Below are 62661 nucleotides of genomic sequence, written 5' to 3'. Positions count from 1 at the left end.
TATGAAATCATAGATTTCTTTATCCATTTAATCTCAGTATGGCAACCAATACTGATAATAATAGGTAAAGAAATCTGAGAAATCTGCAATTTCATATTTTTTCCAGCTTGGACACAATATAGACCAGGGGCAGACACATTAGCATGAATATTTAAATCGTGGAGAAGAAATTTTTATTCTGCGAAATTACTACGAAGAAATTAGACAGGAACGAAAACATCAAAAACGCTAGTTTTATCGATAATATAAAAGATTTCACTTTTAACAACTTAAAATAAATTAATGGAAGGCTCAACAAATATAAAACAAATTGATTAAAAATAAGAGAAAAGAGCCGATAATTTTTTTAAAAAAGATATATAAATGTAATTAACTCAATATCGCAATACATTAAACAAACAGAGTAAAATTCGCAAGTAAGAATTCGCACATACGTTTCGACACCGATCGGGTCATTTTCAATGTTAAATTTAAAATTAAGTGTGTATAATAGAATTAACGAATCAACGATAATAAAATTACATGTGTATAATTATAATAAAATTATTGAGTCACAAATATAAAATTAAATGTGTATAATTGAATAATTAACGAGTCGTAAATATAAAATTAAATGTGTATAATTGAATATGGATCTTCCTTTGTGATTAGTTTCGCATGAGTGACTCGTTAATTTTATTATAATTATACACATGTAATTTTATTATTGTTGATTCGTTAATTCTATTATACACACTTAATTTTAAATTTAACATTAAAAATGACCCGATCGGTGTCGAAACGTATGTGCGAATTCTTACTTGCGAATTTTACTCTGTTTGTTTAATGTATTGCGATTTTGAGTTAATTACATTTATATATCTTTTTTAAAAAAATTATTGGCTCTTTTCTCTTATTTTTAATCAATTTGTAATATCAGCTTATTTTATTACAGAATATCAATTATTACTTATTAGATACATCGAACTGAAAAAGTTGTTAAATAAATTATGTCAAATAGTAAATTAATTTTTCGTATTTCTGATATGCTGGAAAAAATGATAATAACAACGTACAGTTTTCCTACAAATAAATAAAATCAATATATAATCGCGCAATGTTCCGCCTCTGAGCGCGCAATTTTTAGACGCTATATAATTAGCCAATTTTAATCGTTTATAATTTGAAAACTATTATAGTTTGTATATTTCTGTATAGAAAGTTTTTGTCTTAAAATATTCTGTAGAATACGCCAGCGGAAAAACTTCCGAGCATTTTAGGACACCCCGTATATTATATGACTTTGTCATTGATGGATTTCCCGACTCAACAGTACTATCTCTTTCGAAGAAACATTAAAAATTTCTATCGCTTCAGTCGCAGCAGATTGCAAGAGTTATTTTTGCAAAACATTATTTTTATTTTATAAAATAATATATGTTCTCATTAGCCTTGTTAAATACATTTACAAAATTAATATTTGAAACAAGACCGCTTACATAAATAAATCAACTAAATACGAAAGTATCAATTATTATGCTAAAGTTAAATACATATTATATTTAGAGAAATCAATCTCAGAACTTTATACGCCGATTATGATTAAACTTGCAACAAGCTGAGATATTAATAATCTTCCTGACATTAAATTAAATTTTGTAAAGAACTTATTATAAAAAATATTTTTATCTGTGAGAATGCTAGTTTCTGAAGACGTTGACACGGGTTTACGTGAAATCCAAATTCGACCTTTAACCGATATTTTTCGCAATAAGTTCTTTATAGACTTTAATTTTATTTCAAGAAATTATTAGCATCTCGGATTAATTAAGTTACAAGTCCGAAAATAATTGGCATGCGATTATAGTTCTGAGATAATTATATTTAAAATATATATTAAGATATATTATTAACATATTAGAGAGTTAATATTTAATTAAAAATATTTAGTTAGTTAGAGTTACGGCCAAAGCAGCATTAAACTATATATATAATTAAAAATTGTTAATAATATTATTGACAATTATTCATTATTATTCATATTATTATTTTCAACATTTATTGCTTTATTAAGAAACTTTACTGCGCGGGGTTTAATTAGTCAAAATGCGAAGCCGCGTGAGATGCCTAAAACCGGTCTTGTTTATTGTTATATAATTCAGAAACGTTTATCTTATATGCAACGTTGTTATATAATTAAGATTCTTCTCTTTTTGTCCTCTTTTTGTAAAAATTATACACTGTAGATATTCGTTCATGAAAAGATATGTCTCTACCACGTTTATTGATAATAAAATTACATTGGAATCTTATAGTAGCGAATCTGCGAAACACAGTTCACAAATCCTGTCCACGTGAGCTAAAAGCGCACGAGTAGCATAAGTAGGAAGGAATAGCAATTAAAGTGTCTATTTTTTATGTCATTTGAAGTTCTATTGAAACGTATCAATCATGCGATCTATAGTATAAAACTGAAGTTTAAGTTACGAGTATTAAAGAGTAGTTTATAAACTTCTTCGATATTAGTTATCTTTCGACCAAATTTTTCATGTAGAATCAAACAAAAAATATTATATACATACATACACATATATACGGGGGCTATTACGCGTGAAGCGGATCAATCATCTCTCAGAAATTTTTTAAATTTGCACATAGTGCTCTGGGAGATAGATTTTGTGCCAAAAGATTTTTTTTATTGCAAAATTGATCGAGATGTAAACAATTAAAAAATTAAGTTACTTTATTCTGCAAAGATTCATATCTCTGTTACTAATATAATGCTAGCTGACTTCGTTTTTTCTTAATTCACGCTAAAAATGTTCTAGTTTACAGGAAATATATTAATATTCAGAGAAGATTTCGTTTTCCATTGCCTATTTAATAAACTTTCTAACAAATTTTTTAACAATTAATCGAGAAGAAAGTCGGAAAATCTGAAAAAATATATTTTACATACGCTGGATTCACACTGCATCCGAATTTCGTCGTACGACGACTCTGCGACCAATCAGGAAACAAAATTTTGCTCCGCATCGATGATACGATTTTTCTGATTGGTTGCAGAGTCGTCGTACGACGGAAATCGGATGCAGTGTGAACCAGCAACACTCTCAGTTTTCCTAGAACATTTTTAGCGTGAATTAAAAAAAACGAAGTCAGCTATTATTATTAGTAACAAAGATATGAATCTTTGCAGAATAAAGTAGTTTAATTTTTAATTGTTTACATCTCAATCAATTTTGCAATAAAAAAATCCTCTCTTTAGTATAAAATTCTCTCTCCAAGCACTATGTGCAAAATTAAAAAAATTTTTGAGAGATAATTAATCCACTTTACACGCGGAATAGCGCCCATATATAATCATTATTATTTATTTAAAAAATTAATGTAAACGTAAATAAATTAATGTCGTTAAAACAATACGGTCCTGAATATCAAAGTTTACCAGCAAAGTGGGGGACAACCTTATTATAGCGTTCAAAGCCCCGAACCGCACATTAATGCGAGTGTATGAACGTAACTGTACAACAATTTTTATACAATTTTTTAAATAAGGTGAGAGAACAAAAAGCAATAATATTAATGATTTTATAAGCTTACGTAATAAAGTAGAAAATTACCGATAAATTATCTTAATATATTAATAGATACATATCAAGTATATTTTTTCTTTTTTTATATCGGCAATTTGAACTAACATGGCATGTTTTACACATTTTCCAATTAATCAATGTATGTTTATTATATTGTATAAATATTACTAGGAATATTAAACGTTTTTTAGTACATAAAAAAGTATCGTTGGATTCACAGTGAAGTGCTCTGATCATATGAACATATGTAATACAACAGAAGTAATACCATTTTAGAATCAATCGGTTTTCCTCATAAACGATAAATTTCCAAGAATGTTATGAATAAGAAATTGCGAATAATGAGATACAAATCGCGTATTGTCCGGTTCAAATTATAAGAGTATATAGATTAAATTTTTTTTATGAAAGATGTTTCATGAAGTCGTAATTAATATTGATATTTTACAAAAGATTTTTTGTTTTGTCATCATATTTCAGATTTACGATGGTACTTGTGGAGTTAGTCGGGGTCTTCATTTTTGCCTTGAGCATCTTGTATGTTTATTATAAATTTGTGATATTTAATTTCTGGCGTAAGAGAGGTGTTTTTTATGTTAAACCCGTTGTACCCACTGGAAATTTGACAGATGTTGTAACTGGAAGGATGTCAGTAGGTCAGTATCTCTTTATGTGTAATATAAATATAATGCATTAATATATAATTATTTACATATATAATTATTTACAGTAATTATTTACATTACTATATAATTATTACAGAAAACATTAATATATAATTATTTACAGAATTAGGAAAGTTTCTTCTATTTACAAGTTACTCATTAGTTTTTTACTTAATTTTCAGCAAACAAGAATTAAAATGAGTTTAAATGGATTTAAATTTTTAGAAGTACGCATTTATAAACTTTGAAATAAATCCTTTTCAGTTCTAATGCATTTTTATATTTATTTAGAGGTATTGCATGAAGCACATTTCTATATCATTCAATCTAAAAAGATTTCAGTTCTTTAAGTGTATCGGGAATACTGTTTTATTCAAAATTCTGAATAAGAAATGCAATTTTTTAATCTAATTAAATCTAGAAAGGGTTTTTTTATTCAATTAAATTTTTAAAAAAGTGAAAATCCACGAATGCTACTAAAGTACGCATTTAGATAAATTGAAATAGAAATTGATTAAAATTTCAATCCATTTAAATCCATTCTCGTTTAGTAAGTTTTTATATTTTTATTAAGTTTTTAGAAATTGATTACAATAATTTCGAATATTTTGTATTTTACATTATATTTTATTATTTGCTTCAATTTTATCGTTTATATTACTTCTTGTACTTAATTTCTATAACATATACATATCAGATGATCCACTAAAGTACTGTTAAAATATCGGTTCTTATAGAAATTCGTGTAATCATTAAAAGAAGGATAGAAATTTTCGAGAGTTTTTTGCTATCGCTCAGAGATTTTTTATTTTTACGTTATGTATTTTTCTTTGTAGAAACCGAAAATAATCATCATAATAACGCCAGAATTAAGGAGAAATTGATACATCAAAATGAAATAAATAAAAACCCTTATTCTCATTGTCAATTATGATTCAATAATTTATTTTTGAAATTAATTCCAAATTGGATCAAATGTAAAATAATATTGCACCACAAAACGTTAATTAGATTAGATTATATTTTTCATTATAATTTCGGTATCGTTTCCTTAATCCAATTAAGCGTTATGCATCGCGTCATATCAAAAGATGATAAATATTATAATGAAAAATATAATTGATATTCTTAATTAACTCCCGGCCGAGATCATAATTTTTGCAATAATAATTAATTATTTACAGATTTTAATGTGTTATTGAACATTTAAGATATGTAAAGAGCATCGAATTATTAATTAATTTAACTCGTGATATTACTGTGATAATTTAATAGAGTTTGGGTGTTTCAAAATCGAAAAATTGTTTCGGCGCGCAGTTTAAAGAACTTCTTATTTTACTACATACATATAGTATCTATATAAATTCACGAAATTATACAAGCACCTAAGATCCAGCTAGATTGTTAAAAGTATTATTTTCTATTGGTTATTGTGTTCTCACATGTATCTACCTATAAAATATTTATATTGCAATGTTTATACCTTAATATTTTTAACATTTAATAATGAAAAATATAATCTAATTAACGTTTTGTGGCGAAATATTATTTACATTTGATTCAATTTGGAATTAGTTTCATAAATAAATGATTAAAACATAACTGTAATAACTGTAATAAAGTAATGTTACAGCGATGCGAACAAGGATTTTTATTCGTCGCGTCTTTGATTGATCGTACTTCTCATCCCATAGAAATAATTCACGACCGATCTTTATCTCTATCTACATTAATTATGTCCCCTGCCACGCGCGTTGCGCCGTTTTGATCGCTTTCTTAGTACTTCCACCCGATATGGACGTAACAATAATAATAAATATATTATAGATATAATATATACGTATATATAAAAAAGTTTTGGATCACTGTGAGCCGTTTCTTTAGTTAACACTTGGTATAATAATTCCACTTCGGATAAGTTTTCATATAATGCCGACAAATCTTCTTATAAAACATAAATCGAAAGAAATATTTTTTCCCAACACACCAAGTCCTTGTTTAAATTGTCAATCTGAATGTTAACATAACAATTTTTCGTTCAACAGTGAGAATCCTGTTAAGTTCGTAACACGTACATTGTAGTTAAGAAATAAAAATCACGTGGTATGAAAAAAATTTCTACAATGAAAATTAATTTTGTTTTGTTTTATTTTAATTAAAAAAAAAAGTAGTTATGTTTTTTTGCAGTAATCAATCTGACTTCATTATCATGTCACAGTGATAACTTTATATTTCAGAAGATAATTTTTGTTGGCATTATATAAATATTAATCCAGAGTAGCAGGGGCGTTAACTTATCAATATGTGGAGTTGGACAATTAACGTGACGAGAAGAGAACTCCAATTAACGTATTTGATAAAAACCAATTAGTCTATTAAGATTAACCAATCGCATTTGTCATTTCGTTTAACGACGGATGCTATTGGCCAATTCGAGAATAGACTAATCGGTCGATTAAATTAATTGGAGTTGATTGAAGACTGTTAGAGCAATCATTGAACTTCAAATATTAATATTTATAATGAAATTATCTATAAGTGCATTAATATTCAAAATCACAATATTGGAAAGCACATGTAGTATTTATTGAATTCAACAAAATTTGCCACCTTATTGAAAAAGAATACGTCACAAAATTATATGATGAAATTATGCAATTAAAACAAGTAAATTACGTAACAAATTATTCGTTAACCAAATCAGTACGTAATTTTTTAGCATCACGTAATTTAAAAAATTACGTAATATTAGAAGTAACATTATCCATCACGGTAATTATATAATTGTCAAATTTTAAAGAATTTAATGATGGAAATAGGAAAAAAGAGCATATCATCGTGTGATTTTTTAAATCACGTCAATTATAAAAAATTATGCAATGATTTAGTACAACCTGTTACGTGATTCACTTGTTTTAATTGACTTCATTATATAACTGTGTGTGACGTGATCTTTTTCAGTAAGATGCATCTTAGAATGCAAATAAAATTGTAACAACTATAAGTCCAATAGCAGAGCCGGCTTAAGGTATTTGTGGCCCAGGGGCTGATGTTAAAACGGGGCCCCCTTCATTCATAAGAATTGTTTTATAATAGTATAGATAATAAATACCTATTTTCAATAGAAATTATTTATTGAATAATAGATATTGAATAACAATAAATTAAATGCAAAATACATATATACTTTGCAATTTCTATTTAAGAAACGTGGTTGTTCATATAATGACTTTTGTAGTTTGAGTCGTTTTAATTCTGCTTAAAACATACAAGTTCTGGATGTTGAAGAATAAACACATGAAGATAATTCACATTTTATTAAAGTTGTAGTACTTACAAAATTTTTTTTCTTGATATAAGATAAATGTACCGGTTATTGGACAGTTAAAGAATTGCAAGACGAAATCATTAATTTAAATTTTAGAAACATTAACATTTTAGTTTATTACACATGCTTAGTAAGAATGGATGTTTTCTGAAACTAAATCGTATCAAATATGTTATTTGCGTTTATTATAAATTGTATTTAGTCATAAATATAATATGATTCAAAAGTCCTAATTATTGGACAAAAAATGTGACGTGTTCTGTGTCCACAAAAATATGACCCAATTATTGGACAAATGATAAGCAATTTTTTTATTATAGAAGAGAATCGCATTTTAATTATCAATCAAGATTGTACAAAAAAGTTTATCGAAATTGTAATTAGTGAAGTTTTATATAAAGTTTTATATGTAATATATACAAAATATGTTTTTTAATCATTCAGTAGATAGGTACGCTAAGGAATATCCAATAATTGATACACGCATATGTGTGAATGTCCTAATAAATGGACGATTGTCCATAAACGAAATTTTTTTTACGAAAGTTATTTTTAATATGAATAAATTATATAATACTTAATTTCTAAATAATATAAAAAATTGCTTAAAAATTTATTTAGAGTAACACATATCATCAAAAGCTTAATATTTAAAATTGTCACAATTTGTCCAACAATTGGGTCCACAAAGTGGTACATTTATTGTGAAGTTTTATATAAAGTTTTATATGTAATATATACAAAATATGTTTTTTAATCATTCAGTAGATAGGTACGCTAAGGAATATCCAATAATTGATACACGCATATGTGTGAATGTCCTAATAAATGGACGATTGTCCATAAACGAAATTTTTTTTACGAAAGTATTATTTTTAATATAAATAAATTATATAATACTTAATTTCTAAATAATATAAAAAATTGCTTAAAAATTTATTTAGAGTAACACATATCAACAAAAGCTTAATATTTAAAATTGTCACAATTTGTCCAACAATTGGGTCCACAAAGTGGTACATTTATCTTAATGCACGCAGATTCATTGATTAAATCATTAAAATCAATATTTTTCATCAGTTCGCTTTTTATTGCTAATAATGCTAGTGACGATAATCTAGATAGTAGTATTAGTCATTGTGGATCGACATTTATTTTTTATTATTGTTAATTTGGAAAACGATTGCTCAGCCTCGCAATTTGCTGATCGGTATTGTTAAAAATTTATCTCGTTTTAAGTACACAAATTTTTGAGGATTTCATGCAACGCGAACAGGCCTTTTGACAAACAATAAGGATAAAATGATTCACTGTGTTACACAATGTTGCCTGTGTATGTAGCTGGAAAGCCACTCTCTGTAATTTCTACATCTGAACAAGCTAATTTATATTCCTCATTGTACTTTCTTTTATTGAATATTGTCTGTACACGATGTTTCATTGCACGAGGAATGCAAAATTAATTAATTATTTATTTGTCTTTGATTATTTACTTTCATCAATAAATACAATTTTAAGCTAAGGGGCCCCCTGAAAAGACGGGGCTCGGAGCTATAGCCCCCTTAGCCCCCCCGCCCCCCTTAACCCAGGGCTGTCCAATAGAATTAGACTGAAAAATTCTCATTTTGGAATGAATTATAAACTAGCATTTTCTCTACACGAAAATCTTTGGAAGATCATAAAAAAAGAAATGCATATGTTTGAGACTTTAGACTTGTGTAGGAAATATGGAAAAAAAACCAAATAGTTTGCAAAAAATGTTTTTCATTTATAAAACGAAAGATATGATTATATGGAAACAAGTTCAGTATGAAAAATGTAGATATTCAAAATATTTACAAAATAAAACGTGGAATATTAAGATCGGTCTATTAAGTTAAGTAGAAACAAAATAAAAACTATCGAAAAAGGTTTTTTTTCATTTGCTTTCCGTTCATTAAGATTTAAACGCAAAGCTTTGAAATTTTTGTAAAATGTAGCCCTCATGATGACGAAAAAATCTAGCCCTAAACAAGCATGAAATATTTATTAGTTTCTGCCTGTTTGCGCAAAACTTAATTTCTTCATCTTTTACTAGTCTAATATTTTGCGTGTTTTCGTGCCTAGAAGTCTCTGAAGCGGCGGCAATTCGAAAGCACACTAAGAAGTCACTAAAAATGTAATGAATGCACAAAAATCTCGTCGATAAATGGCTTTCAGAAATAATTCACTTTACAAGTATTGGCAAATATATGTAGCTGTCCAAGAAAATTTTTTTGAAATAAGAAATGTTGTGAAATAGAAAAAACAAAATTAATTATATTAGTGTTAAAAATAAAAAAAAAATTCAGGAACATTTAAATTCATAAATTTATCCATAAAAAATTTTCATTAATTATACTTTATATTTTATAAAATTGCAACTGTTACAAGTTACAATTTTTATATTGTATTTATAATTGTTTAAATAATCGTTACACATTTTGTTTTTATTTTAATAAATGTATAATATTTTATGTTATTTATTTTTATTTAAAATACACACACGAAATTAATTAAAAAATAGTTTGATTTTCAACAGGCGAACTTTTCCAGAATGCTTACATGAAATATAAGGATCATCGGGCTTTTGGAATGTATACCTTATTTAGACCAATTTTGATAATTGCCGATCCCGATCTTATTCGAACGGTATTGACAAAGGAATTTGGAAGTTTTCATGATCGTGGAATGTATTTCAATGAAAAAGTTGACCCGTTGTCTGGCAATTTGTTTCTTATGCCTGGAAAAAGATGGCGAAACTTACGTGTCAAAATGACACCAACTTTTACTTCAGGGAAAATAAAACAGATGTTTCCAATTATGAAAGAATATAGCGAAAAATTTGCAAATTATCTGAAGGAAAAAGCAGAAATAAGAGATTCTATCGAGATGAAGGACATGTTTGCAAGGTAAATTTTTAAGAATTTATTATTTAAATAAAGTTTTTCTAACAACAAGAAATAGAAACTTTTTTATTTAAATATAAAGTTATTAGCCTAATAGAAAATAGAATTCGAAATACGATAAGTATATAAGATAAACAACATAATATTTTTTTAAGAAAAAGTATTTTGTCCTTTTGGATACAGAATGTAATGTTCTATTTAATCCACTTAAAAGTAATGCAAAAACGATTAGATTAAAAAAGACTAATTAGATCTTGCTCGTTTTTTACAATGCAAAGTGTAAAGAAAAAACGGTCTAAATCGAGAGGTAATAAGATTTTCTTATAAAATGAATTTCTAGTTTACGAAGTTAATACAACATAAAAATAAAAAATATAAAAAATATAAAAAAATATAAAATAATATAAAAATATCGAACGTTTCGGAACTCACGAGTCCTTCTTCAGCGATTCTTTTAGATGTTACAAAATCATAGGGATAAGCATAATCTTACGGTCTAAGCAACGTGGTGTGATACAATTTGTTTGAAGAAATTTATTCTCCTGTTTTTGTGTGAACGTAGAAATTGTATTTAAAGTGAGAAATTTATTGTCGTCAATATAATGTACTCAAGAGGTAAGGCAAGATTGAGTCATTTAAATGTAAATTGTCAATTATTGTTTATTATTGTCAATTTTTGTATTACTGCAATTAATTATTTATTTGACGATTGAAATTCTTACTTACGATAAAATGTATAATGAAAACAGGAGCGTATATTGTACCACACCATGTCGCTTATACAGTAAAATTATGCTTTCATCTCTACCCAACAAACGTAAATGGATTGAAATGGATTAAAATGGATTTAGATTTTCAGAAATATGGATTCATGAATGTTAAAATAAATCCTTTTAAATCCTGAATACATTTTTATTTATTTATAGGAATTGTACGGAGCATATCTGTATGCTTTTCAATCTATAAAAATGATATCAGCTTTTTCAGTACATCGTCAATACTGTTCATTTCAAAATTTTGAATAGAAAACGCAGTTTTTCAATCCAATTGCATCCAATTGAATCCAACTGAATGAAAAAAAAAAGCTGTTTAAAATTTTAATATATTATACTTTATATTTTTTATGTATTATTATATTAATTTAATAAACTAAAAATTTATTTTATAAAAAATCTTATTATCACTCGATTTAGATCGTTTTTTCTTTGTATTTAAAAAAGACTGTATACACATCATAAAAAAAAGTTTATAGAAAATTTAAAAACTTATTCAATTTTTTGTACAAAAATGTACAAAGCTTTCTTAAACTTATCTAAACAATGATTATAATATATATTCTTTTCATTAAAATTAGTTCAATTTTTTTCGAGAATATCTATTTATTTTACTTTGGTCCAATTTCAGAATTCATGGTTAATTCTTAACTGAGGTTCAACTTTATTTCTCATTTTTTTCTAATTCTAGAATTAGAAAGAGATAAAATGTAAATTAAATCTCGGTTAAAAGTTAACCGTGAATTGTAAAACTAGGCCTTACCTCCTTTATAATACAATTTCAATGTTAATATTTGAAAAAGTTTAATATCTCAAAAGTGAGACTAGTGACACCAATTTGAGTGATATGGATTGTAACAGAAACTTTTCAGTAAATTATTGAATTTATAACCATTAGTAATATACTGCATTTTCTGTATTTTTATAGATGAATTACTATTCTTATGTGAACATATTCAATATTTAAGCTCTTAATATTTAATTTTAACGGATTCCACATTTTTTTCTTATGAACTTGACAAAGTTCTCACCTCTAATTGACGAATTTGTTATATTTTAATAATTAGCATACATTGTTCAATTTTTTACTTATTTTCTCTGTATTACATGTTATTAACACATTTGATATATCTCATTTTATAATTATTAATTTAATTGTTGTCTTACTTTCACTTATTGTTATGTAAGATATTTATTTCTGGTTAAAAGTTTTAGATCTATAAGAATTGATGAAGACCAATTAAAAGTCGAAAATGTTATTTTTTGATGTCAGTAAATTAAATTACTTAACAAAAAGTGTTTTTATATTACATTTAAGATTGCTCCTTTTAGCGGCTTTCTATTTAAATTTAAGAAAAATTTCTAAATTTTCTTCTCTTTTTCCTTTCTCTCTCTCTAAATTTTACAACTCTCCCTATTTGAATCTTTTTACTCTCTTATAGCTATTATTTCTGAATCTTTATTTGAATATTGTTCGTTTTTTGACAAAAACATAGTTATGTTTTTGCATCAAAATGTTAAAATATCAATGCTTCTTTATTCCTAAAAATTTGTTCTCTCGTATGTCTTTAAGTTCTCACCTCTTAGTATTAAGTTGGTATTTTGTAATTTCGATAAAATTTAATAAAATTAATTGAAAACTATTTGTCAATTCTATCAATAGATATTCAACAGATGTGATCATGTCAACAGCTTTTGGTATCGAATCTAATTGCATTGAGAATCCCAATAACAAATTCCGAACCTACGAAAAAAAAATTTTAGAGATGAATCCAATTTGGGTTGCATTATCTATGTTTGCGCCGAAAATTATGGATTTCTTTTCCGTTCCTTTCACGGACCGACAAGTCATCAGTTTCTATATGAAAATGTTTCGAGAGACTGTAGAATATAGGAAAGCTTATAATATTATTAGATATGATTTCGTGAATCTGCTCATACAACTAATGAACAGGGATTATGTTGATCCTGATGATAATGAAGAGATTACCAACGTATCATGTAATATATACATAATTTATATTTTACTTTTCTTATTATTAATTTACGTTTGTTCTTATATTAATAGCTTCTCCACAATGTGTTAAAAAATATATTATTTCTCTTTGCAATCTTGTAAATCAATTAAATAAAACTGTTTTCTTAAAATATATTTTTGTTTAAAATTATATACATTGTATATCATAACTATAAATATGTTATTTTTTTAACTTGTAGCAACTATGAATAAACTTACCATGACAGAAGCAACTGCACAAAGTTATGTCTTTTTTGTGGCTGGCTTCGAAACCTCTGCAACGACAGCAACATATGCTCTGTATGAATTAGCTCAACATCAAGATATTCAAGACAAAGTTCGCAAGGAAATCGATGAAATATTGAAAAAGCATGGTGAACTGACCTACGACGCTATTAACGAAATGATGTATCTTCATAAAGTAATAAATGGCAAGTTCATATATATTAATCACACATTATGTTAAAAGTATAATAGTACACGGGAAAAAAAAGATGTTTTAACAGCATTATTTTAATTAAAAATAATTTTGTTAATTTGATAATAGTATTAATAAAATAAATAAAATTTTACTATAGAAAACAACAGCACAAATACGTATTTAAATATTATTCTGTTAAGTTCGGGAAGGGAGCAAAAGAGAGAGAAATGTACACTCTTGACATGCTTCAACAGTTTCATTAATAATTGAGTTACTGAATTAATAAAACTATTTTCAATTAACATCAATACAAGAAAAAAATTTTAATATACGAAAATATTTCATTATTTGATGCTACATATATGAATGTATTATACGTTCATATACATTACTTATATTTTGAAAAAGATGTATCATTATACTTTTCGTTTATATACTGCAGAGACTATGAGAAAATATCCAGCTGTTCCTCTTTTGCACCGCATTTGCACCAAAGAAATAGATTTACCAACAACAAACATTCGTGTACCAGAAGGAACTTTAATAACTATACCGGTACTTGGTTTACATCGAGATCCATCGATATACCCGAATCCAGATAAATTTGACCCTGAACGATTCAATGCAGATAAAATAGAACAAAGACATTCTTACACTTATTTGCCATTTGGAGAAGGCCCACGAAATTGTATTGGTGTGTATTAATCCATTAATACTACATTTGATTTATATTGAATCAATACAAATTTATAAGTTTTGAATAATATTAATTTTCAGGTTCGCGATTTGGCTATATACAAACAAAGGTTGGTCTGGTGAGTCTTCTGTCGAGATATATATTTAAACTTCATTCTCAGACTCCAGTCCCACTTGTTTTCGACGAAAGAACTTTTGTTCTCACAGCAAAAGATGGTGTAGATCTTATTATTGAGCCGCGAAAATAATTACGATCTTATTTTAGATAAATATCAAGAATGAGAGAGAGAGAGAGAGAGAGAGAGAGAGAGAGAGAGAGATGTATATTATAATAATAGTATAATTATAATTAGCATAATTAATAGTATAATTATTTAGATGTTTGCGGGGACATCGGATGAATTAAACAATAAATGTTTAAATAAATTGTCATTATAACTAATACACTTGTCTGGATTATTTTTATAGTAACTTTATTTTTATAGCAAAACTTAAACATTTTTATTGTTGTGCCGATTTTCTACGACAACGTATTTGGGATCCTTAGGAGGAAAAAAGATCTTATTTTCTCTAAAAACAATATAAGATATATGTTACTTGTATGTATTAAAAATAAATATCTTACAGTTCTTACAATTTTTTCAATATTTCATCTAATATAGCTTGTAAAACTGCGTAAAAATCATCTTTACTTTATAAAGCATTTATGAAGAATTCGCAGTTTTCTGGAACCATGTTAAATCACATAGAACATTTCTTTAGAAAAACAAATTGAGTTTTTAAACAGGAATTCCTTGTTAAACTGTATAAATTACAAGAAATTCGTAATTTCAAATAGAATTCAATAAATGATTAAGGGTAGAATTTCAAATAGAAACACATTTGGTATCTATTTAATGCAGAACTGCTCGTAAAACCGTAGAGGAATTATCTTTATAGCACTAATTTACAGTTTTCTGACAAACTACGTTAAACCGAATATAATACATCTTTGCACGAGAATGAATGTGGCCTTTGTGAAACAGAATGACCGCGTAAATTACAATTCCGCGAAATTTGCAATTCCAAATAAAGTTCAATAGACGATTGATGATAGAATTTCGAGTAGAAATACATTTGCAATGCGCTCGATACGGAAATGCTGTTAAAACCGCGTGGGAATTACATTAAAGCATTCAAAAGGAATTCGCATTTTTCTAGTAAACCACGTTAAAACGCAAAGAACACATTTCTCTATGAGAATGAATGCGGCTTTTGAAACAGAAATTCTTCGTTAAACCGTGTAAAAAAAAAATTACAAGAATTTCGTAATTATAAATAAAACCTAATGGACGTGGGATTCCAAGCGGAATCACGTAGAACATCGTATTTGCAATCTGCGCTTGATATGGAAATGCTCATACAACCGCGTAGGAAGTCACGTGTAAAACACTCGAAAAACATCATAGTGATAAATATAATTTATAAAACCGTGTAAAGAATAATTTGAATGAGGATAAATGCGAAATTACTGTTTCAAAAACCAACACTTTCCGGATTTTTTTTCTATGTAGTTTTACCTGGCATTTTAAGCAGACACTTAGTTCCTCTCAACGACGAACACCACGACATCCAATTCCTTGTAGACGCTAGACACCCATTTCCTCAACAGCGAACACTTAGGGTGCATTACATTTCATGCATGACACGCATAATGTATCATTTATCCTTGTTGCTCACCAAACATTAAACAAGGACAGTTAATGCATTATGCGCATCATGCGTGAAACGAAACGCAACTCGTATCTCTTGATCTTTTATTGATCATATTGATCGTGTTCAGCAGACTCAACAGTTTTACAACTATTTTATGATTCTTCGCTGAGATAGGATTATTCCTTTAGATCTAAAAGTATAATCCAATCAGCGAGACCAATCATAATAAAACGGTTGCAAAACTGTTAAATCTGCTGACGCAGCCATTATAAGTTTTACATGTAAAAATTGTTGTTGATAAATAAATTTGCACATAACGTCGAAAAAAAAAACTTTCTTTACATCCATGCACAAATAGACCATATTGGTGCCGCTAATGTACCGGAATGACCGTTCTCAGGTTTCTCTCTGCTTATACTTTCAAATTTTATTTCATATATTCATTCATTTAAAACAGATTGCTATAAATTCTACATAAATTTTTGCGACTAAAATTTCACGATTTATTAAAAAAATCTCGTAAACATAAAAACAATGTTAGGTATTACAATTAAACAAATCTTTTTTAAAGAACTTTTGCGTTCGTGCGAGTCTAATTATTAAAAAAAAAAAACATTTAAATCATTATACTTCTGAAATGTATTAAACATTTCTATGAATTACTGAGTATATTGTAATATATTTATTCTTAAAGCTGTTATTAACCTATTCGCATCAATTTCGCTGTTTGTATAGTTAATTAATTTATACATTTATACTTTTCCGCTTTCTTCCTTCTTATCCTCTCACATCGAGCGCTCTCGCGCAGCGCACACACGCCCCTCCTCCTTCATAATTTATAAAATTTTTTGAATGGTATTCATAATCCGTTCTTATTTTAACACGGTTTTAAGCAACGTCTTGTGAGAGGCTCGCCTCACTGATTGACTTATGACATCTTAATATTACACTTAACACAGTCTCAAATATAAGAATCGACTATGAATACCGGTCATGTCATTCGTTTACAAATAATTATCAATATATAACATCACTTTTGTGCATACTCGCAAGGTATCAAAGTGGTCGGATCTGTTTCATCGATAAATCGTAGCTATTTAAGTCTTATCTCATCTCTTCTAAAATATATAAACAAATCTTCATTTAATTCTTTAAAAGTTTCAATAATTGGCATAGAAACTCAATCTACGAATTCGTCTTTATACTATTACGTAGTACGCAAACGCATACATAACGTTTATATAATTGCTGGATAAAAAATATTCGACAATCTATAGCGTTAAAGGACCTAATACTTTCCATATTTCCATTATTTCTAAAATAGCCGACTACACATCAACACTTATACGCAAGCAAAAATTTAAACAAGTGTAATATATATATATATATATATGTATATATATATATATATAAATATCAATTTTTACAGTGCTAAATACATGTTTAAGAAATTATCTATATATAATAATATGTATATTGTAATCACATTAGGTAAAAAAGTTTATCCATACATTCAGTGCTTATAGATTAAGTTTAACTTTTACTGTGTCAATCATAAGATAAACGATTATTATTAAAGTCCATCGTCAGATATTATACAAACAACATTTAATTTAGTAGAATGTGACAAGAAAAATTTAATCGAAACAATTTGTTAATTGTATTGTGTGAATTTTTCAAATATTACAGGCAGAGATAATCTTTTCTATCTTGGTACATTATTTTTATTAATTAACTAGATTTAGTTTTCTTTTTCCTAGGATAAAAGAATGAGGACAAAAATTATACTAAGGTTGATAGGACATCGAATATAAACGCCTTATTAACTAATGGCGAATTCGATACACTGATGCACTGACTCTGCTCTGGTGCTGCCCTGACAGGGTGCGAGTGCAGAACCTATTTTGGTGCTATGCCAAACTGCACTATCAGAAACGTCAGTGTAACATTTCTTGAATTCGTTTAGTTCATTCGGTTGATCGGAATATAAATTCAGCACTACACTGGATCAGTTTTCATTTGCCGAATAAGATAATCTGAATGCACTGATACAGTGCGCACAAGCCGAATGTATAACACTGAAAAAGTTCGCACTCAGTACATACTAGTGCAGTCTACCGAATTCGCTATAACATTATCCATAGTGAAAGAACTGAGGTGTACACTAAAGTGTACTAGTACACTGTTATATATACTCGCCATAGATATATTATATAAATGCCCTGGTATATGAAATTATTCTAGTAATTGAATTGCAATTTGTCGAACTATAACATTAACATTGCAAGTTTATAAAAGCAGTTCTCGTATCGGTGTTTTTCTCGAAATTTTTGAATGATTACAAATCAGCTATAACTTATTTTTACGTATTCCCTACAATCAAGACTTTTCGAGACATTGGGCACGTTCAAGTTGAAAAAGCGGCTAGCTTGCTCGTCAAGCAAATAAACATAATTGGTTATTACTTATAGATCCAATCATATTCGATTGCTTGGCAAGCGTACTTAGCCACTTTGCCGTTTTAAACTCGCCCATTCATAAAGCTTCGTCGAAAAAATCTGGCAGTGATCAGAGTTTTCTTCAATAGGCCAGTGCAAAAGTTACAAATTTGATACAAATACTTGATCATAGATTAATAAATGACACGTCAATAAAAGCAATAAAAATATAAAGCGATAATATCTATAATATAAATATTTCATAAACTTACGTACACGTAAGAATTTTACAAGTAAACCTACCCAAGTGTGACACTCTGATTTTGATGAGTTTTTTTAGTATTAGTTGTTCTCCAGACAAAAATAAACGACACATATTTTTGTCTGGAGAACAACATACTAAAAACTCATCAAAATTGGAGTGTTATACTTGGGTAAGTTTATTTGTTAGTTATATTATGCTAACAAGTTGTAAATAAATCTGAAGTCTATAGGACGAACATTCTAAGATTATTGACTTAGGCTGTACTGGTGTGACTGTTAGCACCGCTTATAGTGCTAAAGAGAGCAGCGCTATTACGTTTGAAGTTTCCTACTTGCTCGTCTAGCCATATTGGCTCTCCAAATAAAGATGACAAACTTTGACACAGTTTCTGATAATTCTCACGTAATACTTCTTGATATTCATGTTGGTCCGGTGTGATCAGTTTGCTATTAATTTGTAATGCTGTGTAACATATCTTGACAAATTCCCTAAAATCGTAAGAAAACTCCTTGTAAGTGATTACAATATCATGCATATAAGAAATTATAAAAGATTAATTATAAAATTAATTAATTATAAAAAGTGATAAAATATACCTAAAGACATCTTTCAATTCTTCTACTTTATCATCGGGATATTGCGGAGATAAAGCAGGATCCAGAAACGCGGAAGCATAAGCTAAAGGACCGGCGTTCACTGTTACACAAATGCTACCTTGGAGACGTAATTGTAGTTTTTTTACGTCCGTCGGTCCGATCAAAGCCACATCTTCCAATTCTTGAACACGTTGCCTCATCTCGTCCAAAGCGACCTCGATAGGACTAAGCTCCACAATCCGTTTCTCGACAATCCCGATGCGCTTTTTCACATACGGAAAAGCATATTGTGCTGCGAAAATAACAAGTATAAAAATCTTTACGCTTTCTTTTTCCACTAAAACAGAGTCTCAGATAACATAGGTCTACAAAATTTAACTTTTTGTGCTATTTAGAAAAGAAAAATTGTTTCTCATAGTTTTTGATGCGCTGAATCAGAGTCCGTGAGTAATTGTTAACATTTTTATTTTACAATATTTAAGTAGTATTAAGTCGAGCTATTTTCGACATGTCTGGCACATCAACCATAAATTTTCAAAAATAGTCAAAAACACATTTTTTTAGGTGTATCAATCTCATCTTTTTTCTTAAAAACCTAACGTGTTAAAACATTTTTACTTATGAATTCGGATTCAATGCATTGAAATTCATGGGAAACTATTATTCTTTTCTAAACAACAAAACCATGCAAATCTGTGTAATCAAATAAATTATTTAACATTTAACTGTACTTGTGAGAATAGTTCTGCGTTTCCATTGATCCTCCGGATTGCCTCTTGCTTTGCCCTCTTTAGTAAACGGTGTCTCGAACATGAAGCAGGATACGTTATGATTCTGCTCGAACTCTGTCTGTAGTGCTTCTAATTCGATCTTCTCAAAGTATGGTATGACATGCGTTACCTGAATATACGCTACCTTAGGATCCAACTCACTTACTTCAACCGGTACAGAATCCATTATTATTTTAACGTTCTCAGATCCAAATTTTTCGCTATACAAATGCAACAAACGTTCCGATATCTCAGATAATGATGTTACTTTGGGTTCTTTATAGATGTATTCTTGACAATTTTCCTCTTCGAAATATGCCTAAATAATAATACATATGTTAATTTTGTTATTTTGTATATTTATTAATCATAAATATAGACACTACCGTGTCACCTGATTTAGTACCTATATACAGGATGAGTTTAATAAAAAGTTTATCACGATTTTTTTTTCCGAAAACGGTTAGGGATAAGAGCAAGACGCTTATTGTTAAAATTATAGGATAAATATAGGAGAACATACTTTGATGACCTTGAGTAATCTTAAATCTTTTTTACTATCATAGATTTTTTTTTAATGGAAAGAGGTATTTTTTAGCCATTCTATTGATAGTACTCAATTAGCTAAATATCTTTGAATTAGAGTATTTCTTCGAAAAAAAATAAAAAAATCAGATTATAAGTTTGAAATAAATTTTTTATTATTGCAATGTTCAAAATATGTTCATCATGATAATCTATTATAAACATGCCTTCGCGAAAAGCTTGCTTAAACCTTTTCTAACTTTTGAATCGTTATTTCGCGAAAAATATTTCTTTTTCTTTCCATCATGTTTTCTAACAAGACGTTGACAGTAAGCTCTTTTACTCTTCATTCTCAAAGTCCTATTATTTCAAAAAACATGATAGAAAGAATAAAAAATATTTTTTACGAAACAATGATTCAAGAGTTAGAAAAACAACCATAGTTGAGATTAAAGTTTTAACCACCCTACATGTATATACACATATATTTAATATATTTTTTTTAAATTATAAAAGTATATTCTCTGCTAATAATGTATATATCTTACCACACCAAAGAATGCTACTCTGTAGAACCTGCCGAGCAATCTCTTTCCAGTTCGCGTTACCTCTACAATTTTATTACAGGCTTGTGCCAAATGAGAGTAGCAATTAGCTAAAGCTTCGTAATTTCTTTTCTTTTCATATATAGGAACTATTAAACGATACAAATGCCCAAGCAATTCAAAACGCTCGGCTTTCTCTAACGTGTCGGCACAAACTTCCAATTGTTCGAGAAGTAAAGTTTCGTTATAGTGGATATCTTGAATGCCTGAAATAAGATCAATATCTCTAACATCTGTTTTCAATTACATATAACACGATAACAAACACAGATAATAAATATAATGCAGTAAAACAAATCTCACCAGCATCGAGTTTGAGATTGCGCTCGTCCTTTGATATGTTCACAGAGATTTGATCAAAAGCCTCTGCGCCCCACAGATGAACTTTCCTCAATTTCAGATATTCTGCCATTAATGCTGCAATATGTAGTTGACAACAAGCAGCCTTAAGAATGAAAAAGGTATGTTAAATTATGAAAGAGCTTTGTGCAATATATTTTTATATACATATGATTGCATATTTTCTTCGAAATAGAGTTTGTAAAAATAGGTACCTCGGAGAAATTTCCATCCCTGGCATGATTCCTGGCCATAGTTTCTAACCAGGTATGCCTCAATTCGGGTGTGCTGGCATACGAGTTGGCCAAACTATGTTGCAAATCGACTAGCATCTCAGGATCGTTATTATGTTCTCGCATTTGCGCGGTTGCCATCAAAACTGTTCGTATTCTTTTGTTGAGATCTTTTACTTCAACTGGGAAACCTGTGCCTTTCATAACTTTATCAGAGGAAGCGTAGCTGTTAATTAAGGACAGTGATTCTTGAAATCGTGAATTGTTCAAACTGATTACGTTCCCCAACATTTGAGAGACTGAAATTATCACCTAGAACAAATATGATAAGATATGTTCAACGTTTGTATAATTCGGCTAAAAATAATGATAATAATGATTATATATCGTGTTAAATAAGTTTAATTTTGAATTGTGCTCTAAACAAAAGTACTGTACCTGTAAATGTACTCTGGTTAATCCCTTTCGACTAGTAAACTCAAAATTACTTCGCATGAGTAAATACAGCAAAGCGCAAGACTCCTGTCGTATGGAACTCAGCTTGCTGTTACAGCAACGCAATAGCTCATAACACAAGCGTCCACAAAGCATAGCGTTGCCTACAAGGAAAAAGCTTTGTGCATATTTTACGTGTGATTGTTATATTTCATCATCGACAACCAAATTGTGCTTTTATTCTCGTTCTTTACAAATAAACTCAATTTCTATGACCTTTGAATAGTCGCCGAGGCCATGTTGGAATCGTGACGTCAGAAGCGAAAAATGACATGTTAATTTATATTATGTGCATTTTTAAATAAAAACAATTTGAATAAATCTAAATGACGAGATCGCTTTAAAACACTTGTAAAAATGGACGAAAACTGTTCTTTTCCTTAACAGTCAGTAAATGGTCATAAAAGGTACATAAAGTGAACTTCTATACAAGCAGAAAACACACATGACAGCCGTTTGATAGCGGCTGAAACGAGTATAAAATTCTAAGATAATTTTAGTTTTCGTCCATTTTTCGGACTTTCATAAATACGAGACAAGTCATATTTTCACAATTAAGCACATAATAACGAAATGGCATGTAACATAAAATTTTGTTACTTTTCACGCCTATTAGTTCAATCCTTTATCGTGGCGAAGCGCTGTAACACATATGCAAGCACGAGCCCATGTCCGTGTGTTCGCTTTCAGCCCGAAAATGAGCACACGGACATGGACTCGTACTTGTGTGTGTGAGACTACCGGTTACACTAAGCTGCCGACTAATTCGGTGTTGCCACCATCAACGCGGAATTTTTGGTTGAATACTTAGGAGCCTTAAAGTTCGAGAATTAGAAATTACCTTTAAAAAGCGCGATAGAATAGTTATTTAAGAAAGCTCGGAGTCCAGCGAAAACATGACGTAATAAAGTTTCGGACTGACCAACTTGAAGGAATGATAAATAAATATTAAAGAATTTTTGCATAACTGCATTGTTGCCTTCATTTGCCAAGAGAACATCCTACAAAAACAAACTGTATTAATGTTCTGTCATTACAGCATTTAACTTTTCATATTTTGATTGATTATTATTAGATCAAAAATAAGTGTGCATTTAATTTATGTATTTTAATTTTTGGAATTTACACGCAAGAAACAATATTAAAAAAGGCAATTTTTTGCCAACTAATGGAAATATAAACAGTATATCTTATAGATTTCGATCTAAATATGACAATATTAATTTTTATTTAAAATGTGAGGAACATTGTCATTTTTCAGATTAAAATCCTATTTTTTTTTAGTGAAAATAAAAACTTTAACCTGAACAATGACAATGTTGCCCATATTTTCAATGAAAACTAATATCATCATGTTCAGCAGGTCAAAATCTATAAGATTCACTATGCTTTTATGTTTCCATTAGTGAGCAAAAAACGATCTTATTTGAACGTTATTCTTTGTATCAATTTCTTAACATCCTTCAAATAGATTTTTATTTACTAAAATTTGTTGCTGTTTAAACTTGATTAATTTCTTAATTTTTAGCAATCGCAGTATAAGAAATTACTTAATATGAGAATAATTGCCAATTAACATGTTCATGAAAATAATTGACCATACATACAATTTACATATAAAATCAAGGGGATAAAAAATTTATGATAAAATTATAATTACTTTAAAATGGATGCAGAAGAGACCCAAGCAATCCAACGCGATTAGGCCTACTTCTGTTGCCATGTTTGCCTCCAATAAAGCTTGATACACTTTGTCACTATCATTTTCAATTAGATTTTCTCTAGTAATTGTATTATGAGGTTGCAATGTGCTAGTAGCGGGACTTTCAGTGGTAAAGTCTGGTGGTGCCATTCTGGCAGGTAAAGTCATTGCTTTAACAGTGCGGGGTTTTCCAGCATTATTTGCAATTTTCGCGGCTATTTGTCTCTTACCTATATATTTAAAATGATGCAAACTCATCCTAAAAATAGATGAAAATAAGATTTACATAAAATTTAGAAATGAGTGTACTAACTGCATCAATACAATGTTGAATAAATCAATATTGTCGTATTTTTCTTAAAATAAACAAATTCTTTGACTATTATTATACTATTAGTTTTCTACTTACTCAATCACTGTAAAGAAGCTCAATATTTCTGTATCATTGCATTGTTGCCACCAGGCAATCACTTGATGATCACCCAAATACTTGACAATGAATAGGAAACAAAGTAGTATATCCTTCACTTCAGAAGGCTGCAATTTATCGCATCTAGGCGACGACTGTGTCACGCTCAAAGTACGTGAATGTCTCTTTCTCTCGCTCATTCCATTTTCTGGCAATTCTTTAATAATAGTGGTCTCTTGAGAAACGTTAGATTGGGACACACCAGACACCGTCGATGTATCAGACTCAACACTGGTGCAAGAATATCCATTTACCAATCCTTGACCCGCAATAGCGGCAAAATAAGTGGAATCACGCAGATGCATAGACGATCTTATAGGCGATTGAGTATCTAGGTGAAGAGTTAATCTGCAATAACATCAAAACTTTATTTTAATTTACAATTAATTATAAATTATTATAACTTTTATTAATATATTAACAAATACCTATGAATGGACTTGGGTGTACTTGCAGACGTAGAAGTAGCAATGGTATCTTTCGTTGATAGAAACGAGCTACTAGTCGATACCCTATTAGTACCGTTTTGCTTGATTTCTATCTTGATTTCGTTCTCCTCTACTAACTGCAATCGATGTAAATTCTCCAATACAATACCAAGCCACGGTATATAAATTGATGCTATTCTACTTAATTGACCCTGAATTAAAATTCAAAACATGAAGTATATATAGATTAATATAAATTGTGAAAAGAAAAACAAGATCTTCTCTAACTTTTTTCAACAATGCAATTCCTTAAAGACTACCAACGCTTGTAATCATGAACAAAATCTTTAAAAGTCGTACCTTATTCTGATATCTATCGTCCAACTCATGTTTTGCCATTAGATCTCGTAAAGTATTAATAGCGACCTTGCGGATCTGCACAATCTCATTAAGAGAGGTCTTGACTTCTTGCATCAAAACACCAGCCAGAAAGTGGTGTTTGCAAAATTCCTCCGTAAGGCAATATTCATTCATTAGATCTGTCGCGAAATAAGTATTTTAGTTTTATCTATTTTTAATACATATAAACTATCTCTCTAATTGTGTAATATAATTGAAATAATACTGTAATATTACAATATAAATACGTATAAAACATAGACAAATAGAAAACATTCAGTGCAGAATCTAAAAATACAAATAATGTGAATATTTGTCGATCTAATTCAATTTTTGAATCAATGATATTTTTAAACTAACTAAAATCATAACTAATTTTAATTAATCACAAATTATAATTGGCATTAGCTAAATATTGTTACAAAATAGAAAATATGTAATGAATATTTGCTATATATGAGACATATGTATAATCAACATTTCGTGTATGAATACTGTTATGAACATACCATCACATTCTGGTTCACTCTCAGTTTCATTGTCAGAATCTTTCGAGCACGCGAATAATTAAGTTACAATAAATTAGTTAATTTTCATCGTAATTCTTATATGTATTCCTTATATGTATCTTATATGTAATTCTTATATGTATTGCTATAAAAACTTACCTCTAGAAGCAAAACGCGACTGCATCATTGGCAAATTGAAGGATACATAGTGCTCATGAGAGCAGATAATTTGTAAAAAGGTGAATTTGAAATCGTGCAATGTGCGTTGATCGCCAGACGAAAAGTTGTCCAGATAAGAATTGATAAGACGAAACACAAAACCACGGTCCATGAAAGTGAGACATCGCTGTGTCAAGATAATCAAAATAGTAATAAAATATGTATATATATATATATATATATATACATTATATATATAGTCATATGATATTGCATATACCTTTAAAAATTGTGCGAGACTTTTGTTTAATTCGTGTGTCTCCACTGGCATTTCTTTGTACTTGGTCATTAAGTATGGCATAATTACGTCCAATAACATTTTGATCTTCTCGTGATAATCTTTCGAGAATCGTTCATTTCTATGCATCTGAAAAAAAATTAATTACTTGCTTAAATAATTTTAATAAAATAAATTAATAATTTATTCTGATAAAAATATTTCAAAAGATGAATATGTAATTACAGATAATCATATTAATAAATCGTCGTTAGTTTTAAAATCTTAAAGTCTTCTCAAAGAACTTAAAGAACTCACTTTTATCCTACCAGTACTCAGTAGATATTGCGCCATACTTTTTATCATTATTTCAAAAAAGAAGCTTGAGTGATGCATGAATTTGTTTACTACCAAAAAGTCGGTATTACTCGGTTGCAGTAAAGTTGGTAAGTGCTTCGCCAATTGTTCATGAACCGTGACGTTACCATTTCGTAGAGGAAGCACAAATACGAACTGAAATCAAAGAACTAGGATAGAATCAGATCAATCAAAAAGTAAATTAAATTTTCAAAATTTTAAAGATATCAAGAGGTAATAGAATTGGAAATTGGATATTTATCACAAACATAGGTTCTAGGTTCTACCTTAATGTATGCTTGCAGAATTTCCTTACGTCCAGCTTCGTGCACCATGTTAATAAAATGTATTAAGACCCTAATCACATACAATCCAATCTCTTGACTAGTATTACATGTTAGTAACACAAAGAGTTGATTCAATATAGTTGGAAGAAATGTGATAACGGTAACTAGTTGTACTGCATGCGCTGCTTTCAGAATTTTACACGTTTCTGAATCCGAGGGCGTCGTTGAAGGTTTTGTGTCCAAAATACGTTCAGCATGAACGAATAGATTGTGCAGATGAAGGTCCCGTGTAAATACTGTCGAAATTAATTGAAAAGATACCGTGAAGATTGGTCGTTGAGAATCGATCCAAGTAATATCCGGTCCTGCGTTCTGCAAAAATATATAAAAATCAACTTCCTATCAAGTTTTCTAACTATAATACTAATTTATAAAATTAATTAATATCTTACTCTTACCCCTTTCCCTAGTCCAAGGGGTTGTATAGAAAGATATCCAGGAGGCAATTGCGTTGCTACAGGCAATACTTGGATATTCGATTCTACATCCACGTTCAATCTGTGGAAAATAAATACATTAAAAAACATTTTCTATAATTTGAATGTTATTATACTGTAAAATATGATAGTAATTAAATTCTCATCAATTATTCAATCATTAATTTATCACAAATCTCACCTTCCTTTGTGCAGTAAAAATGTCCATGCATAACCGACACAGTTTTCAACACCGTTCTCTTTCTTTTTGTTCATGTCACAACTTATGTGATAAAAGGAGAATAATAGATGATGTTTCGCGTGCAATTTCGTGGGTAACTTAATCTTGATTTCTTCATACCAAGAAGGCACTGCGTTGTGATGTAACACTGCGCATGATGCTCGTAGGCACAATAACGATGAACCAGATCTTCCATAAATCACCTATTAGGAGTAGTAGAAAAAAAAAAATAAAGTCTATTTAGACTCTTCAAGTTATCTTTTTTATCACTTACTCGTAAAGGTTTGGCGTTTTCGCTGTCGTCGTCACGAAGTTCCACAATACATGCTATATTCCTAGCTCGGGTAAACATCTTTTGACTGTCAAAGTTGAGTGTCTGCGGGTACACGTACAGATGATTGATATACGTTGTGTACGGGTGTACATCCCTCTCAGAAGTGCTCTCAAACTCTGCAATCTCGATTGTCGGCTCCACCGTTGGTGGCAATGGAAATGGCTTTAACGGCGCTAGGCAAGTCGACAATGTATCTAGAAATCGTATTTTATGTATCGTACACCTGGAATCGTTCGAAACTATTGACTATCATTTCTTTTTTCACACTAATGTAAGAATGATAATTAAAAATTCGCCCTACTTATTATAAAAATACAAATAAATTACGTAGAATTAAATTACAAAAAATATGTTCTTGCATACTAATATCGCGTCTTTAAATTGTTTTTTCAAAGTCGAGATTTTAATGTATCTCTCTCTAATTTTAAAATATTTGAGAACATTATTACAAATATTTGTTGTATCAATTTAAAAAAAATAAAATTTTTGTAATAATATATTACTCGATTACGCACTTTCAGGAATGTCCGTGATGGGCTCTATTTTAATTTTTAACCAGGCAGGTATCACAGTCAATTTGCTGAGCTTCTCAGGCCTGTGAGTAAAATTTTCTAATATAATGTTTAATAATATATGCATGTTAAACTCCATATTGCATAAATTTTTTAATTACACTAATTTTTTTTTTATTATTAATACATACTTTCTATATTCAGAAAGAAATTTTAGTAGCTCCTCATCTTTTATTCTATTACCCTCCTGCCTATATATCGCTGGAAAATCTGAGGATGTATCTAGTTCATTACTATACAATCTAAACAGTGGTCTTGCAGTCCACGCAAACGGCATTCTATAGTTTCCCAGTCTACAAAAAAGAATTGCAAATATCATGTATAAATAAGAAATGCAACCTTTATGTACAATTAAGCTTACATATAAGTTTAGTTGATATAGGTAATCGTCTTGATAATTAAGCATTTTCCTAAAACATTTGCACTCAATTACGCATTCTATGTAAAAAAGTATTTGCATTTATAATTTTACCTTTGGCAACATGCTCGGACTTGCTTGTGCACCTTTAAACCCAATCTTGGATCCTTGGTAGCTCTCAAATATGGTTCCGAGGTCTGATATATGTTTCCTTGAAGCAACTTATCTATCCTTACAACAAGAAATATATCTGGATGAGGATTACTTATATTGAATATGGCCTGCAACAACAATCACGTTCTTATATTTTTTTTCCTAAATTTTTATTCTATTAATAAATAACATAATAAATTAATATTAATAAGTTTTTATCTTGAACACATTTATATATACTTCAGAGATGGACATGCAAACGAAATCTGAAAAATAGGACAATTAAAATTTAAAATAATCTGACATGTTAAATGATCTTGAAATATCAAATTATTAAAATTAAAAATAATGTTCCGAAATATTAAATTATCGAAATTTAAAGCATTCGACAATATATAAATCCAAAAAGTAAATATAAGTTTTTTGGAAATAATTTTTTTTTAACCTCACGCAAAGAGAATATCGACATATCATATTTAGATATAAAAAGTCATACTATGAGAAGAGGAAAGAATAACATATAAGTTATGAAAAAATTTGTGTATCTTATTAAAAACATTCAAATTATAAATGTAAAATAAATCGAGAATCTCTCTTGCGTGTAACTTAAAATATTTTCAAAAAATTGTTTTTCGGGACATTGTCGCATGTCTTCAAATTCGGAAATTTAAAATTTCGGAATATATATTATCTTAGTTTTCAATTTTTGAGATCATGATGTTTTGGTGCATCGCATATCCACCACTTCAGAATCATTATCCCATTAATTTTTTTTTCATGTAAAATACAAATAATCATGCCTGTTTTGGATATTTTATCCAATCTGAAGGAATGTTTTTTAATTCCCCAGGAAGAGTAACATCTTCTGTTTCTGTTGTAATTCCTATGGGACTTAGTTCCCTTGCCATATCTCGTACTATTTCATGATTAACATCGAAGTGAAAATTCTCTGTGAGTTTCCTTCCATTTCTCGCGTCGAAAAGGCTCAACACTGTATGATAAGGTTCCACTTGACAAAGAGATTCCTTTTCGTCGATAGGTGCTTGCAGTCTAAATTTAAGACTTTCGCACTTGACCAGAATCCTGTGACCGAACTGCTCTTTGTAAGGATCCACATTATCGACAGATTGTCCTATGTGTGTTTTGGCATGTGGTATGTAAGGATATACGCTGAACAGTCTTTTTCTGTTCTCTCTCCTTGCTAAAGCAATGCTAGTGTCAGTCTCCCTAGAGTATTTTATTAATTGCGGGTTCATGCTCTGCTCAAGACCTTTCAGTGTCCCATAAACCTTTGAAGACATAAAGTTCATTTTAATATATGTATATGTCCAACATTAAATGTGTCTTTTATTTCATTACAAAACTATCTTCAAATAAATTTTTACTTAAAAAATTTGGGGGGACTAAGTATATTGGTTAATTATTAATAGAGGACGTTATTTTTACTTTGGGTAAATATTGCGAAGAATATTACTACGTCGACCCGCTATCAAAGGTTTATCGCAAATTCTCACAAGTGCTTTGATACGCGTATATCTCTTTATATAGAATCTCGATTTAATAACTTACCAAGGTGTATAAGGTAGGCTTCCACTACAATGCCTTACTGATGAGTCCAGTAGTGGAAGTCGGAACGAAACGCCAAAAATTACATGATATTCTTCGCAATACATTAAAATTATCAGAGAAAATTTAGATTTTTAATTGTAATTTGACTCTTACTTCGCCCTTTTTAATGTTATTGAAGATTGAAATAACTTTGCAATATGATTCTACCTGCATAGGTTGCGGCGACGGTGGAGGTGTATTACAGGTTCTCTCTAGCGATGCAGCACGCTTTTCCTCTTGCTGTTTATAGTGTTGTAAGACAGAACTGACCTTCAATATCCAATCTTGCATATCGGCTTCGTTATCGGCAGCTAAAGTGTAAGATTTGTGAGTATCACTCATCCGTAATTCAAAGCAATATCTCCCGCGCTTCGGATTTCTAACAATTTCCGTACAAAAGTCCATCACTATTGTTAGTTTCGCTTCGCCCTTTCTCTCATCTTTGAAAAATTCGAGTATATAAGTGCCATCAACTTCCTGTCTGAGATGACAAAAACGTCTCTTAAACGATTTCGAGCCAATATGAGCAAACATTCTGTCCGTACTACCAATCTCAGGACCTTTCATTAAGTAACCTTCCTTTGTTATACCATCGTTCTTTGTTAAATCCTATGAAAAAATTCATAAGCATCATATTTAGACCTAAATATGAACAAGTATAGTAATATAAGGGGTATTGAATGATTTTAGGCAAGTATTCATAGTAGATTCTTATATTAAATATAAGACTTAATAATTTTATATAAATTAATTATAAATTAATTAGAAAGTTGCATTAGTAATCTTAAGATATTACTTGAGACGGTTTTAAAATAAGAATGAACTATAAATACTGATTCTAAATTCTAAAGATTCAAATTTTTACTATTATAATTGTATATATAAATCTTGTAAAGTTAAAATAGCATTACCTCGTCTACTTGATCCACTTCGGTATCAATCTCATATACTTCGTCTTTCAGATCATCTGATTTCAATATTCTAGAAATTTATGAAACATATAACAGCGACAACAAATGGTTTTTATACACGCGCGATTCTATGTAATTAATTTCAAACATTTCACTTACTTTGGTAATTCGAGATAAGTCCCACTATATGCTGCATATTTGTAATGTACAAGATTCCAGTTGGATACATAACTAGATAAACACTCCTTCGTCAAAAGGTTCTCTGTTCCTTCCTCACATTCTGTAATATGTTGTGCCGTTGGTACCAAACTGCGATATCTCCTTGGCAAAACCACTTGCTAAAAAACACATATTTAACAATTATAATTGTTTTCTTAAAAAGTAGAATTATTAACAAAATATGTATATATATTTTTATTTTGTTTATATTTATATAGAATTAAATTAACTATATTCTAAACTATATTTTTAGATAGTAACTATTCTTTTAAATTTTATGAATATAGGATCTAAAACAAACAAAATTTTCTTAAAAGTTTGCCTGCAAATGCTTTATTTATGAGGCTTTTTAAGTTAGAAAATTATAGAAATAAAAATAATGTCAAAATAATTTATATTTATCTCTTTTATGGCTTTTTAACAATCAAAATGTTATAATATTATTAAATGTTCAAAATGATCTTCAGCCTTAAGACAGGCATTATAGCTATCAATGAAAAAATAAGTGATTGACTGACATGTATGTCAGTATGAATGAAAGGAATTGTGTTTACAGTATTAATAAAAGCCTATCAATAACCTTTGATCTTTAAAAGAAAACAAAGATATTTCAATCTTTTTCATTTCTACAGTTCTGTAAATTAAATCAATCTCTTGAATATAAAGCATTTGCGAGCAAACTTTCAGAGGAAAATTTCTATTGAGATCCTAAATTTATATTTTTAATTTGATTTAACATTATGTAAATAAGCAGTGCAAGAATAAAAACTTACAGAAATATCATCTTGGGGATACAGCAAAAGTTCTCGTTGAGGATCATTTTGCAACAGCGTCTTATTCTTTTGCATAAAATGCTCGAAGTCAATGGGTTCGACTAAGTGTGGTTTATTCTGTAAAAAATTTTAAAAGATACAGAATTTCACAAGCGTAGACAATTTTGGAACATTTCAAACTTTAATTTTGAAATCTTGACTTCGTATTGAACCACACACAATCGACTAAGCACAAAATTCTATAATATAGAACGATGGAAAAGATTAGAAAATCTGGATACTCGGGCTACCGAGATAATTGTTTACATCTCATTAGTATACTTCATTAGTATAAAGGACAGTCCCGAGTGTTAAATCTCGAATAACATCCCGAGGAGGGGCGCGCTCCAATCCGGACGATAAGCAGACGAAATAGACATATCACCTGTACTGTGCTCTCGCGGACGACCTGGGATACGGTTTCCCGCAGCTGCGCCGCCATACCGGGTTTTCCCAGTCCGCGCGTGAACTTTCTCTCGCTCATCCTCGCGAACGTCGAGCGACGCCGATTCACCCCCGAGTCAATAGCGCCGTCTGATGCCGCCGCACCGGCCACATTAAACCGCATCAATCACCGGCCTTGCCGGGGAATGATCGGGAACATATCATGCAACCGCCACAGTCACCTTATCAGTCACAATTGATCAAGATCGCGCGATCAATTCCCGTTCTCGTCCTGTCTCGTCGACCATCACATCACCAGCAATCACCAGTGACACCAATGACATCAATCGTATTCCATTCCAGATTCCACCGCTCTGTGTTCAAAACGAGTCGTTTTTATCCTCTTTTCTGTCTCTCCATCTACATCTATCGTAATTCCTTAAGCCCATTCTACAATGACAGTAGTGTAAAGGCCGCAGCACACACTTTTGCATAACGCATAAAGCATGTGCATAAGGATATTCATTGGCCCATTTTTCTTATGCATGAGTCAATGGACCAATCAAATTCTTTATGTATATGGTTTATGCGTTATGCAAAAGTGTGTGCTGCGGCCTTAAAGCCCTAAACACAATGCGAGGAATAGCGATAGCGATAAGTTTCAACCTATCAAAAATGCGTATTCCGGTGTATTCGATTTCTGATAAGTTGAAACTTATCGCTATCGCTATTCCCTCGCATTGTGTTTAGGGCTTAATGGACCTTCTACAATGAGCCATTATTTAAGTTTTAAGTTTAAATCATAAGAAATTTACCAATCACAATCGAATATGAAAAGAATAATCGACTGTGAGTGGTCAATTTCTTATGACTTATGCTGGATTCACCCTGCATCCGATTTTCGTCGTACGACGACACTGCAACCAATCAGAAAAATCGATACGAAACAAAATTTTGTTTCCTGATTGGTTGCAGAGTCGTCGTACGACGAAAATCGGATGCAGGGTGAATCCAGCACATGGCACATAGAAAAACGTAAGGCCGTAAGCGAATTGACCAATCACAGTTGAGAACGTAAGCGGCTGCCGAAATAAGTAGTCCACAGACAAGTAGTTTGCATGAAGAAACAGCGTGGAGTTCTTAAAATTAGATTTAGATGTCTAAGGGCCAATGTCACAAAGCTTCGATTAACTAATCGGCCTAGTAACTTTGCAGGCTTCCAACTGAAACTGATGTCGGAGTATTAATGTGAGCTCAGCTCCGACATCAACTTCAGTTGGAAGCCTGCAAAGTTACTAGGCCGATATATGTGTGGCGTGCACATGAGTGAGATTTTAGGTCTGTTCTTTATTGCTGAACTTTTGCACTAGTTCATCTTTTTTCCTTTTCCCTTCTCCTGGAGAGAAAAGGAAGAAAGATGAACTAGTGCAAAAGTTCAGCACTAAAGAACAGACCTATTGGTCACGTTCAGCAGACTCAACTGTTGCGGAGCGGATCCGTGAGCATTCGCTGCTATTGGTATATTCTTTTAGATCATCCAAAAGCAGCGAGCGCTCACGGATCCGCTCCGCAACAGTTGAGTCTACTGAATGACACGTAATCGTTTGTGATAAGTGTTATTTCCAATAGACTAATCGTCTTTAGGATCCCCTTAAAAGAGTTAACTTATAACTTACAGGTATATTATTATATTAACATATTATAATTATCATAATATTTTTATATAAGCTAATTATGATCACGTAATTTTGTTTGCATATAACAGCCGTATTTTAAATATATTTTATTGTATATACAATATACATGTTATACATGTATATGTATTCGAGTATTGATGTCATTAAAATTATCGACAATAATTAAAATTGGCAGTTGAATATAATTTCGGAATGTTTATATACTATAATAGGCGAGTTTTTCAATTCATCGATTGATCAATCGCATTATGCGCAAATGTAGCTTTTACAGAACAAAATCACATCTACGCACAATGCGATTGATCAATCGATGAATTTAAAAACTCACCCAATTATAAAAATTTGCAAAGTTTTACGCGAAATTAAAAGATCACAAGGAACGATGATTAATCGATATATCTCATTCGGTTTATTAACTTCGCCGTCATAATGAATGCTGAATGCAGATGCAGTATAGATTCTTCGGTCTTCTAGAGTCAGCGTTGCCGTATGGTCGAGAATCGATTCCCATTCAAAACTTCCTTGCGGGCATTTGGCGCGTTTGCATCCCTTGCAAATTGTTATCCTAGCATCTATACCACTGAAGGAAATTCGAGAAATGGCCCAACCTGGAATTAGAAGGTATGAGAATAGGACTTGCATAATCTCACGACCATTATTTTGTCTGCTTACCTCCATTCTCCGCTTTTCCTCTCACGCGGCTCAATTACCGACATAACGCATGACGGTATCGCGTTGCAGTAAATTTTGTTAAAACGGGTTACGTAAACAAATGGATGATGCTTACGGCAAACATCCCTTCTCGCTACTCGGCGGATGCAAATGCGCGGTTATAAGAGTATATAACGTAGCAAGCTTTTGCAATTACTGCGATCCAAAACTGCATATGTTACTATATCTCTTTAAAGAGCGTTTGGAATTTTTGGTATTTAAGGTTTTCGCAGTAAGATGTTAACATTAAAAATATTTAACGTGCGAATTATGCAATATTATTTTAATTGAAAGTTATGTAATTCAATGTTCGACTCATTCAGAATTCCTAGTACTTAATTTATACATTTACAATATTACTAGTTGAATAATATAAATGATCATAAACTTTATTTTATCAGATTTTTATCATAATAAGTACAGTAAGTATTTTTAAATTTTATTATTTAATCTTGTCTGTAAACATATCAAGCTTAGGCCAACGTTCAAATTATTTTAAATAATTGAGCTTTTAATCTTGAATTTAAAATGATTGCTCTTAATAATTATTGTTTCAAACTTCTGAATTTTTCATATACTAGACAGATTTGTCTAATTTAGAAAACAGAGACACACAAACTAACTTAATCGTTTTTCTCTCCTCACAATTCATCAGCAATCTTTCCTGTCAGTCGAGAGAATGTAGAGTGATACAACAAGGTTTGTTTGCCAAAACACGTTTGGCTATCATGACGAAACCTCGTGAATGAAGATTGAGGAACGAACAGGCAAACTTTCGTAGAAAATACTTCCAGAGATTAGTCAAAGATTTTCATATCCAGGGCGATTTACCCTTCATTCTCCATACATATACATGTACAGGGTGTTTGAGAAGTAATGAAAAGTTTTGTCGCATAGGGGCAGAATGGACTAAGCTGAGAAAAAAAGTCCTCTACCATTTTATAATTTTTGCAATAGTTAGAAATATTAATTTATAAAAATATCCAAATTCGTCCGGCCCATCGCCAAATGCAAGGATGGATATGACCGCCCAATGAGGTGCGTCGCGCGCGTTCGTCGTCGCTATAGGCATGCGTTGTTTATAACATTACTATACCGGGCGAATTTGGATATTTTTATAAATTAATATTTCGTTAATTATTGCGAAAATTGTAAAATGATACAGGACTTTTCTTCTTAGTTTAGTCTATTCTACCCCTACGAGAAAAACTTTTTATTACTTCTCAAACACCTTGTATACGCATAATATACAGTTTATTTCTTTTATTTTAATCGGTTCCTTATCAAATTTCCTATCCGCCAAAGATTTCAATTGTTTAGTAGTCTCTCCTAATAAAAATTTATTTAAGTTATACCGCAATCAAACTCGATCGACTAAAGCTCGTGTCACACGACGGATTGTGGACGCGGATCGAATTGAGATTACGGATCGCGCATCGGAATTCAGCCAATTATGATAAAGCTGTTTTGTTTTGATTGGCTGAAAACCGATGCGCGATTCGTAATCTCAATCCGATCTGTGTCCACAATCTGTAGTGTGACACGGGCATAAGGCCCAGTTGCATCATTATTCAATTTTAACTTAAAACTCTATTTCTCGTATTAAAGCCGAAAGAGACTGCAGTTTAAGTCTCGCTTAAAATCGAAATCACGTTGGTGCAATCGGGTCTTATTCACCTAGTTTAGATCTAACTTAGTAAAGGAGAGAAATGAATTAAAACCGCAAAGAAAAAACCATGACACGCCGAACGTATATTTTCTTTAATGATTCACGTGTCAAATCCGTTGTGTTTATTATTTATAATAAACAATGCGAAATGCGAAGGACACAAAAGAGGTCTAGTCGTCACTCGACTTTTTGCACTTAAATCGTAATTGGTGAAAATTACTTCTATGAAGTTAACAAGTTGAATGAGCTTTTTTGTTTTTCGAGTTAAATCGAGATAACATGAGTTAGTTTGATTTCCGGAAAGTTTTTCGCTCAGAGCAGTCGTCATGGCGGATGCAAGAAAATAATGTGGAAACCGTCTCTGTGGTAGTCAAAGCAGAAAAATATAAAGAAACACGAGAATATACCCGAGAAAATACCCGAAGACTATCTTCCGATGTGTAAAGCTTACTCCTCATTTAAATATAGATTCCTTTGAGTTTCATACCATAAGCTTTTTCAATCAAATAAATTTACAGTATCACGCATCCACATTTTTAATCCATTTAATACACTGATAATTTTTAATTATTGCCAAATGATTATTGTACAATTATAGCAATTTGACAATTATAGCTAATCACTATTACATTAGTTAATATCAAGATTACTTTTTTCTTTAAATACATTTTGATTCCTTAAAATATTTTGGACAATTTATTCGAGTCTGCAACTTCGTTTACCGAGAATTTTACCCTTATAGGAAATCACTTTTATGAGAAAAAGGTCTGGCAATTTGCAAAGGACATAGAAACTTAAACAAATTAAGCGATTGTATATGAAATAGCAGCGCCCTCACTTTGTCACAAAATATCCTGAAAGAAATATACAACCTCGCCGCTTTAGAGTAGGTCCTTTATTGGCCCAATATTCGTGGCTACCGGCACTGAATTCATCGGATATGGCTTTTGTTCTTTTTATTCCCAATAACTCGAATCGGGCGCAACATGGTTCGCGTAATAGGAAACATGTAGTGCACTTACACTTTACGGTATTACCATGAAAACAACTGTTGTTTTATGAGAACAATAGAAATTATCTAAATAATCGTACAAAAAATTTACAAATAGAAGAACGAGTTGGTAAAAATCTGATTAACAAAGTTATAAAATTACGGAAAATTTTTAAAAAGCTGTTTCAAATAAAAATTGGGTTTACTTTTTCTCTTTTATGATAGATACATATTAATTCATGAAAACAACATTGAACATAAATAATTATACTTTTTCATACTTTTTCACATTCCGCCGAGTGACGTGCTGGTAGCAACATTTAAATTGTTTAAAAAATGTTTGCAAGTCGGAACAACTTTAGATAATCATTATTCCTAAGCAGAACAAATCAAAACTATCGTCAAAGACGCTGAAAATTGCCATGACACATTTTCTTGGATTAAGATTATTCAAAGCTGTTTAAAAGTTATTGATTATTGGAATTTTGACCTGAAACTTTATATAATAACATATTTTGTCTGAAATTAACTGGAACACTTAACAAGTGTCGCAATATTCAAAGGCTTCTGATACTTTAGAAGAAGATGTGCCGTGCTGGAACGTGAAGTTAGCACGGCATTTTTTTATTTTCGATTTTTTGTTATTAAAAATGGGAAACATTTTTTTATATTTACAAGAACAGTAGAACAATGAAAAGTGCTACTGGAACAACCGTTGTTTTTTGGAAATTAATAAAACGCGTCGTGCTTCACAGACACTCGTTTGCTCACGAATGCTCAGTTGGAATCTTTGTTTGCTCACCTTTAGTTCAAAAGATATACGAAAATTATGTTTTGGGGGGCCAAAATATTTATTTTTAATAAATATTTTTTTCGATTTTTAAAAAATCATTTTGTTAACAGAACTAAATATTTATTTCTTTTAAAGAGACCATGCTGGCAATCGAACAAAATACTTATTTCTTTGAAAAAAATATTTTTGTTATTAAAAAAAATCATTTTGACAATCGGACAAACTATTTATTTCATAAAAAAAAACTTTAATGTTTGTAAAAATAGAGCTACAGCCACACGCTAGATTTATTTAGTGTTTATTATAAAACATTAGTCTATACATTATAAATTAAGATGTAAACGTTTGCATTTAGGGCCGAAACGTTTAATTTTAATTTATAATGTATAGTCTAATGTTTTATAATAAACGTCGCTAAATAAATCTAGCGTGTGGCTGTAGCTCTATTTTTACAAACATTAATCCTTTTATATCTAAGCCACTTGTAAATATTATATTAAAAAAAACTTTTTTTTCATTAAAAAAATCCTTGAGCGCCGTTCCCATGTATCCTCGGTGAAATGGCTATCTTCAAGTGTAATGAGATAGCCTGGAGGATCCTCCATCCCAAATATTTATTTCTTTTTAATAAATATTTTTTTCGATTTAAAAATGTTGAAGGACTGTGTGTGTGTGTGTGTGTGTGTGTGTGTGTGTGTGTTTGTGTGTCACAAAATATCAATATTTATGTGTCACAAAATCACACACACTAATAAAACCTTATATAAAAAAATATATATATGTGTAAAATATTTATATAATATTTCAAAAAATGAATAGTAATATATGTATAAATATTTTATGCTGTCTGGGACGCGGTAATAACAGCAATTATTATTAATCGTTTTTGATTCTTCATAATGTGAAGAACCTCGTTTCGCTTCTCAAGACAGTGTGGCGCGAAGCTTAGCGCCTGAGGTGGTTCCTTTTGCCTACAAATTGATTGCCTACAGCACCGTTTGCCTACATCTCATTTGCCTACAGATCGACTGCCAAATAAACTTCCGAAATATCCAACGTCCGATGAATTTTGGCAGAAACACTTTCAAAGATATCAAATAAATAACATTATATAAATAGATTTTCATTGAACGATAAAGAAGTTTAATACCAAAAACGTTTAAATAAATTTATATACTTTATTTAACACGTTGACTGCCAACTACGAGATAACTCGTAGATTGCGTTCTTTTCTAGGACGCCAACTAGGAGTTATCTCGTCCTGTGTTAATATAAATAATATAATGTGATTAAATCAAATTGTCATTTTAGGCCAGATTTCTGAAAATTGCCGTGGCAGTCAACGTGTTAAGTATATTTGACATTAAAGGCAAAAGGAACTTCTTTAGAATAAGTCATTACGCGTGGAAATTTGTGCGCTCCTAGGCAGGAGGAAAGGTGAGGTGGAAGTCGTTTCGCGCGGACATCGTGTATCTCTTAGCAGAGTGGGGGAGAGTGAAGTAGAAGTCCGCGCGGAAGTCGGACGCCCCTTAGCAGAGGGGGAGGTGAAGTGGAAGTCGTTTCGTGTGGGAGATGTGCGCTCCTAGGCAGGGGGGAGGTGGGGTGGAAGTTGCTCGCGTGTAAGTCGCACACCCCTGAACTTCTATAATTTCATTCAAACATTTTTGGCATTAAACTTCTTTGCCGGTGAAAATTCATTTAAGGTAGTTACACCCTAAAACACAATATCGGTTATTTCCTGAGATATAACCGATCAAACTTCGCAAATTTTTCTACATTTACCATTGTAGTGATTGTGTGGACATTTTTGTCTTTTATATAAATATTTTGACAACGGTGCTTGGGTGTTTGTGCCTATCACTGTATTCGTCTACTCGTAAAAATGCGACGTTGCCACGATCTAATTTCTTTTATGTACTATGTGATACGTAGATTTTACTTTTTTTTTCTTAAATTAACTTATTACATCATGATTTGCAATAATATTGTAAGTGTATAAAATACATTGTTTTTTTATTCTTAGATTTTACATAATGTATATTGATTTAAATTTAAAGTTATGTTTGAGTCTGTCGTTGACTCGCATAGTTGGGGTATAACCTTAAGGACATTCATTCGACATCATTTAAAGTTTAAAGTATTTCTGACATTTTCAATTATGCGCAAAAGTACATGTAAGTAATCGAGCTGTATGCAATCAATCTATAGGCAAACGAGATGCTTCCCGACGCTTTTTTTTGCCAAATGTTTTTATTTCGTACGCATTTAATAAGCATAATTTTATTAATGATGGAGACCACTAGATTGAATAATTATTTAACTATAATTTTGTCCACTTGTGGTTATATCATATAGTATTCTTTTATATCAAGAGAAATCAATTAATATTAGGTAGTAACTGACTAGTTTAGTTATTAAACTATCCAAATCTTTTGCTAGGGATTTATTTCTAATTTTAGCATTATTCAAAACGTTTAATTATTACTTATTCCTAATTTATAATTTTTATGTCGATTATTCATTAGTTTACGAAATTTATAACCATTATAATATATTCAAATTTTTTTATCGGTGTTTATTTTTTGCGCGTTCTGAAAAAACATCAGGCGATGATTTATCAGCGAAGGATTGGGAAGCACGATGTGGTGTAGTAAAGATCTTGAAGCCTCATGGATGCGAAAAAGTCGATCGTAAAATACTTCGTTTCACGGCATAGGAATATGCGTTCGTATTTGATATTTGCGCTTTACATTTCAAGCCTGATATAATATTTGTTGTATGCCGAATGATATTTACCTTAACAGCAGACAATATGTGTAAACTACAATATTTACAAAATATTTATAAAATTTATTTGAATACTTATAAAATATTTGTAAAAATATTTTGTAAATATTTTTTATAGTCTTAGATTGCATAGATGATATAAAGATTTATCTATAAATATTATAATAAATATTACGAAAATTTAATAAACATAATTCTGATAAAAAATTAATTTATCCAGGCTCATTGCTAAAATAAGTAATATTGATTACGTAAAACCGATATTCTCCGGAATACACACGTATTCTGTATACATATACAAATATGATAAAAAACGTTTTCTCCTAAATTCAGGAATTATTTCCATCAATTATTCTTTGGTCACCTATCCTAAGTATCATATCCAGTGCTGTTTGATCTCTGCAATTGTACGAAACTGCTACTTTGATGATCCACGAACACTGAGCAGCTCTGAGAAATCGGCACCCCTAAATGCGAATTTTGGTAAAATAATTATTGCATTCGTTTGTCCACTGTTTGTCCACGTTTGTCTACCCGTTATTTTCATTTGTCCACCCTCCAAAAAAAGTTATACACAATAAAAAATTGTAGTACCCCCAAGTGATTATTTTTCATTATTATGAAAAATATAATAATAATAGGGTGGACAAACGTGTACAAACAGTGGACAAACGAATGCAATAATGATTTTATCAAAATTCACATTTAGGGATGCTGATTTCTTAGAGCAGCTCTGAGAAGTCGGCACCCCTAAATGCGAATTTTGGACAAATCATTATTGCATTCGTTTGTCCACTGTTTGTCCACGTTTGTCCACCCGTTATTTTCATTTGTCCACCCTCCATAAAAAAGTTATACAAAAAAAAATTGTAGTAACCCCAAGTGATTATTTTTCATTATTATGAAAAATATAATAATAATAGGGTGGACAAACGAAAATAATGGGTGGACAAACGTGGACAAACAGTGGACAAACGAATGCAATAATGATTTTATCAAAATTCACATTCAGGGATGCTGACTTCTCACAATAAGTACCAGTACTGATTCTGTATTAATAATATTATAACACACACAGTACTAGTATTGTATAAAAAATCCGTACTACTTCTCTTATATTAAAATAAATTTATCACAGCAAATATAAATCAATCGTAATAGATACGTTTTTCACAGTCAAAAGCATGAGATGTTTTAGGTTAACTGTAAAAATAATTGAAAAAAAATCATGATTAAAAATAAAATTATTCAATATAATTTAAAATAATTATTAATAATATATAATACAATAATGAGCACCTTAATTATTATATATTATTTAAAAAAATTTACCTGATTATCGAAACGGGAAAATCATTGACTTTTATACATGTAATTCAGAGATTATAGTTCGTTTAATAAAATTTTGGTTACTAGGAGACAAAGGACGAGTTCAATTCACCAATTTCTATATAAATATGGCACAGATAATCCGCTGGCAATTTACCGTTTCAATGCTGACACCCGATACTTTACTTTTGACAATTTCAATATAGATGCGGTACTGAAAATCTACCGGCAATGTACTGGTTCGGTACAGTGGCTTGACATGTTCCTTTTGCCAATTTCTATACAAATATGGCCCAGATAATCCGTTGGCAATGTACCGTTTCAATGCTGATACCCGATAAGTTACTTTTGACAATTTCTATATAGATGCGATACTGAAAATCTACCAGCAATGTACTGGTTCGGTATTGTCGCTTGACATACTTCTTCTGTCAATTTCAGTACGAATATGATATCGATGATATATCGGCAATATACTGTTCCTGTACTGATATGTAAAGACATTTCTTTATTAATTTCTGTACAGATATCATACCGAAAATCTACTAATAATATACTATAGCTCGGTATTATTATTCAATACCGATTCACACGCTGGAAGAGTACCATAATGTTGTTTATTTAATACTGGCCCAATATAGAACTAGTATTGAAAAACGAAATCCGTTTTTCAGTACATAATCGGTACGTTGCCAGGAGTCAATGCTGGTTTATGGTATTCTGTTCCCACTTGGGTTGTTAAATAAGGCAATTGTGATCTTTCTTTATAGAAATATAAAATGTACTATTGTAACCTTACTAGCGCTATCATTGTGGGAGCATAACGCACGCAACGAGATGTTAAACATATATAAGACGCCGTCATATTACGCCGTCAACGTTGACGTCGACGTCGACGTCGACGCCAATGTCGATGTCGACGTAGACGTCAACATCAACATAGACATCAACATCGCCATCGTCATTCGGCTTTAATGTACACCGCATTGTACGTTTATACGTGCTCTCATTATTGCATTTATGGACGGTTTTGCGATTATACAAAGCAAATGGAAAAAGTAGCGCGATTGACGTTACAAGAATCCCTCTTGAAATATTACGATATTTTATTTTAAAATCGTGTATTTCATTCTTCTTCTGTATTTATTTTTATTTTTTTTTAAATTGTCGAACAATTTCGTTTGGAAAATTTTATTAGATTATAAAATATTTATATAAGAATTGATATGTTAATGTAGTTCGATAACATTTATGATTCTATAAGTAATCAATGTTTCTAATTTAATGTTTTATATGTAATATAATAATATAATAACATATATGTATATAAAAAAAATTTAATGTACATAAAAAACATTAAAAAGATTAATATACATAAAAAATTTAATTTGTTGGATATATTTTTAAAAAATGTGATTTTTTGAATTATTCATGTTGTTTTTATTTTTCTGTTTTTGATTAGTTCAAGCTGTATTTCTTTCAGTTATCATAAATAGACTGAAAGTTAGATTATTAATACACATTTAAATTTTTTGAAAACATCTTTTATTTTGGAAACTGAGCTATTTAAGGCATATGTTTATATAAACTTTTTTATTTAAAATAAACCGAAGAATTGCTCCTTTGAGTATAATATACTTAAGAAATATCTTAGATGAACTACAAAACGCTAATAGAAGTTGAGTCATCCAGAACGTTAAAAGGAAGGAGTGATGTGATCATATTTCTTAATGTCGAAAGAAAAACGCAGGCAAGAATTTTGTACCATCTGAATTATATGAAGAAGATGTTGACTAAAAGACAGGAAAGATATTTAGTATCAATATAATCAAATAAGGACAAAATAAGGGATTGAGTGACACGCAGTTTCTGGCAAATAATAGGAGATAATGTGTAACGAAAAGAATATAAGAGTTTAAGACAGGAATAAGCAAGCCTCCGTTTAATTAGTACATAGTGTTTAAACAATCAGAGAGTGTCAATATGTAGACCAAAGATACGTATAGGAGAACTATGGGAGAGAATTGGATCTTGAACATAAAACATCAAAGAAATGGAAGCGGGAAAGTAGGGCGGAAGAGCTTGTAATGAGTAGCAATGATTTAGAGGGATTTATGCAATGCATTTGTTATCAACCAATCACTAATAAATTGTAGGTGCAAGATACTAGAACAGGCCTCAGATAGTTTAAAAGTTTTCATAAACAACACATTATCAGCATACATGTAAAGTCTCGATGTGAGGTGGCCAAGGAAGCTAGATTGGTAACAAATAGATTAAAAAGTAACGGTCCGAAAATGATATTCTCTCTCTCTCTCTCTCTCTCTCTCTCTCTTCTAAAGAGATTTAATTTTGAAGAAAAACTAGAAAGGGATTATGGAACCCTGTTGAGAACGATCAATTGGAAAAGAGGGTAACAAAATAGAGGAATTAATCATTCTACATATTTTACATTTTTATATTTACATTAAACACATTTTTACATTAATTTTTATACAATATAACGGTTTTAATATACATCAGTGTGCATTGAGTATCCACAATCAAATCCACTATTAGATATTTTTTGAATCGGAGATATATATATATGTATGTATATGTAGAACTTACGTTTCATAATGTGAATAAGTTACTTCATAAATTATTTATTATTTTATATATATATATATATATATATATATAAATACTCTATATAAAAGTTTGAAAAATTATTTGTATGAATTGATAATTAAAAAAAGATTAAATTATAATAATATTTATAGTTTTAATACTATATGAATTATGTGTGTGAGTGTATGTGTGTGTGTGTGTGTGTGTGTGTGTGTGTGAGCGCGCGTGCTCGTAATTATTATGTTGTTATTATAGTTACATTTGAAAACGATTGAAGAAAGTATTTGAGACTTCAATTTAACTTGCAAATCTCCGTTCGATGGCTACTTGAAAGGCCGAGTGAAAATAATATGTATTGCAATGGGAGATCAAAGATGAAGATCATCGATCGAGAATGTGGCAGATATGTTTATGTGTCGTATATGTGCATAATGTACGTACTGTGTGCAATGCATCGCCATTACCATTGGAAATCTAAAACGCCTACTGCGACACCGCAGAATTTTTATTCAGAGAGCATCTTTAGAGATGGATATAAAATTAGATCCCGAGACGTCGCAGATCAAAATATACTTACTCCCTTGCACGAGCTCTTTCATCCATCTTTTCCCTGCTCCTTTATTCCGTTTCAATTTTAACAGCAAATATCACGGAGTTGTGTGACATTATGTAAATTTACCAGAGATTGTTACAATATACATATATATATATATATGTATATATATATATATATAGGTATAGTAATAAAGATATTGCATTTGGAAAAATGTTATTTTTATTATTATTTTATTTATAAAATATATCAATTAATGTTTAAATTTTTTAAATATTTTGAATTGTATACCGACGGAAATAGTTGTCAAAAACATTTGACGAAAAATATGGAACGTTTCACAAATATTTTAAAGGTACAAATGAAATATGTTTTACGTATAACGTCACACATATGTGCACACACGCGAGGGAATTCATATTATGTCATAACATAAACATTTATATGACTCAATAACACTAATTAGAATTTCAAACGTTTTTTTATTATTATTTTTATTTTTTTTTATTTTTTTATTTTTATTTTATTTTTTTTTGTATTAATAATTATTAATTTAGTATTATTAATAATTTTTAATATGATACATATATATATATATATTTGAAAAATATTAATAAAATTATTGTTTAGGCACATTATATTATTCGTATAATAAGAGAATATTATGAAATGTGTAATATTACAGAAACATACATGAACAATATTTACACATCATATTATTTTTCGCGTAATTTAATTAGAAAGCATGGGAGGGCAAAATGAGAGAAATTTTCGAGAAGGTAGCAAAGGTGAGACGATGGCGCAAGAAATGCGAGGAAAGGGTGAGATGAGGGTGGATGCGGGAATGAGCCGAGGCTGACTCGATGCTCCGCGGGAGATGGTTGGAATATACCCGTAGAACTGCACGCGATGCGAAAATTCGTTTACATGCTGCCGGGGCTGGCATCCCTATAATGTCTACTATTGCCGTGCATTCCATTCTGCTTGGATGACGCGTATACCCGAGACTCTATATGCGTGTACGTATTTCACGCTCGAGCAGAAAATGCTATGGACTTTGCGCCTACCAGTCGATAATTTAATAAGGGATTTAGTACTGTGAAATTAGTGTCGAAAATTACATGCGATTTTCTTCGGTAGGTACGTACTGTTAATTGTACATTTTAAATAGAAATTTCTCAAAGTCGAAATAATATCTTTCAAAAAGATTACTTGTACCGTTTCTTTTTTCTTATTGTTCAAGGATAATTTTTTTTCGAAGCATTTGTAATTTAAAGTTATTATTTTGCATGTGATGCAAAAGGTTTTTGAGATTAAAATTTGGGGGATTATTAATATTTCAGATGGATTGTGTTGAAAGTCCGCGCGGATAGTAACGGTGCGCAATCATATAATTCTGAAATAAATTTAATTTAAAAAATATGTATATATACTAGTTCAACATCTAACTTTGATCGTTTTGCCGCTTCTTGAATTTAGGTGATTTACTCACATAAACGATCTTGTTTTCCAATCTTATTAAAGTTATTATATTTCAATAACGTAGCATAATTTCTCTTTTTCTTTACCTTTTTCTTTTCTTTTCAATTTTTATTATTTTTTATCATTAATTTTATGTGCAAATGATATTTTCTTCTTTAGTTTCTTTTTAAAAAGATTTTATTATATAGGAGTATTATTTCTTTGAAAATATTAATTAAATTATGGTAAATTCTTTAGCTTTCGCTATTTCTGGTTCTTGCATAAACCATATCTTTGCTTAATATCAGTTCCGAGAGTTGAGGATAAATTAATAAGAGAAAATCTCCAACTCAGAAATTTAAAAGTTACAAAGTTGTACAGTCAAAATTGGACCTTTTCCTTATCACGAGCATGAATAGTCATTTCTGGTATATTTTGTCTACTAAATACGAATCTGTTATCAAAACGGCTCATGTTACAATTTTGAGAAAATGTCGTCAAAAGAGTAAAAACAACGATTTTTAATTAATTTTGCAGTAGCGACACTAAATCAAGAGGCTATTAACTTTTAATACAATTTCACGACAATATGAATAGCGCTTTTCTCATGTAGGTAATACGTGTAATATATGTATCACAAAAAAGTCGTCAAAAGAGCATTCACATTAAAATCTTAAAAAACGAAAAATCATATTAAAACGAATCAAAATGCATTTTAAAGTTAAAAGTCGATACTTTTGAATGACATTAATAAATTTTAAAAAAAGTTTTGATTCTACAACATCATGACTCAAAACCTATTTATGCTTGTTTGATACTACTTTACACCTCTTTTATCTTGGAAATAGAGCATTTTAGAAGAGTACATTTCAGACCAAAGTTGCATGAGATGTACATAGGGTGGTATCATTAGTTTGATCTAGAATAGTTGTTTAAAATTCGCATGAAAGTCATGTTGATTTTTTCAAATGGTACACCTTATTTTTCATTGCATATTCTTGTAGCTTATCTTGCGGAGCTTTCCAAAACATAATTTTTTTATTAAGAACTCTTTGAGTTATAAGACTTGAAAGTTTCAACATTTTGACAAAATACAAAATATCTAGTAAAACGTTCAATTTTCCGAGATAAAAGGGATGTACGGGTGATTTCAGACAGCCAGTATATTTCTAAAGTTAGGCATCTTTCCTTGTACATATTAATCAAAAGAAAGATCTATGAAAATAAATTTTAATTACTATAATATAAAGAAAAACTATATTCTTTTTAATATGAAAATCTAAATATATAATATAGTAAATATATAATGAAATTATTAAATAAACATTAAAATATATAATCTAACGATAAGATATTTCACATATATCTTTCAACCTGATAATTTATCTGTATTTATTTAATTTATTTTGAAATTGTAAAATTTTAAATAAATATTTGTAAATTTTTTCTCATGTAAAACGAGTTTTTGTATTTGTGCTCTTTCTGTTTTTCCTGAATGTAAACTTTACAATTGAATTTTACTATGGATCTAGTCATTGGATTTTCCGTGACTTGTCGATCGTTCCGTATCGCTCTTTGCGTCCGAGAGATGAATACGAATGGCGAGTCAACGGGGCGTACCTGTTGGTAAGCAGAAACGCAATATGGAATATCGAATGCACTAACTCGGCTGTCTCGGCCAGACATCCTCGTAATTCGGCCACCGGATGCATCAAATGCACCAAATGCAGCGTGATAACGTCACTCACAGGATGTAGGGTCGGTAATTCGGCAACGACGTGAAAGGGGTGACACAGGGTAGGGGATAGTTCCACACCGAAACCGCCCAATCCGCCGCGAGTAATTTTCGAAATTGGTCTTCCAGGGCGACAGTCGATTCAACGCAAAATGATTGCTCGTAAAAAATCGAGAGCGAAGTGAGGGTTGTGAGTCGGGATGAATAATCATTTCGTTGGATGAAATACGGCGCACTTATATATTAGGAGATCCGATATGTACCAAAAGGAATAATACCCAACCGTTTTACCAAAAGCACATTGACGATTTGTACGTTTACTGCGTTTTGTGGGAACTCGGTACCATCGAGAAGTACACCGTACCTCCGGAACACTGCAAACTTCGGGACTGATGTTTAAATTTCCGGGACTTTGCTATTCTTCGAAACTTCAAAATCATAGATATGGAGAGTTTATAAAATTTGTTACCTCGGGGGGGATATTTCTCGACGGGCGCGCTCTTCGAGGTACCCATCGCGATACCTTTCTACAACATGGTCGACGTTATACTGTGTAGCGTATCTTTCCTAAAGTTTGGAACCGTTTTTGTTTCATGCTACTTATCCGCACTCCATCATTCACGGCTGCACGTCTGCTTAGCGACGCCTGAGTGTACACCTATTACCTATACAGTGTGTCCCGTTGATTATATAAGTGTTCGGATGTTGACATTGCGAATAGCCGATACTTATCCTATCTATGGTTTTTATCGAAAGATTTGTTTGCGGGCAAAGATCGTGCTGAAGAGCTCTTCGTAGAACTTATCGGAAGTCAAGCTACAGAAACAGATATACTGTGTCTCCTTTTTCGATCTCAATCTTGCTGACACAAATCTTGTGCACACAACAACCAATATCAATTACGATTCTTTATGAGCAAAGGAGAGATGCAAAGGGTCTATCACACCAGAGACTCCAATATTAAAAGGATCCCAAAATTTCGGTTAAGATATAACTATCTTTTATTGTTTTTATTTGAATTAATTCCAATTTAATTTTGTGTATCCAAATTATATTCATTTATATTTTATTTTTTTTGAGAGAGTATACTTATCGAAAAAGGTCTGACTACATTAATTGGGATTTTTATTGAGAATGTCTGTATGTTTATACATATTTAATACATATGTATATATTCATACATAAAAAATTTTTTACCGTAATATTTGTAACATATCTGGTCAATCCACTTTAATAGAATAAGTCTCTTTTTGCTTATTTAAAATAGTTTAATTGTTAGAGAAACTAATTTATATATATTTAACATGAGTAACGCAATTACTGATATATATATTCATAATATAAATGAAACTAATGTACATTTTGCAACATGATTTATTATACATTCTATCGTTAATAATTCTTGAACCATTAAGCGTATTAATTAAACCGTTTTATTTCAAGCATTAAAATCTTTGCAAAAGTTATAACAATAGCTGAGAATATTTCGTCAATTGCTTCACGGTTGAAATCAGAGGTTCTTTTGTCCTTACTTTTTAGCTTCTTTGTGAAGAAGACATCCCAAAGGAAGGAGCGTCGAGCAACGTTACCATCAAGGGAGCCCTTTTATTGACAGTGATAAACATTTTTATGAACCCCACGCGAATTACTACTTTTTATAACTCTGTCGCTCGATCTGTCGCTCTCTCCAATCTCTAACATTTTCTTCTTCGATGTACTCAGAAAGTTTTTACCCCCCCCCCCCCTTTAAGAAATTTCAACATCACGAAAGCTTGACGTAGCATTGACTGCAAAAGCTCTAGAGATTCAAACTTGAAAATGTAAGAATTTTGTAATTTAAATATTTACGGAATCATAAATTAAAATTAAACGTAAGATTCACCAATTCAATATTAATACCAGAATTTTCATCTTCTTGGAGTTTCAGATCCTCGTTATGTTAAAATTTAGATTCTTAAAACTTTGTACTTTTACATTTTTTTGCTTGTACAATTTAGATTCTTAAAACTTTGTACTTTTACATTTTTTTGCTTGTACAATTTAATATGTGATATAATTATTTTGGTTTTGTGCATAAATGCGTTTCAAATCCGGAAAAGCAATTCAACGCACGGTTTGTGAAATGAGAATATAAATTCACACTGAATAACTAAAGCATTTGAGAATCCAACCAATAGGAAATAATGCCTTTGACGGTCTAGTTGCTTGTATAATTTCGTGCAATCTTATATACGTATGTAATTCTTTAAACTGTGCGCCAAAACAATTTTTAGGTTTTGAAACGCAAGTTCTATTATACAGTACCCCCCTACATAGTATATAAAATCACGCAAAATTATACAAGCACCTAAGATCCAGGTAGACCGTTAAAGGCATTATTTCCCATTGATTGTATCTTACATGTATGTTATAACGTTACAGTTCTATGAGATTTAATATTTAATAAAGCATTTAAAGTTTATTTCGACCAAAAATAGAAATTTCTCATGCTTAATTAGATTTATCATTTCGTCGGTTTTCTATTTCAAATTTAAATTATAATTTTTCACATTTTTTGATAAAAATAAAGTAATAGTGGTATATAAAATATCTTTCATCTTTAAAAATATAGCAAAAAGTTTTCTTATAAAGTAGTTGATGTTATTAGGGAATAATTGTCAAATAAATATCACAAGTTATTTTTTATTATACATATAATATTTTCCATTTAATAATCTTGTTTCCATTTACATAGTAATCTTGAATAACTTTCAATTATAAGTCACTATATTTGTCTTAAAATGCTCTATCAGAATGTAAATAAAAGACCATATCATTCCATTTAAGAAAACAGATCTATCCTTTACGCCTCTACCTATAAAACAATTATTGACATCATATTATGTGCCCCTCGAAACCAAGCAACTTTTGTTTGATACTTTTCCTTCTATTGTTAAAAACAAGCGAGTTATTTAGGTAACCTGTTTTAAATGCCTCACCTTGTATAGTTATTATTACTAATACTAATAAATATAATCATATAATGGTAGGTGATATGTAATTGTAGTTACAAATACCAAACAGTTTTTTTCTTAGTAAGGAATTATTAATTAATATTTAAGATAAAAACATGATTTAAGTTAACCTCGCGATCATATACATGTTTCCCATTGCAGATTGTGGAATAATGATCAAGGAGATCGCATTTTATTTATTCTAAACAAGCTTCTTGCAACAATTTTGCTGCTACCATAAAACAAACGAGAATTCCATTTAATTCAACTTCATGACATGCAAATCCTTGGTTTTCGTGATCCTTAGATCCGGGTAGGATTATATTGTGCCGCTCATGGTCCAAACTAGCATGCACGATGCGCGCGTTCCATTATAATTGCGCTATAATAGCCATTGCAGATGTTGGCTCGTTAAATTGTTAATACGTTGGAGGGCGGCCGGAAATTCCCCGAAGTTAATTCTCCAATCTTCTGACTCTACAAGAGAAGAAGCTTAAAGAAGTTCCGCTCGATCATTTGCTCATCAGAAATTAATAACGTTTACCGAACATTCTTTACTCTGTTGTCTTCTGATCGACGAATTATCAACCATTTTTTCGCTAATCTTTTATTCGTGCAACGGTAAAATTTGAAAATTTTTAGCAATTTTTTATATACTCGTTGACATTTTGTCAAAATAATTATTTTGTACAGTTTGTAAACTTTTAGGTCTCTTTTTATTTATTATAATTCTGATTTCTTATAATTCAGAGAAAAAAGTATAGTGGTAGGAACTATAAAGGTAACAATTATATATATAAAACCAACCTATAAGGAATACAAATTATAAGGCCTATAATGGTCAAAGCTGGATTTTTATCACTTAAATACTTCAATGTGAATTATATATGTATATATTATATAAATTTATATACATATTATCTTAAATTACGCAGTGAATTAATTTTTTGGTCCTGAAACGCAAATTGAAAATTTGTACAGTTGTTATCTTTATAGTCGCTACTACTATGTTTTCCTTTGAGTGGAATTCTACGTTTTTCATTATTTCTGTAGCGAGTTTCTGAAATTTCATAATTTCATAATCGGAGATTCTGCTGCATATGGATGACAGGTAAGATTCAATGACCAGAGATCTTAGGATAGCCAATGTAAAAGAAAGATCTAGAAAAGAAGAATGTAGACAACAATATCTTGTCAGTCAGTAAGATCTCGGAGTTTGAAAGGACGATGCAGAATAAGGAGGAGCAAAAGTTTACGGGGATATTGTAATGCAATAGTGTGTTATTCACCTCAAACTCTCTTTCACATATAAATTAGCGATGCAAACCGTGATGGTTGTCAATATATTCGTTGCGATATCTGTTATCACGTTACACATCAGTGCTGGCGGGTGAGTAATTAAATAAATGATGTACGCACTGACGTTAAATTAAATTAATTATATGATAAATATGACTTTTCTCTTTGTTTTTGCTGGAATTATTTAACCTATATTGGAAATCCATGATAGCGTGCCAATTACAAGAAAATTTACGTGTGCTGATTGTGAGTCGAAATTTGCGCTTGATGTGAAGCACACTATAAGCCATCGAAAATAGCTGTTTAATAACGGAATTTTATTCATATTTAAATATTTGTGTGAACATTTTAATTATTATTATTAAGTTGGCTATTTTATTTGTCTGACTTGAAATAAATAATTGAAATGCGTATAACAAATTCCAATCCAATAGAAATGAGGGAATGTTGTTCTTCTTATTTATTTTAACGAAAATTATTTAAACTCTCATTTCAATACAAAAACCTACATCTATTTGTTAATGTCATGAATATACTGTTAATTAAAAAAGAAATTATTATATGTTGAAGAATATTGTATAGGAATAAAATGAAAAAAAATGTACTGTGAACATTTTTCTAAAAAATTAGAAGAAAGTGAACAGCCTTTCACGGAACTCTGTGTGCAGCATTAAATGTCTATAATCTATGATGATAAAATAATTTGAAATAGGGTGGTTTTCTGGGATTGGCTTTCTTTTGGAACGACTGTATTGAAATTCAGATACGAACGGCGCGGTGTTTCGACGTGCATAATTTTGCGAGCAAAATTTTATCGCGCAATAATAATTACAAATGTCGGATCATCGATAATAACGCATTCTAATGGCGCTCCTCGATTTTGCAGAATACGAAGACAAGTACAGTGGAAAGAAGAAGGGCAACCCCCCGGGGCATATACATCTTTGCTTACATTTCGACGCGTTATTTTATTACACCGTCCTAAATTTCCCCCGGTGTAGCTTCCGTTTACTCGAAAATTTTTCTTCCTTACGATACAATCTATGTGACATTGCTCTCTTCCATCTCTTTCTTTCGTATACTTTCTAAAATTAGTCCTCTAAAATCGGTTAATAATAAGTATATTATTAAGGGGATAACTACAAGTTAAAATATTGTTTTACAAATTAAATGATTTCATAGTATAATTTCAACTGATCATTTTCTTCGCTATACATAAGTATATGAAGTCATTTGGTAAAATAAACGATTTTATCTAATACATATTACACGATGATTTCTCGTAATTGTACATGTAATTATTGGATTATGGATTTTTCATATGAATTCTATAAAGATTTTAGGGACTCACGATTACATTAAATGATTATCTTCTCGAGTATTATATTTAAATACAAGATGCTTCTAGCTCTCTTTTAATAGTTAATTCTAAGTACTTCTCAGATGTTCGAAACACCCAACGGAAAATACTCTAAATGTGTTGAAACGTATGCATTAATTAACTCTTTCAATTCCAATGAAGCATATATGGCCCAACATATTTAACTCTGGTAAATATAAATCATTAAGATTAAATAAAATTTGTTTAAAGAAAATTGATTAAATTTTAATTTCTTTTAAGAAATACACAATAAACACAATATGGTATATATTACACGTTCAAATCAGGTATTTACGCGGAAGTCTAAACGTAATAGATACAACGTCAAAATGTCAATTCCAATATTTTTTGTTGTGATATACAGCTAATAAACGTCGTATACATACATGTATTCATTTTTTAAATATAATTTTCTAACCAATTCAAATTGTATTTGATAAATTTAATATCATCGGAACCAAAATTACATGGAATTGATATACGTTGAATCTATTACATTTAGTTCTCTTCCGTAAATACTTTATTTAAATATATAATATAAATATCATGTTTTTTTATTGGAACATACCTTAGTAGGATTCGAACTTGGGACCTCTGGATTATGAATCTTCCTTACATGCTGCATTATTTCTTAAATTGATAAATGTGTTACATACCTATTGTTTACTTATGTTATAACCACGTCATATACATTTAATATACTACGTTTATACTATACATATACTAATTCCATAAATATACCTATAATGTTTCCTAAACTGTTCTGGGTAAATAACCTTTTATAAACAAACTTTCAAAATGATAACTTTATGATATAAGTTTCCAAGGTGTCCGCGCATCCACAGCTAAAATTAATCGACTATTTTTAAACTCCTTCCTTTAACATAAATTTTTCAATTATGTAAAATTTGAAATTTCTTGGAAAAGCCGTGAAGGAGGTTTGATATATTTTTAGTAATACTATTTCTAAAAAGTCAGATATATGAAATTAGTTTCGAAATGTTGTTTTATCCTTATTAGAAATACATCTGGTATTCTAGATTGTTTTACAGTATACACGAAGTAAAAAATAAAATTGAATAATTTGAAATGCTCTTCTGGACGGAAATAGTGCAAAATAATCGTAAAAAATCACGACGATATAGAAACACGGCGAGACACACACCCTCTTGGTTCAGTCACACTCACCCTCCCGGCGCCATTTCCGCCCTCTTCCGCTGCCGTCGCGACGTTCGCCACCCCTCGTTCGGTGGAGGCGCACGTTTACGAAGGGCTAGTAGTGTCAGTACGCCTCCAGCCGTCGTGTGGATCGAACGCGGCAGCTTTGTACTTCTCGCATCATCACTGAATGTTGAGTTCAACGATCGGTAGATAATTCGCGCTCGACGTCATGGCTATCCGAAGATCAGAGACATTTCTCGCATTACTCTTGGAAGACATGTGTGTGGGCGTGCGCGTGTGTTACTTGTAATGAACATCGCGACAACAACCGAGCGCGTCCTTCGCTCCTGAACACATTAGTGAACGCACTCTAAATCGTGAGCAAAAATAATGAGCAACATGGATATCATTAAGATCGGTTGAGCCTGAAAAGCCACGTTCAAAGTGACTTCGTATTACACTTTTGGAGGTGGGTTTGAATTCCTGTAACAACATTGCTTTTCTTTGTAAGCTCGTATATTCTCCGATTGTCCGCGCCGAAATTGAATATTTTTACCAAATTTCGTTATCGAAGATAATTCTGATTTTGGAATTGTATTATTTATTAAATGTGGATTACTAATATTAACATTAAGAAATGATAAATGTTTGAGCTGCGTCTTCGCCCGAAATCTTCGAAGATAAATATGAATTTTTCCCTTCCTGCATACAGGACCATATTCTTTTCTAAGCCTTACACTCTTTATTATCCACAATGTCTGCAACGTGCTCGGCTTGCGATGATATTTCAGTAATTCCGTACTGTAGTAATGCGCAAAGCTCGGAAAGTTTGACCATAAAGAATAATCCTATTGTTAATATAAGTTGTTACCCGTTATTGTTACGCACAGTATCTATACAATAAGCCATTATACTTAAGCTTTAAGTCTCTAGTCGTAAGAAATTGATCAGTTATAGTTGAATGTGAGGAGAATAATCGACTATAATTGGTCAATTTCTTACGGCTTAGGGCTTAAGCTTAGATAATGGTTTATTATAAATAGAAAGTCTGTTACATAATATATTACGAATTAGTGTTAAAAGATGGGCAGAATCTAAAAACATTTGCTAAGGATGCTTTTGTAAATAAGTTTGCATTGCTAGATCTACACGATTATGATTTTCACAGTTTCTGTTTGTGTTTTGAACCGGAAAATCCTTGGCATTGTGTGATTCGTTTTCTTTAAATATTGGTTAATCGTCCGACTTTATACTGAATCGTTTGCCTCAGTTTCTCTCAAATATTTACCAACTGTTTGCAGTTTTCGGGTCTATCTTTATAGATTTGTCTGGAACTCTTTTTCCATACTTAACCACGTACGATAGTTTTTTTTCTTCACCTCTCTAAATTCTTTTTCTGAGATTTGCGATCTTAAAATTACGTCACTCTTCTGATTTTTTTGAAAAAAAAAGAAAAGATTATTTACAAACAACTGAATAATATAAGAGATTTATTTTACGTTCTCATTTTTTTTAGATTCTTTCACACATATTTAGAATTTTAATTCCTTAAACTCTCAAAATATCTAATTTTAAAACATTAGACAATCACCATATCTGTAAAAATTTGATATCTATGTAACAATTTCAGATATTAAAAACCAATATGAAACATTTCTGTATATCTATTCTCATTTGGATTGAACATATTAAAATCTTTACCTATCTGCTTTTAACTCGAATTTTGCCAACTTTGTATTATTTTATACATTTTGTTATCAATAATTTTAATATTTAATTTTTCGTACATGATGTAAATATATATTTTAATAATTTTTGTATTTTTTTGTTCTTGCAGACTTCATGAAAAAATATCTAGTAGTATGAATTGGATATTTGGTAGATTCAGCTAGAAATTTCAATTTAGATACTTATAGCAATATACATGAAATGTTTTAGTGGAGATAACTGGAAATTTACAATAATCATAATTCTTATTAGATGCATTTTGTGTGTACTTATTGGTATATTCAAAACACTTTTCATCATGATCTCTATTTTATCTTTAGTCAAATCTTTTCTATACATGGTACTGTGACCTGCCTTTATGAATCGGAAATCCATTAGGGAAAGACAAATATCTTTTTCATATTACACTGATTTACGAGATTTCTGTTTCTTAACATCTGAATGGTGATTCTTATGTACTTTTACTAGTTTTAAAGGATAAGATATGGATAAGAAAATTAAGAAGATATAAAATTAAGAAAATTTTATCACACCACAAATTCAGAGAAAGGAATTTATTTTTTAAAAACTCTGTAAATTTACAATAAGTACGAAGCAATGTCTATACCGATTAGTTGAAGGAGCTTAAGTAGAGCTTAAGTACTTTAAATAATTTCATATGAATTTATATACCATGTTTATAGTCTATCGAATTGTGCGCCGAATTGGTTTTCCGAACTCGAAACGCAACTACAAAAAACAATTTTCAATTTTTTTTCTATTTACGGAATAAAATACACATAGAAATCACTCAGGTGTTAATAAATAAAACTTTATAAACCAGTATAATTTTTTAACATTAAATCTAGCCAATAAAAAACTATACCCAATTTGAGTTCCAAGTGAATAGTCGTGAGTTATATATAATCGATAAAGAGGCATTCACAGAGTACGAAACAAAAGGTTTTAATTATTAAATTGAATTCAGGTGAACATACGGACTTCATCTATCTTCAACTTTCTCTTTTTCATCGAAGCTTTCTAAAACTCTCTAAAACTGGTAAAACATCGTTAAAGGGATCCTAAAGTAAAGAACTTCGACGGAATCGCTGTTTTATCGATAAAATGCAACACATCGACACATATTTATATATTACTACATCAATGTCGCGCGTATACATACACATAAACTTCCGTAAAACGATAGCATTTTAATTAAACGTCTAATTGTAAGTCTAATTTCAAGATTTCGATCGACGTTGTTTCTTCATGTATAATCTACTTATAGTTTATAACCACGTTTGTGAAACTGGCCCTACTCTTTCAAAATTTGGAAAAAATAAGTGGAGTTCTGATTACTCCTCTAACAGTTCTAAAATTTTATGTCAGTTTTAAAAGGAGTTCCGTAGATTAAAGTGGTGAAAATATTTGAAGTATCGGGGGGAGGGGGAGGGGGGTAACCTCACGACTCCGAAACTTTGAAGGCCTATAACTTCTTTATCTTTTATTTTAGCGATTTGGTCCATATAAGACAATCGATAGGACTCTTAGGGGGGGGGGGTGCTATCAGAACTCTCAATAAAACCGAATTTCACCAGTAAAAAGAATTTACCAGTATGGACTTGGAAAAATTTCAAAGTTGAAACTTTAAAGTCCTAGAACCTGTTAGATATTGATTTTAGAACATTTAGCTTATTAAGGAAAATCGTTAGAACTAGGGGGCGAGGGGGCTATTAGAACTCGTAACAGAATGGCGAATTTCTATAAAATTTTTTTGGAAATCCGGTATTTTATTGAGAATTATATAAACACCATTTTAAACATAGAAACGATAAAAAAAAGATCACAATTGTTTAAATCTATTATTTTCTCACTATAAATTCCTTTTAAAAACGTCTGTTTTACCGATTAAGTAGGACTCAGACGACTGACGTGTCATTGATACATAACTGCATACTATTACAACAATATCTTATACACATGTATAAATTTTTGTATAACAAATAGCGTTTTAATTAGACGTCTAGTCCAATTCTAAAAACTTTACATTGTTTCTCCGTACAAACTACTAGTCTGTGAATCACTATACAGATTGTACAGCTTTTATATCAAGTAAATATTGATTTGACGATAAAGTCTTTTCAATGTAAAAATATCCTACAAAAAACTCCTGTTATTGTACTTGTTGATTAAAATTTGTTGTCTCTGTTTACATATACTTAAGTCACTAGACGTCAGCACCTTCAGATATATTAGAAACATTGGATTTTCTTACATAATCGTGAAAGTTGGGGCACATCTGGTCCATGTCGCTATTCACCAGGACTCTATGATTCTGTCCAGGATTTGGGACGAGCAGTCGCTCGTGACAGTAGAAAAATGTCGCGCACGATGCTCTCCGCTTTTTTTGCTCGGAGGGACGATCGTCTGACACTGACACGTCGGTAATGACTTCAAAGAGATGTACAGGACGGTTTGAATTACGAATGTGCCGCCGAACCGCACATTTTCAATCCCGTTTTCAACGCTTCTCGCTCTATCCCGTTTTAAATGTTTCCTCAACGGCGGCGTAGTGCATTCGTTTCTTTTAATGACGCGCAATTAATACAAAAAAAATAGAAAGCTGTATTCCCCAAAATATAATTTCACCTACTGTTAAACAGCGAATGTTTATTTGCGGTACCGCAATGAGTCTAGAATAAATATATTCTATTATAAAAAATTACACGGTCCACGAGAATGTTCGGTGTGCATGCGTACAACAAATCTACATTACGCGGACAATGTATCCTCTAACGTGGTATTTAAAAAACTACTGCGTGCCCCTCGGAAACGTTGAAACATTCGTCCACCGCAAAATCGTTCTAATGCAAAGTAAATATTTTCCCGCGCGACGGGAATTGTTTTGCACGAAACAAATATTTTTCCGCGCGACGCAATCGTTTTAAATTGCATTCTTCTCTCTCTCTCTCTCTCTCTCCTCCCTTCTCTTCTATCCTTCTACTCTCTCTCTCTTTCTCTCTCTCCCCTCCCTTTTTCTCTTTTTTTCTTTCCCTTCATTCTCATTCATTCTATTTGTCTTATTATTTCTCTCTCTCTCCCTCCCTTTCCCTCAATTTCTCGATTGCAATCAAGGATCCGAAATTTCTACGTCGCGCCGGCATCTCCCAACGGGAAACGCAACTTGCCGTTTTTTAATTGAAAAACGTGTAATTTGTAATTTCCCACGGGTCTCCCGGGGAAATATGCGGGGCGACACCACCGAAATTACTTCGTCGAAAGCCAGCCGCGAATTTTAGACGAGATTTTAACGAACGTTCTCTTTCTCGTCGTCGCGTCGCATTGGGTTTGATTAGAGGCCGCGGACGCGGAAATCGCTCGTCACCGTGACGTGAAATTGAAAAAAAAAAATCGTCTCGCGCCGACGTACCCAGCTATTCGCCCTCGCACGATTTTACGGTAACTTTTGTTCGGCCGTAACCGAGCTGTGTCTGGATCGTGCTTAATTAGCACGGCTGTATGCGTATCTCGCTATCATTCGTTAATGATAGTTTCATACAGGTGTAAGGGGGTGTAACACAATCGCGTTGAATTCTAAATTGCGTCGTTTGTTTATTTGTTTATGTTGATACCAAATTTAGAGAAATTTTAAGTATAAGGCTGGGTCCACAACTTCACTTTAAGAGGCCCTAAGCCGTAAAGCAATAAGAAATTAATCATAGTTGAATGTGAGAAAAATAATCGACTGTGATTGGTCAATTTCTTACGACTTTTTTGGTTTAGGGCCTCTTAAAACGAGGTTGTGAACCCAGCCTAAAAATTCTCTTATCTCTCAAGAATTTTAAATGTACAGTTTGTCCCGCAACATTAACCTACATATTGTCAAGAAAGTTTATAAGAATAAAAAAAATATACGAGTTACATTATTAAAAATAATTATTTAGATGGAGAAATGTTCTGCGGTTTTTTGTTAGCTGAAAACTACATATACAATATCATCGTCAAAACTGAACAAAATTTAAATTTAAGAAAAGATTTTAAAGCTTGAAATCTCTACTTTCAAAAGGTTTTTATAATTGTTTAGCTCATATGAATTTAGTAACTTTTACATATAGAAAATTACAAGTTGAAACATTTGTTTTCTCACTTTATGAATCTGTCATGTACCCAAAAAGAATTTGTGAAAATTTTCAACTATCTAACGTAAAAGAGCTTAAATGTTACATTCCTAAATATTATAGGACTTTTACTTTATGTACCGCTTTAATATCATTTGTCCGATTTGTCACATTAATAATGACTACATGTTTAGATCAAAGGATCTGTTTAGTACGTATCAGTTTTGTATTAATAAAAAAAACTTGCTTTGTCTCGTAGTCCTTTAGTTGATTAGATACTTGCTTTCCTTTATTGCATGTTTATTTTTATGTTTTAAGAGGATACCTTATGTTCAGTAAGAAATCAACTATATTTGAAATGTGTTGTGTTGTGTTATTTGGTATGTGAAACATTTTTTTGCAAATTTTTGTATGTTTAAAATTCAAATTAAATAGCCCCATTTTACCTTACAATTGTATATTTAATGGTTCATTTCGTTGTTGCCTAGCATGTCATCCAATCTCTCTCTATTGTTGTTGATTATATCTCGTTGTATCAGTCGAAAGGTCGAAAATGACATTATGACGTTGGACTGGCCGGTATGATTTCCTGATGCAAATGCAATAAAAAGAATTTGAGCATTTATGAACAGAAAACTTCAGGGAAAA

The 62661-nt window shown here is 30.7% G+C and overlaps 2 protein-coding genes across 2 annotated transcripts; one reads left to right on the top strand and one right to left on the bottom strand.

Annotated features, from left to right (window-relative positions):
* Positions 1-4062: 4062 nt before the first annotated feature.
* On the top strand, positions 4063-14702 carry LOC108779316 (cytochrome P450 6k1). Its single transcript, XM_018546705.1, has 6 exons — positions 4063-4231; positions 10129-10498; positions 12932-13269; positions 13486-13716; positions 14149-14400; positions 14484-14702. Exons 1-6 carry the CDS (start codon positions 4063-4065, stop codon positions 14648-14650), a joined length of 1527 nt encoding a protein of 508 aa, XP_018402207.1. The 3' UTR covers positions 14651-14702.
* A 4351-nt stretch (positions 14703-19053) lies between these two features.
* On the bottom strand, positions 19054-33118 carry Ziz (dedicator of cytokinesis protein Ziz). Its single transcript, XM_018546706.1, has 29 exons — positions 33020-33118; positions 32596-32712; positions 31763-31941; positions 31604-31673; positions 30861-31301; positions 29885-30373; positions 29046-29212; positions 28705-28866; positions 28517-28596; positions 27942-28195; positions 27629-27870; positions 27409-27508; positions 26951-27322; positions 26625-26819; positions 26310-26456; positions 26030-26216; positions 25871-25909; positions 25323-25501; positions 24963-25174; positions 24475-24882; positions 24024-24324; positions 23205-23364; positions 22307-22467; positions 21851-22180; positions 21591-21741; positions 21240-21502; positions 20128-20485; positions 19397-19688; positions 19054-19288 (listed from the first exon to the last, which is right to left on the bottom strand). The coding sequence occupies exons 1-29, from the start codon at positions 33116-33118 to the stop codon at positions 19054-19056; spliced, it is 6390 nt and encodes a 2129-aa protein (XP_018402208.1).
* Positions 33119-62661: the final 29543 nt, after the last annotated feature.

This window comes from Cyphomyrmex costatus, unplaced genomic scaffold, assembly GCF_001594065.2.
Source record: "Cyphomyrmex costatus isolate MS0001 unplaced genomic scaffold, Ccosl1.0 scaffold58, whole genome shotgun sequence".
Taxonomy (NCBI): domain Eukaryota; kingdom Metazoa; phylum Arthropoda; class Insecta; order Hymenoptera; family Formicidae; genus Cyphomyrmex; species Cyphomyrmex costatus.
The sequence above is the reverse complement of the archived record's forward strand: the minus strand, read 5'-3'. Positions and strand labels throughout refer to the sequence as shown.

What these genes read in the sequence shown, in the direction of transcription:
- LOC108779316 (XM_018546705.1), top strand. Translation starts at nt 4,063, where the DNA reads ATGGTACTTGTGGAGTTAGTCGGGGTCTTCATTTTTGCCTTGAGCATC. An exon ending in ATGAAGGACATGTTTGCAAG is followed by an intron (nt 10,499 to 12,931) that starts GTAAATTTTTAA and finishes TTCTATCAATAG; the next exon opens with ATATTCAACAGATGTGATCA. An exon ending in TCTTCATAAAGTAATAAATG is followed by an intron (nt 13,717 to 14,148) that starts GCAAGTTCATAT and finishes TATATACTGCAG; the next exon opens with AGACTATGAGAAAATATCCA.
- Ziz (XM_018546706.1), bottom strand. Translation starts at nt 33,118, where the DNA reads ATGAGCGAGAGAAAGTTCACGCGCGGACTGGGAAAACCCGGTATGGCG. An exon ending in TAACCAGAGTACATTTACAG is followed by an intron (nt 22,181 to 22,306) that starts GTACAGTACTTT and finishes TATTTGTTCTAG; the next exon opens with GTGATAATTTCAGTCTCTCA. An exon ending in ACTCGATGCTGGTGAGATTT is followed by an intron (nt 21,503 to 21,590) that starts GTTTTACTGCAT and finishes ATCTTATTTCAG; the next exon opens with GCATTCAAGATATCCACTAT.